Consider the following 72,089-nt stretch of genomic DNA (forward strand, 5'->3'; position numbering starts at 1 on the left):
CCTTTGGAATGTTTCAGGACTTGTATTGAGCATTAGTCCATATCAAAAGGAAGGCAGGTGCTAAATGCTAAATGGGGTGTCAATACCTCACCAACAGATTTGAGATAAATGCTTCAAAGAGTTTCTGTTTATTTGCCCCCTCTGGTCATGAAACATATTAAAACACAAAAGAATACACTGCGATTGTACTGTGTGTCTTATGTTCATATTTAAGATGTGGAAGACCAAACCACTCCAATGACATGTAGCACATGTAGATTGAAGGATCTAGGGGAGGTGATGGTCTAGTCAGTTGTTAAGTGTTGGGCTTGAGACCAGAGGATCCTCCTTTCAAATCCCAGCCTGATTGGAAAATCACTAAGGGCCCTTGGGCAAGGTCCTTTATCCCCTAGTTGCTGGCAGCATCCTGACATCGGGGTGAATGTGAGGCATTATTGTAAAGCGCTTTGAGCATCTGATGCAGATGGAAAAGCACTATATAAATGCAGTCCATTTATCTATTGAAGGATTGACATCGCCCTCTCTGGGAACCATCACCTTATCGTGGTGGAGAGGTTTGTATGCTGTTATGAACCTGAGAGCTGTGTTGTCTGGAGCCTTTGTGCTCCTGGTAGGGTCTCCCATGGCAAATTGGTCTCAGGCGAGAGGCCAAACTAAGAATGGTTCACAAGACACCGCGATAGAACGAGGTATAGGAAACGTGACCCGGCCCAGAGGAAGCCCGGGGCCCTTATCTGGAGCCAGGCCTGGATGTATTGCCCGTCAGCGAGTGCCTGGTGGCTGTGCTTGCCACAGAGCCCAGTCTGGCACAGCCCAAAAAAGCAATGTGGACCTTCCATGTGGTCCAGGGGGTGAGGTGCCAGGCGGGTGTTCCCGGGTTCACGAGTGCTGCCACGTTGGAGTTTACTCCAGTAGACGAGAGGGTTGCCTCCTTATGTCTTCGTGTGGCGGGGGGGGGGGGGGGGGGGACACTGACTGTTGTTTGTGCGTATGCACCGAACAGCATTTTGGTGTATTCAGCCTTCTTGGAGTCCCTGAATGGAGTCTTGTATGGGGCTCCGGTGGGGGACTCCATTGTTCTGCTGCGAAACTTCAACACACACGTGGGCAATGTCAGAGACACCTGGAGAGGTGTGATTGGGAGGATCAGCCTCCCTGATCTAAACCCGAATGGTCATTTGTTACTGGACTTCTGTGCTAGTCACGGACTGTCCATAACGAACACCATAAGGATGCTCCTAAGTGTACATGGTACCAGAGCACCCTAGGCCAAAAGGTCGATGATCGATTTTGTGATCGTATCATCTGATTTGAGGCCGTGTGTTCTGAACACTTGGGTGAAAAGAGGGACAGAGCTGTCAACTGATCACCATCTGGTGGTGAGTTGGATCAGAGGGTGGGGGAGGACTTTGGACAGACCTGGTAAGCCCAAACAGATAGTGCGGGTGAACTGGGAATGTCTGGAGGAGCCCACTGTCCGACAGATCTTCAACTCACACCTCTGGCAGAGTTTCTCTAGCATCCCTGTGGAGGTTTGGGGCATTGAACCAGAATGGGCAATGTTCAAAGCTTCCATTGCTGAAGCTGCAGCGGGGAGCTGTGGCCTGAAGGTCTTACGTGCCTCAAGGGGCGGCAACCCTTGAACACCGTGGTGGACACCGGTGGTCAGGGAAGCCGTCCGACTGAAGGAGTCCTTCCGGGATATGCTATCTCAGAGGACTCCAGAGGCAGTTGCAAGGTACGAACAGGCCTGAACGGCAGCAGCCTCTGCTATGGGGGAGGCAAAGCAGCGGGCGTGGGAGGAGTTCGGAGCAACCATGGAGAAGGACTTTCGGTCGGCACCAAGGTGCTTCTTGCGGACCGTGAGGCACCTTAGGGGGGAAAACAGGGAACCATCCAAGCTGTCTACAGTAAGGATGGGACTCTGTTGACCTCAACTGAGGATGTAATCCGATGCTGGAAGGAAGACTTTGAGGAACTCCTGCATCAGACCGGAGCGCCCTCTATGGTAGGGGCAGAGCTGGAAGCTGATGGAGGATTTTCATCAATTTCCCTGGTGGAAGTCACTGAGGTAGTCAAACATCTCAGCAGTGGCAAGGCCCCGAGGGTTGATGAGATCCGTCCAGAAATGCTGAAGGCTCTGGATGTGGAAGGATTGTCTTGGATGAGACATCTCTTCAACATTGCGTTGAGGTCTGGGACAGTGCCTAAGGAGTCGCAAACTGGGGTGGTGGTCCCCATATTTAAAAAGGGGGACCAGAGAGTGTGTGCCAGTTACAGGGCCATCACACTACTCAGCCTCCCTGGTAAAGTCTACTCCAGGGTGCTGGAAAGGAGGGTTTGGCCAATAGTCGAACCTCTGATTGAAGAGGAACAATGCGGGTTCCGTCCTGGTCGTGGAACAACTGACCAGCTCTTTACTCTCACAATACGATACTCTCACGATACTGTGGGAGGTGCTGTATAGAGTGAGGGGGTCCGTTCTCAGGGCCATCCAATTTCTGTACTCGCAAAGCGAGAGCTCTGTTCGGGTGCTCGCAGTAAGTTGGACTCGTTTCCGGTGGAGGTTGGCCTCCGCCAGGGCTGCGTCTTGTCACCAATCCTGTTTGTGATATTCATAGACAGGATATCGAGGCATAGTCGGGGGGATGAGGGTTTCTGGTTTGGTGGTCTCGTGGTCTTATCACTGCTTTTTGCAGATGATGTGGTCCTGTTAGCTTCATCGGCCGGTGAACTCCAACACTCACTGGATCAGTTTGCAGCCGAGTGTGAAGCGGCTGGGATGAGGATCAGAACCTCTAAATCTGAGGCCATGGTTCTCAGCAGGAAACTGATGGATTGCCTACTCCGGGTAGGGAATGCGACCTTGCCCAAAGTGAAGGCGTTCAAGCACCTCGGGGTCTTGTTCACGAGTGAGGTACGATGGAGTGTGAGATTGGCCGGAGAATCGATGCAGCAGGGGTGGTATTGCATTCGCTCTACTGTGCTGTTGTGACGACAAGGGAGCTGACCCAAAAGGCAAAGCTCTCGATCTACTGGTCAGTCTTTGTTCCTACTCTAACCTATGGTCATGAGTGTTGGGTCATGACTGAAAGAACTAGATTGTGGGTGCAAGCAGCCGAAATGGGCTTCCTAAGGAGGGTGGCTGGTGTCTCTCTTAGAGATAGGGTGAGAAGTTCGGTCATCCGTGGGGAGGTCGGAGTAGAGTCGCTGCTCCTTCGCGTTTAAAGGAGCCAGCTTTTGGGCATCTGGTAAGGATGCCTCCTGGGCGCCTCCCAAGGGAGGTGTTCCAGGCACGTCCATCTGGGAGGAGACCCTGGGGAAGACCCAGGACTAGGTGGAGAGATTATATCTCCACACTGGCCTGGGACCGCCTCGGGATCCCCCAGTCAGAGATGGTCAATGTGGCACGGGAAAAGGAAGTCTGGAGTCCCCTGCTGGAGCTGTTGCACCCGTGACCCGAACCCAGAAAAGCGTTTGAAGATGAGGGAGTGAGGACTGACATCTCAAAATCCAACCAATGGCTAGAAAAGGCTGGGCTGAAGGAAAGCACAGAGGCTGTAATCATGGCATATTTGGGACGTGATGGTGCAATGGTTAAGCAATGGATGCTTGAGACCACAGGATCCTCGGTTCAGTCTGAAAATTTATTAAGGACCCTTGGGCAAGGTTCTTAATCCCCAAGCTGCACCTTGACATCGGTCTGTGAGCATGTGTGTGTGAATGAGTGAATGTGAGGCATCACTGAAAAGCACTTTGAGCTTCTGATTCAGCTGGAAAGCGCTGTAAAATTGTAGTCCATTTACTATTTACCATGGCGGCACAAAGACAGGCCTAAAGCATGAGATTTATACCGAAAGGGGTCTATTTCAATAGAAAGGACTCAAGGTGTCCCCAAGACAGTCCAGCATGCGATGCAAGCTAGGACAGTACATCCTAGCTTCCACAACCAAGTATCAGGGAAAGTGTACAAGACCAAATATGGACCGGAGGTACCAAAAGTCCAACATTTAATTATTCACTGAATTTATTCATAAGATATACTTGCAAAAACTGCAGGACAATTTACCTCAAGGAAATTAGTTTGAATGTAAAGTGCACTTAATGTGTAGAAATCTTGATCTTATTGAATATTCAGAACTTTTTTTTGCAGCATCTTTGCATTTATTTTATTTTTTAAATCATGGCAAATATTCTAATGCAATACTGAATATATTAAAAGGTATCCTCACCTATAAAGCATGTTTAACTAAAGAAGCAAGGCAATCAATTTAAAAAAAGAGAGAAGACTACTTATAATGCTTCAGAGAATCTTTGACTAATTGGATTTATGGCTTAAAGGTTCTGGACCCACAACACCTACAGGGGCAAGGGTCAGTGTGGATGTGAGAGAAAGCGATGCAGACGAGTTCAGAGGAACAGGATGCTCCATATATGCAAACTGTTTTTTGTTTGCGATTACAACTGTATTCTCTTAAAAATCAGCTGGACGGTTGCAGATGTTCCATCACACATCGGGAAACACCTTTGACTGACTGAGCCTTTATTTTAGCAGCTGTTAATTAGACGACAGCAGTGGTGTTGTAATGTCCTACCAACAGGACATTGATAGGATTTCATAGGATTCATTGGGAAAAAAGAGAAGAGCAACAGAGGAATCTGCACGTCAGAAAAAAAGCATGAATGTAATTTTGGTGAGGATTAACAAACATCTAAAAGGGTAAAGTGAGGCCTGTTTGTGACTTCTCAGAAGATGTGGTTTCTCTCCCTGCTCAAAGTGATTGTTGATGAAGCAGAAAGGATTCATTCATCGTCTGATCAGCACTTTTAATGATGTAAAGTCAGCTACTATCTGCTGCCTCATTCACAGTAACGGCTACATATGCTTTAGTTCATGATGGAATAGCGATTGATGGATGTTCTGTGTTTAGCTCACCATAGGATAATCATCGCACTGTAAAGACATTCTTACACCTGGTCGAGTCTGAGCTGAGCTACACCTCAGCTGATTTCCACAAGCAGCTCCCGCCTGATTGAATACAGCACTGAGTCCTCCCGCGCAGGCACACCGCTCAGTAAAGAAGCGGAGAAAGCGTAAGAAATCACCCTCTCCCCCCTTTTTACTAAATTCTTGATCTGCCTCTCACACTGAATCAGAGACAGGTAAAAGAACAATAAATATACATATAATATGTGACTATGGTGACTATATGACAATAAGATTATATTTTGTGATTTCTAAATTTAATGTGGTATCAGCAATGGTATCAGCAAACATTTCAGGTGAGACTTGAAATTATATAGTCATAAACGTGCTATGGTTTCAGTGCAACTGGTCAAGAATATAATCTTATGGGGCTGCTCTGTTTATGTATCAATCCAAATTCCCAAAATGTAGAATTTAATTGTTATTATTTTTATTCTGCAAAAACAAACAAACAAACAAAAAACAAACTCAAAAAAGTAAACAGAGTTGGTTACATTCAAAAAAGTGAATGATAGTGGGGCAGCATGTTGTGTGTTGGGGGGGTGTGGCTGGACATTTTGGTGTTCTTTTCTTTTCTTTGCTCTCCAGGTGGTATGAAAACTGATTTGTCTGTGGAGAAGGTGCTGGCTGAAGAGTCCTTCACCCTCATCAACGTTATGTGCAGCACCTGTGGATGGTGCTCACATGCAACCTTAAAGACTTTCAGCTGAAGCAGATAATTAGATGGCGTTCTGCATTTAAGCCATGTGTGATTCAAGCAGAATTGCCGGGAACTCGACCTTGTGATGTTCGTTTGTGAGACGCTGAGGACCGCGCCTGGGTTTGACACATCGTGCCTGTGAAGGAGGACGGGTGAGGGACACATGCTGTCAGCACACATCAGAGGTGATTGATTATCTGAATAATTGTTAACAGTAACTTGGTATTTTGTTACGCAGTATATTTGAACTTTGATGAGAGTTGTGCAGCTTGCTTCTCACTGCCGTGGCATGCAGACTGATGATCCTCCACCTGTTGTGAGAAGCTGCTCATTTACATAAAGCTTGAATTCGGACCTGAATGTGTTGCTGATAGTGTGTGCCTTTTGAAGGATATTAGTTGTAGCTGCTGACTTACCTCACCTTTTCTATCCTTCGCAGAGTTGGTTTGTCGTGTCCACCTGGGGGGTGTTTGGCGGTGAACGTGGGTCCAGAAGCGCCGGGCTTCGATCCTTTTGGGCGCTGGAGAGCGTGCCGTCCTTCACTCCGCCAGACCGACGCAGTTTTTGTTTGTACACTTGTTATGCACCAAAAGGGGAAAATAAATTGTTTTGTTATTTGAACCGCTTTCTGGTTGTTTTAGCGCTGGGTTCCGTCAGACGCAGGTCCGCTCCTCAACCCGCGTCGACACATAACACAGCACAGCAAAACAATTGTCCATTCTGTGATAAAAACATCAAATTTGGCACACATATTCTAAATTAACTAATGTTTATTTGCAGATATGGAGCCATCCTGGAGCTGACCTCTAATGAGCTACAGGGGTCAATAAAGAATTATACAGGGGGCAAAATTTAAAAAAGCTCCAATCATGTTCAAAACTACACCATATTATTTGACTGATCATGACAATTCTAGGCTGGACTATTGTAATTCATTATTATCAGGTTGTCCTAAAAGTTCCCTAAAAAGCCTTCAGTTAATTCAAAATGCTGCAGCTAGAGTACTGACGGGGACTAGAAGGAGAGAGCATATCTCACCCATATTGGCCTCTCTTCATTGGCTTCCTGTTAATTCTAGAATAGAATTTAAAATTCTTCTTCTTACTTATGTTTTGAATAATCAGGTCCCATCTTATCTTAGGGACCTCGTAGTACCATATCACCCCAATAGAGCGCTTCGCTCTCAGACTGCAGGCTTACTTGTAGTTCCTAGGGTTTGTAAGAGTAGAATGGGAGGCAGAGCCTTCAGCTTTCAGGGTCCTCTCCTGTGGAACCAGCTCCCAATTCAGATCAGGGAGACAGACACCCTCTCTACTTTTAAGATTAGGCTTAAAACTTTCCTTTTTGCTAAAGCTTATAGTTAGGGCTGGATCAGGTGACCCTGAACCATCCCTTAGTTATGCTGCTATAGACGTAGACTGCTGGGGGGTTCCCATGATGCACTTTCTTTCTCTTTTTGCTCTGTATGCACCACTCTGCATTTAAGCATTAGTGATCGATCTCTGCTCCCCTCCACAGCATGTCTTTTTCCTGGTTCTCTCCCTCAGCCCCAACCAGTCCCAGCAGAAGACTGCCCCTCCCTGAGCCTGGTTCTGCTGGAGGTTTCTTCCTGTTAAAAGGGAGTTTTTCCTTCCCACTGTAGCCAAGTGCTTGCTCACAGGGGGTCGTTTTGACCGTTGGGGTTTTACATAATTATTGTATGGCCTGCCTTACAATATAAAGCGCCTTGGGGCAACTGTTTGTTGTGATTTGGCGCTATATAAAAAAAAATTGATTGATTGATTGAATTCCAATAAGGTATAGTTTGGACTATCTGTGACTGAATGTTCTTGAGTTATGAGGTACAAACAGCAAAAATGGTGACAAAGGTCAGTTTCAGTTTGTACAGGGGTCAAAAGTTAGTTCCTTCAATTTTGGAAAAAAGTGATGCAAATTGTTGGTTGAGCTAATAGGATTCATAAATGAATAGTTTTGACTGTGCTGAATGCTTGGTGTCCAAAGTAAAGGTCAAACAAGGCCAACGTCCATTGGATTCTATGATGCATGACGTATGTTACCCCATACCATGATAACTAAGCACGACAGATGGTGCAAACTATTCCTGCACTTTATATTAACATTGTGTTTTCAGTTTACTTAAAATACTTAATAATAAATGGACTGCATTTATATTAGAGGTGGGTGATACCGGGGATTTTGGTATTGATCCGATACCAAGTAAATACAGGCCCAGTATCCCCGATATTGATACCGATATAATACTTTTTCATATTTAAGCTTCATAGATCCAAAGGATCCAAAAGACCGAGGATAGAATTTCGCCAAACATTGTACGTGACAACAAAATACTTTATCACAATCAACATTTTTGTTTAAAAAAATATCACTCAACACAACTTAAAACAAAATCTCCTGAGGTAGAGGGCTGACAAACCACAATACAAGGGTGCACTGCTCTGTGTTTGTGACACACCTTATCTTGATGAATCTGTGTGCGGGAGAGAAAAAAAAGCTTGAGTATTGATCTTTTTACATGAAGATCGTTCATTATCAATACCAGCGTTGGCATCGATATTATCGATATTAGGATCGATCCGCTCACCTCTAATTTACATAGCACTTTTCCATCTGTATCAGACACTCAAAGCACTTTACAAATACCTCACATTCATCCCAATGTGAGCGTGCTGACATACAAGGTGCTCCCTACACACCTGGAGCAAAGGGACCTTGCCCAAGACCCCTTAGTGATTTTCCAGTCAGGCTGGGATTTGAACCGAGGATCCTCTGGTCTCAAGCCCAACGCTATAACCACTAGACTGTCACCTCCCCTAATAATAATGTCTTTATCTTAAAATATTTTTTATAATACAGTTTAATAAACTAGTTAAACATATTATTTTTTATTTTAACTAACCGAATACAATTTTGTGTAACGTGTTGACAAAATAAATTTACTTAAAGTCAGTGTTTGGATTGTTGAGTGTAGACAGTATTGCAGTTGGCTCTCTCTCTCTGTGTGTGTGTGTGTGTGCGTGCACACACAATGATTACAAATGATGTGCTGCAATCATGACTTAGTGCAGGATCTGATGTAAGTAAGTAAAGTTTATTTGCAAAGCAACTAGTTAAAAGCAAGCCTGTACAAATGGGTTATAACTTGATGCTTGGTTATAACTAACAGTACTAACTGGAAACTAACAGTACTAACTAACTTGGAAAACATAAAACGATGAAAACATCCCATAAAGATATGAATCTACATGAAATAATCCAGAATAAAGATGCCGGTTTTTATCTGTCCAATAAACTGCAACAGCGCCCTCTGCTGGGAAAGAATTTATCTTACAGCATTTAGTGACCCCGTGCACTAGGTGTCGCTGTGGGATATTCGTGCGGTGTTTTTGCCGCGATGTTGTTTTCTTCACTCCGTGTGTGTGTCGTTTGTTTTCTGTCATGTTTACGCTGAACGCAGTCGCACGTCTCGGCTTTCTTCTCTTATTTTAATTACTCGAAGCAGAGCAAGTTGTCTGATATTTTCCCGGAACAGCCTAAACTGGTGTACGAGAGGAGGAAAACCCCGTTTCTGGCCGTTTTTATTGGCGCTATCTAGTCAGCGCTTCTCGACGACCATGGCAACGGCCACCGTGGTGGAGGCTGAGGCGGCTCCGAGCGAGACAGGCGCCGCTGCTTTCTCCGGAGTCCGGACGACCGAAGGCTGGGATCAGTCCCAGCTCCGACCTTATCCGTTCCGCACCAAAGCTATTCCTAGACTGTCTCACGCGGATCCCAGAGCCGAGATGCTCATAAACAAGGAGGTAAAGCAGCTGGTTCTCAGGCATTTGTATCAGATTTCACCCTCAGAGGCGAGAAATAGAATTCTTTTATCGTCACTGTACAGAGAAGCACAACGAAATTTTGGCTGTATCTCCCCTTAATAAGTTATGGTAAAAGTAATTAATATACTAAAAGTGCCAAGCTAAGCAGATCTGTAGTACAGCAGACATACAGGCAAGTACAGGATGTCCCAAAAAAGTAAAACTAAAACCATAGAAAATCTATACACTTTCGTTATGTCATCTTGAAGCATATCTCAGGAAATTTTTATCTCTGGTGTTCATTTCTAATTTCACCTCAGTTTTTAAGAGTTTGGCATTCACAAGATGTGCTCAAATATGTGCACTGTAGGCATGTGAATCTCATCACTGACAATGAGTCGATACGCACCTCGATACACTGATACATATGATACATATAGCAATACATGACGATATTGACGATACGATGCACTATGATTCACCCCTGTTCCCGATTCGATTCGATTCCTCACAATGCGATTTGGTGCAATACAATTAGGGATGGGTATTGATAAGATTTTAAGCTGCGTTTACACATAATGACGGCAAGTCACGAATGCCACGAAGTATACATTCTTGGCCGCTGTTCACAAATGTGATGATTTGGGGCAGAGGCGTCAGGTGTCCTCAGGAACTGCTACAACCTGTTACCACGCGTTACGATTAATGGCACGTGTTGCTTTTTATCAGGATTTATCAGGAACCATTATGCACGGTCAAGAATAATGTTCTGTGTTGTTGCGCACTATTCAAGGATTCAAAGGAATTTTATTGTCATATGCACAGAAGAACATGTTCCCTGCACAATGAAATGTGTTTACTGCATTTAACCCATCCTAATTGCCAGTAGGAGCAGAAGTCGCTATTAGGCGCCCGGGGACCAGCTCCAGATGTACATCCCTGCCTTGGTCAACAGCAGGGCTGAGCAAACCAACACCGACGCATAACAAACAACACACAACACATAGGCCGGCCCGGTACATAAACATATATTGAAAAGCAAAACACGAGGGAAAAGGAGAAAAAAAAAACCCTCATAGCCGCTGCGTTACACAGCAGCAATGAGGACAAAAATCCCCATCAGCACAGAAAAACAATAATCACACAGACAAAAACAAGGATGCAGGACGACAACCGAGATTTGAAAAAGTCCAGTTTATCAGAACACTCCGGAGGCAGCCTGTTTGGCGCCGTCAACGGCCTTGTCCGACAATCCTGGAGGGGGAGGGGCACAGCCCTGAGCAGTCCACACAGTCAACGTCAGAGCTGGAGAAGCTGAGGGGAGGGGGGAAGACCAGGGAGCGAGGCTTAAGTGTTGATCTTCTGAGGAGGTTTTATCACAGCGACCTTGAAGTGCAGCTGTGTTTGGGGAAGCCAAATGAATAACCAGATTAGCAGATGCCTGAAAGATTCCACAGTTCTGAGAACAGAGTGGCTCTCAATGCATCTGAATGTAGAATGTGGTCTTCACAGACGATCAAAGCGGGTTTCCAGGGCTGCGATTCTGCTGGAGATATTTTCCAACGTGCGATTAACACCCGCCGACTGCGCAGCCACTGCCTTCCCAATCGAATCAATCATATAGGGCAGCCTGGAAGGACCAATCAAAGCTGCTTCAACTTTCTTGATTTTCCGGTAAACCAGCGCAGTGCCCGCTCCACACAGCAGAAAGCCGGTCACCACCAAGCCGAATATGTAAACATCTTCATCGTCCTCCACAGAAAGCATGTAAAGGCACATGACCTGCCATCTCCTCCACGAGTCCATCACGTAACCCATCACATGCGTCCCGGCAGGACAGGTCGGGTCCTCCGCCCCCGAATGTCTTGTAGAAAAAATAGTGTCAATTGCGTTCAGAGACCACTTTAACAGATCCATTTTTGTCGTTTTCCAGAAGAGCAAAGCTGCAGCCTCACAGACAACACGCCACAGAAGCAGGAAAGATAAGGAGGTAGGGAGAAGAGAAAAGTGCGTCCGTCTCGGCTGAGTGCAAGCTGGCAAAAAAAAAAATTGCGCGTAACAGCGCATTGTTAAGTTCTGTCACGTTGCGAATGAGGCAAATTGTCTCCACACACACCCCATATTCATCCAACCATCAGTTGCTGAACAATTCAGATCACTGCAGTTTGCTCCTCAAAATCCACACCAGAAGAACTTTGTGACTGCATGCTTAGTTGGGCTCTGTGCCACTGAGTGGCGCAGAGAGGAGGAGGAGACACCTGCAGGAGCGCGCTGAGGAGCATTGAAACGAAACTTTTAGCCAACTTGGCGTCACTGTCCTTCTTCAGCATACTGCAGCAATGAAACTGGATGTGGTGCAGCAGGGTTTAATTGTGCGCACGTCAGAGAAGAACGCTGTCATGCTCTATTAAGGATTACCACTAATCAAGACGGATCAACACGCTCAGTTGCGACCTCCACGACATGAGGCGAAACGAGGGTGGTGTGTGACATTCGTGGAAGATTTTTTTGACAGCCAAAACACATGCTCCACGAATATCACACACCAACACGCACTATTAAGAAACCTATTCAGATGCGTTAAATTACGTTAAGAATGTCAGGAATGTGCCAAGAATGACGGAAATATGACATTCGTATCGCATCCTGCCTATGTGTAAACGCACCATTAGCGATATCGATGCCATTATCGATTCTGCTTATCAATCCAATTCTTTATTGATTGATATCAATACCGCTTGTGAATTTTCTGTGTATTAAAAGTAGACTTTACAGGTTTTTTATGTCAACATCATGTAAGTAACAACATTCAGTCTTAAAGTAAATAAATATGGAATTGGTCACTGGATCCTTGATCTCTGGACATAAATAAAAATCAGTGGAATCTGTTCATGGTTACTGAATCCTTGATGTCCATGGTGGATCCTAGATCTCTGGACATAAATAGAAATAAACAAAATCTGTAGTTTTTGTTTCAGATATTGACAAAAATGTAACCCCATTTTGGTCGGTTGTAGTTTATTGTTTCTATTATAACATTTGGAAAGAGGTGTCATTTGATTTACAACCCAAATTCCAGTGAAGTTGGGATGTTGTGTAAAATGTAAATAAAAACAGAATACAATGATTTGCAAATCCTCTTCAACCTATATTCAATTGAATACACCACAAAGACAAGATATTTAATGTTCAAACTGATAGAATTTGTTGTTTTTGTGCAAATATTTGCTAATTTTGAAATGGATGCCTGCAACACATTTCAAAAAAGTTGGGACAGGGCAACAAAAGACTGGGAAAGTTGATGAATGCTCGAACACCTAATTGGAAATAGGTGAGTGTCATGATTGGGTATAAAATGAGTATCTCCAAAAGGTTCAGCCGTTCACAAGCCAAGATGGGGTGAGGATCACCACTTTGTGAACAACTGTGTGAAAAAATAGTCCAACAGTTTAAGAACACTGTTTCTCAACATTCAGTTGCAAGGAATTTAGGGATTCCATCATCTACAGTCCACAATATAATCTGAAGATTCAGAGTATCTGGAGAATTTGCTACACGTAAGCGGCAAGGCCGAAAACCAACATTGAATGCCTGTGACCTTTGATCCCTCAGGAGCCACTGCATTAAAAACCGACATCATTGTGTAAAGGATCTTACCGCGTAGGCTCAGGAACACTTCAGAAAGCCACTGTCAGTTAACACAGTTTGTCGCTACATCTACAAGTGCAAGTTAAAACTCCACCATGCAAAATGAAAGCCACACATCAACAACATCCAGAAACGCCACTGCCTTCTCTGGGCCCAAGCTCATTTGAAATCGACAGACGCAAAGTGGAAAAGTGTGCTGTGGTCTGATGAGCCCACATTTCAAATTGTTTTTGGAAATCATGGACGTCATGTCCTCCGGTCAAAAGAGGAAAAAGACCATCCAGATTGTTATCAGCGCAAAGTTCAGAAGCCAGCATCTATGATGGTATGGGGTGTGTTAGTGTCCATGGCATGGGCAATTTACACATCTGTGATGGCACCATCAACGCTGAAAGGTACATCCAGGTTTTGGAGCAACACATGCTGCCATCCAAGCAACATCTTTTTCAGGGACGTCCCTACTTATTTCAGCAAGACAATGCCAAGCCACATTCTGCATGTGTTACATCACCGTGGCTTAAATTTTTTCAATTTCAATTTATTTTCATTTATACAGTGCCAAATCACAACAGAGTTGCCTCAAAGCGCTTCACACAGGTAAGGTCTAACCTTACCAACCCCCAGAGCAACAGTGGTAAGGAAAAACTCCCTCTGAGGAAGAAACCTCAAGCAGACCAGACTCAAAGGGGTGACCCTCTGCTTGGGCCATGCTACAAACAAATTACAGAACAATTCACAGAACAATTCACGGACGAATATACAAGAAATACTATTGGCGCACAGGACAGGAGGATTGCCAACACGAATACAACTCCCATCTCTGGATGGAGCTGCACCTTAAACAGAGAGAAAAAACAATCAGGCATCAGAAAGACAAAAAATACTGTATAATTTGCCAGCATTAAACAACAAGAAAAACAGAGAAATACTAAGGTGATTGCCGGCCACTAGACCTAAACTTCACTAAAAGACCCAGAATTTAGGTAAAGTTGAGGCCGCAGCCTGCTCCAATTACTAATAAATGAATTAAAAGAGTAAAAAGCGTAAAACAAAACTGTACCAGTATGCTAGCCATATGAAAGGGAAAATAAGTGTGTCTTAAGTCTGGACTTGAAAATCTCCACAGAATCTGACTGTTTTATTGACGCAGGGAGATCATTCCACAGAACAGGGGCACGATAAGAGAAAGCTCTGTGACCCGCAGACTTCTTATTCACCTTAGGGACACAAAGTAGTCCTGCACCCTGAGAACGTAAAGCCCAGGCTGGTACGTAAAGTTTAATTAGGTCAGCTAGGTAGGGAGGTGCCAGTCCCTGAATAATTTTATAGGTTAGTACCAGAACCTTAAAATCTGATCTCACTGGGACAGGAAGCCAGTGAAGGGATGCCAAAATGGGTGTAATGTGGTTGAAGTTTCTGCTTCGTGTCAAAAGTCTGGCTGCAGGATTTTGAACCAATTGGAGACCCCTAATGCTAGACTGCGGTAAACCAGAAAATAGAACATTGCAGTAGTCCAATCTAGAAGAGATAAATGCATGGATCAGGGTCTCACCATCAGCCATAGACAGGATGGGATGAATCTTCGCTATATTTTGCAGGTGGAAGAAAGCAGTCCTAGTAATATTAATAATGTGGAGGCCAAAGGACAACTAAGGATCAAAAATTACCCCAGGGTTCCTCACTTTGTCAGTGTGATGTATGACACACGATCCGAGGCTGAGCGTTAACTGGTCAAATTTATGCCAATGTCTCACTGGACCAAGAACCATCATTTCAGTCTTATCAGAGTTTAAAAGTAGGAAGTTTCTAGACATCCAACTTCTCACTGCTGCAAGGCAATCTTCTAACGATTTTATGTGAACAAGATTACCAGCAGTTATCGGCATGTATAACTGAGTATCATCTGCATAGCAGTGAAAGGTAATCCCAAAACTCTGCAATATGTGCCCAAGGGGTGCTATATAAAGGGAGAAAAGCAGGGGGCCTAAGACAGACCCCTGTGGAACCCCAAATTTCATGTCACTAAGGTTAGAGGTAGTGTTACAAAACACAGTGAGAACGACTGGTCAAGTATGACGTCAGCCATGCAAGGGCACACCCAGTAATCCCAAAATGATTTTCCAGCCTATCAAGTAGAATATGATGATCCACTGTATCAAATGCAGCACTGAGATCTAACAGCAACAGAACCGTAGTGGTGTCTGAATCCATTGTAAGCAGAAGATCATTCACCACTTTAGTGAGAGCTGTCTCTCTGGAATGATATTTTCTAAAAGCAGACTGCAGTGGCTCAAAGAGATTATTCTCAGTAAGATAGTCTACGAGCTGCCATGACACCACTTTTTCCAGAATTTTAGAGAAAAATGATAGATTTGATATCGGCCGATAGTTTGTCAATACACTAGGGTCAAGATTAGGTTTCTTAAGTAATGGTTTAATCACTGCAGCTTTGAAACATTTAGGAACAGATCTAGAAGTTAAAGAAAGATGAATAATTTCCACCACAGTCGGCCCAAGAGTGGGCCACAGGTCCTTAAACAGTTTTGTCGGTATAGGATCAAATAAACAGATTGTGCTTTTTGTTGACATTACGAGTTTTGTCAGCATGCTTAGTGAGATACTATCAAATTCTGTAAATCTAGGTAATACCTCAGTAGTGGCGCCCACCTCAATAGCAGGGTGTAGTGGCTGGATTAAGGTATGCCAGGATATGTTTAACCTGATGTCTTCTATTTTCTTCCCAAAGTAATCCAGGAAATCTTGTGCTGTAAAAGGAGTGCGAACTACAGGTGGTTGTCCATGCATAAGTTTTGCCACCGTGTCGAACAAGAACTTTGACTTATGCTTGTTTTTGTTGATCAAATCAGAGTAGTCCGTCAGAGAACACGTATCAGAGAACATGTCCGTCAGTGTTGCTTGCTTACTGATTCGGCTCATAGTCTAAGATAGCATCACACCACGCAAGGTGAAATACTTCTAATTTTGAACAACGCCATTTCCGTTCTAGACCTCTTGCTTTATGCTTGAGGTCACGCATATAATCATTGAACCAAGGTGACTGAGATTTTGGGGAGCGCAGTTTCAACACAGGTGGTGCAATCATGTCAAGTGTAGTTTTGAGCACTGACTTTAAACTATCCACAAGTCTGTCTACTGACTGGGTATTTGTCAAAAGTGAAGCTAAGACATCAGGCAGTCTAGCTTCAAGTTCAGTCTTAGTTGAGGAGTTGATGCATTGCTGTAATGATAAATAAGGTTGTTGTTCCACTAAACACGGCAGCAAAACTGTAAACTTAATAAGTGAGTGATCAGACACCACTGATGTAAGAGGCATGATGTCAGTATTCGTGACAGCAATACCACGTGTGAGAACCAGATCCCGAATGCATTGCCGAAATCCTAATGCATCCACAATTTCCATAAATGATTTGCAGAGGGGATCAGAAGGCTTATTTATATGAATGTTAAAGTCACCAATGATCAGAATGTTATCTACACTAGATCCAAGGTTGATCTACATGTTGCTTTGGCATAAATTTTATGACGGATGGATTACATGAAGAAATGTGGCAGGGGTGGGGCTTGAACCAGGAACCGTCTGCACTGAAACCAAGTGCACTAACCACTTGGCCACCACCCCTGCACCTCTGTCAGTAATTGGAGGAAAAATTATTTTTTTTTTTTTTTTCTCCAGGTAGACTTTATTGGAATACAGAAATACGCGTGGTATTTGAGTGTTTTTGCAAAATCTAAAGTTTCACCGGATTGAATTTTGTGTTCATTCCATGACTGTGAGCAGGTGTGCCTATTTTTCTGGTCACTTGAGTGTGTGTCTAAGTACAGCTTGTCCCTGCCGCATCTGTTCTGTAGAGTTAAGACCTCTAAACCAGTATTCAATCAAACAAACAACAAAAAAGGCTTTTTTTGTGTCTATTTCTATCGAGGCAGATTACAGACTGTGGAATGTGGCAAAGGGAACAAAATGAAATTGAAATTGTCCTGCAGTCACAGAACAGAATCTGCAGCGCCGCAGCATGTTTACCGACAGCATCAAGGAGAGAGATGCAGAAGCCGACCGTTAAATATAATGGAGCTCGAACTCACCCCGTTAAAAACCAACAAGAAAAAAATGAAAACTGTCACCCTGAGGGTGACAGGGTATCTTGCCAAGAGGTGAACAAGAGAGACTACCGGGAGGAACGAGCATAGTGAAGAGGGACTGACAAGTTCTTTAGACAATTACATTGTGTGTCAAGAGAAGATATTCACCAAGTGTCCATGGGTGCATTTTGAAGACATCCATCCATCCATTTTCTTCCGCTTTATCTGGAGTCGGGTCGCGGGGGCAGCAGCTCAAGCAAAGCCGCCCAGACTTCCCGATCCACACACACCTCCCCCAGCTCCTCCGGGGGAACCCCAAGGCGTTCCCAAGCCATTTTGAAGACAACGCCATGAAAAGAACTGCCTGCACTACATCTTTTAATGTCGTAATTTCACCCAGTCTTTCCATCATAACGTCACTCAGTGATGTCATACCTGAGCAATCATATCTTTGGAAAGCACTCACCAAGACCTTGATGTAGCACACGACATGTTTCACTCAGAAATGAAATTTGACCTACGTGTAGGTCACATTTGACCTCACCACAAGCCCTGAAAGTCAAGGTCATTTGCTTTTCTGAGGCAACGACACTTTTGCAAGGTCAACCCTCATAGTTCCCTGATGTTTGGATGCAAAAATTCAAGAAAATGCCTTCAGGCATGTTTGGTGTTTGACCTTTTTTTTGACCATATTGCGACCTTGGTCTTTGACCTTGACCTCAATTTTTTTTGCATGTCAAGAGGGGTTTTCTTCAAGTTTCTATTAAATTTTGAAGACGCTCCAAGATGATTTCCACACTTCTTCACACCCTTAAATATCAAAAATCTGCACCTTTTTCTTGTCATAACATCACCAAATCACGTCATAACACAAGATTTTTTGATATGTTCTGAATCCTCTCATCAAGCCCTGTAATTTGGTGTATTACATGACATGTTGTATTCAAGTATGAAATTTGACCATCTTTGACATCCAGGTCAAGCCTGAAGATCAAGGTCAATCGCTTATCCCACGTCTATGATGAATATGATGAATGGCCTATGGGCCATAGGCCATTCATCAGGCCAAAAAGCAAAAATTGCTACCAGGAAAGTTTTTCTGAGTGATTTTAGTGCTTGTCCTTCCTGTGACCTTGACCTTACATTTTTCGCACGCTAAAAGTAGTCTTCCTGAAGTGTCTACTTGTCTGCTTTGAAGATGATCCAAGATGATTTGTGCCTTTTTCTCCTTATAACGTCATCAAATGACATCATAACGCAAAACTGTTGACATATTTTGAACCCTCTTAGCAAGCCCTTTCAATGTTTTACATGTTTTACACAAATAAGAAATTTGACCTACTTGTAGGTCATGTTTGACCTCAGGGCAAACCCTGAAGATCAAGGTCAAATGCCTATCCCAGGTAATGGCTTATGTGCCACACCACCTGCTATCATCCAGTGAAATTTGGAGGCAAAATTTCAAAAATTGCGACCAGGAAGGTTGTTATTGTGACTTATGTGTTTGACCTTACTGTGACCTTGACCTTTGACCTGAACCCTTTTTGTGTGGAGAAAAATATCTCCATACGACTGCTATATGTGAACTAAAAAAAATGCAATGATTACAAAAAACAAACACACAAAAAAAGAAAAACAAAACAAAAAACATACATGCTGACTAACAGTTCTTGCAAAAACTTTTGCAAGATAAAAAACAAACATACATCCTGACGAACATATCTTGATTATTAAAAAGATAAAAAAAAACATGTTTGGTCTGAAAATATGGGGTTTGACACGTCTTCAGGTAGAGAAAGAGTATGAGGTGATAGCGCTTCTGCTGGTGACCCGCCTACATTCAATCAGTCACGTAGCACTCGTGCCCACTGCGGTCATCAGGGGCGGTGCTTGTAATTTAGGGCCCAGGGAAAACACAGTGTGGGGTCTCCTCTGTTGTTTTGTTCTCACCATATTCAGCCCAAAGTCATCAGAACAGCCTGAAGTTTCACTGCCCTCTGCCCAAACTCAGTACCGCATCTGCTTCAGTGGCTTCTGGCTCCATTATGAATTTGTTCTTTGAGAAAAGGAAATGTGTACTTTAATTTGGCAGTTCTAAGGTAATGAAAATGGCGTTATCAAGTGCAGTGTCACAGTAACGGTTAAAAAATTTATATGTAGATGCAACGATTTACTTTTTAAAAAACCAAAAGCAAGCTTGATTGAGTCGGAATGATTAGAGGCAGTATTATAAATATTATGCAGATTTCGGTGAAAGTTAATCTGTGTTTAAGACAAACTATGATTGCAACAGCAAAGAAATTGAAATTACAGTGAAAAGAATATGGTCAGATCCAAATTTCTACTGCTAGAAGGTCAGAATAAGGGTCAAAATATAAATAAATGCACTCCTTATTCCTGACACATTAGGCTGTTTATATATATATATATATATATATATATATATATATATATATATATATATATATATATATATATATATATATATATATATATATATATATATATATATATATATATATATATATATATATATATATATATATATATATAAAACTTCAGGGAAATGATGGGTTTATCAGCAGAAACAATGACGCAAGACTCCCAGTCTTATCTGTGCTCCTCTTATCGTTAGCCAGTACAGTTGTCTCCCTGATTGTATTAGGGACACAGTCACTTGTTTTTCTAACATTACCTTCACTGGTGCTGTGGTTGTTGTGATGAGCAACAGTATTGTCATCAAGAACACTAACATGGTCATACGTAAGAGGGGCTGATGTGGGAGGCAGAGGAGGTATATTGCTATGGCAGTGTCTGATTCTTCTGGCAGATAAATAAATGCATATATACAAACAAATAAGATGTTTCACTGGCTGACATGCAGCTACACAGCACGTGTTGATGTAGTCATGTACTTTTGCAGGTGTGGCAAAGTGCAGTTCAGATTGAAATATGTTGCTATTAGCTTGGCTACAAAGGGTTGGGTTTGCCTTTGACTAACTCAGAAGAGCATAGATGTTACATCCTAAAGGTTGTGAGTTTGTATCTCACCAGAAGTTACAAAATGTTCTCAGTTACACAGGCATAAATTGAGAAACTGGAGGCCTTAGTCACCACCAGACCTATCTAGACTTCCAAATTGAAAGAACCTAACAAGCCTGTTTCAAGCTACATGTACCATCATCCACTCCTGCTCCTAATGCATATCATGCATGTGATAATAAGCAGAGCAGGGGTGTAGGACTTTGACTACCAGTATGTAGACTGGGTTTCGATTCCATGTCTGTCTGCTTCAGGCTACTCGTGTCATCTGGATTATGCTAGTCCACCCTGCTGTAAATGTGTACTGCTGCCAGCTGGGGAGTAACCTGCGATCTTGTCCAGGAAAGTTGTAGATGCTTGTTATATTATTATTATGTTGTTATTATTATTATTATGTTACTTCTAATGTTAATGTATTGGTGTTTACGAGGTTTATTAGAAAACTAACTGGCAGTTTTATAAAAAAAAAAAACTATATGGAATTGAATCACGTGCGATTACACCAGACATGCTTGAACCCTCGTGCGCATGCATGAGTTTTTTCACGCATGTCGGTGACGTCATCCGCCTGTGGGCAGGCTTTGAGTGAGCACTGGTCCAGCCCTCTCGGCTGAAATCCTTTGTCTGAGACGCTGCTGGAGACGGCGCGCGTTGCTTTATCAAAATTTTTTCAGGACCTGTGAGGGATATCTGAGTGGACACTATTTGAGAAATTCAGCTGGTTCTCGGTGAAAAGTTTAACGGCTGATGAGAGATTGTGGAGTTTCTTTAGCTTTAAGGACAGCTCACAAAGCGGATCGGCGCGGCGTGGTCGGAGGTGGCGTCCGTCTGGCTGTTTTGAGCTGAAAACATCCTAATTTAAGGCTCTGTTCACCCAGGTCATCGTCAGAGAACAGAGAAGTTTCAGAAGAAGTCAGCATGGGGAGTTTATGCGGACATTCCACTGTTAAAGGAGATTTTGTAATGAAAGAATGTGCGGGCAACTTCGTCGAGTCTGTTCCGTGACACCGCCGCAAATCCGTCTGCGCCGCGACAGGAAAAACACCTCCGTGTTGAAAACCATTTGTAAAATTCAGGCGGCTTTTGATGGCTTTCAACAAGTGAGTATCTGAGAAATTGTTTAACAGCTGGGCATGTTCCAACTTGTCCGTTAAGGTTTCCAATGGAGGTGTTTTTCCTGTTGCGACCCCCCGCGGTCGGGTCCGGCCCGACATGCGAATCTGCCCGCACGTTCTTTCATTACAAAATCTCCTTTAACAGTGGAATGTCCGCATAAAGTCCTCATGCCGACCTCTTCTGAAACTTCTCTGTTCTCTGACGACGACCTGGGTGAACAGAGCCTGAAATGTGGAAGTTTTCAGCTTGAAACAGCGAGACGCCGCCGCCTCGGAGCGCAGATCGCCGTCAGGCGCCGTGGGCCGTCCTTAAAGCAACACTTACAGACCAAAATCTCTCATCAGCCGTTAAAATTTTTACCGAAAACAAGCTGAATTTATCGAATGGTGTCCACTCAGTTACAGTTTTTACAGTTTTTGAAAAAATTTTGATCAAACAAAGCAGCAGTCTCTGAGCCATTCCTCAACAATGAAAAAATCGACGAGAGGGTGGGCCACTCCTCACTCAAAGACTGCCCACAGGCGAATGACGTAACCGACAGGCGTGAAAAAACTCTCGCATGCCCACGAGGGTTCAAGCATGTCTGATGTAATCACACGTGATTCAAATCCATATGGTTTTTGAAAAAAATAATAAGGTCGGATACTTCTCTAATAGACCTCGTAGAGTTTAAAAATTCACATATTCACACTTACCCTGTGGTCACATTAGCTACAAAACACAGAGTTAAAGCGTCAACCTGCCATTCATTTTCAATCAGAGTGGCTGTTTTGCAGTGACAAGAGGCAGTGGTCAGTATGCTGCCAACTACAGTGAGGCAAATAACTATTTGATCCACTGTTTATTTTGCAAGTTTTTCCACCTACAAAGAGTGGAGAGTTTTATCGTAGGTACACTTCAACTGTGAGAGACCGAATCTAAAAAAAGAATTCAGAAAATCACATTGTATGATTTTTAAATCATTAATTTGCATTTTATTGCATGAAATAAGTATTTGATACAACAGAAAAACTGACCTTACTGTTTGGTACAGAAACCTTTGTTTGCAATTACAGAGGTCAGACGTTTCCTGTAGTTCTTGACCAAGTTTGCATTCACTTTTTTGTTTAAAGATAATGTTTATTTTCATCACAACCAGTTTCCCAAATGTAGCCAGTTTGAATCCAGTATAAGCTTGTTAGTGAGGCAGCTTAATCAATATAACATAAGAATCTTTCACTTGGTGATACAATCACCAAATTTGGTAGATAAGTACTTCAGGACCTACTCTCTTAGAAAAGGTCGCTATCCAGGTGAAAAAACAAAATGGCTGACATTTTTCAAGATGGCCACCACGTTAAAGGTGAAAAAGGGTGTTTTCAGCTCAGAATGTCAAGGAATCAAAACATCTGAGTAATGCAAATATTAAAATGTATGTATTCTGACCAGGAGAACTTAATAGTATCAATGTCATTCCAAAATGGCCACCATTTTTAAAAATGGCAGCCATTTCATGACTGAAAATGCATATTTATGACAGATCCAGCTGTCCGATCACGTTATTACATATTACATACAAAACCTTGCCATCATTGTTGTAATACAATATTAACTAGCTCTTGTTTTCAATATTATGAATCAGAGTGATGCCATAGCACAACCAGGGCACACTGGTGGCATCATTGCTGTGAGACTCAGCATGGGGTTCAGTGTCGGCTTGTAGTACAGTAGCTGTAGTTGTAGTTTACTAACTATTGTAGTAGTATACTCACTACAGTTTTCAGTATTTCAGTGTCCCAAATGCTATCTAAAAAGCCCCTGTCTATAGCTTAACTAGAAATTTAGTTAGTTGTAGAATAATAGTTAGATAGCCGCACCTGAATTGACAGGATGTGCCAGCGCGGGAGAGCCGAGCCGAGGGTAATGGGGCATCAGTTACCCGGATGGTGTACAGATCGCATGGGACTTAAATGGCACTGGATGAACGATCGGGCTAGGTGTAGGGCACAAGATGCCTGAACCTTGTTGTATCCCATACCTCAATGTGCTTTGATATTTCATACGGTTGGGTGGTAAAAGGATAGCCCAAAATTCAAACATACTCATCAAAATATGAGAGGACAGACATAGTTTTTGATGTTTACTGGACTTCAAGCTTAAAGGCTGAGACAAGGTCAAGAAGGGGTAAAGGAGATCGACGTAGAGTGACTGACAAAACCAAGCTTCCACCTAAGTGGAAACGTTTTCTGCGAGACAGTGACAACAAGACTGAGCTTTTTGAATTCCTGGCTGACAAGATAGTATCCCTGTGTGCTGAAAATGTTGTAATTGTGACCAAAGGCAAAGAGGCTCTGTCCAACAAACCCATCAGTCTGGAGATCTTGAGCCCATGCAACCATGAAGAAGCTGACACCAGAATCTTCACACATGCTCTTGATGCAGCCAAGCAAAAGGCAAAATCTGTGTTAGTTAAGGCAAGTGATACAGATATTCTTGTTGTTGCAGTCAGCAATTTTGCAACTCTCCAGGATGCAGGATTGGAAATGCTGTGGATTGAGTTTGGCCATGGTCATTCCATCAGGTGGTTGCCAGTCCATGACATTGTGTTGAATCTTGGCTCAGAGAAGTCCAATGGTATGCTGTTCTTCCATGCCTTCACTGGCTGCGATGTTGTATCATCTTTCCGTGGCAAAGGCAAGAAAACAGCATGGCAAGCATGGGACTTTTGTCCTGAAGTGACCCATGTCTTCAATAAGCTCAGTAAATATCCAGCAGTCATAGAAGATGTTGACTTGAACATTCTTGAGAAGTTTGTCATCATTATGTATGACAAGAACAGCACTGCAAACAAGGTTGATGAGACAAGACTGGACTTGTTTGCTCGGAAACAGAGACCGTATGATGCCATTCCACCGACAAGTGCATCCCTCTTCGAGCATGTAAAACGGTTTGTCTTCCAAGCTGCCTGTATATGGGGCCAGGCTACTGTGTGTGAAAGCCCTGCCAACTGGGGTTGCATAAAAGATGGTGAGATCTGGAAAGTTCTGTGGTCAAAGCTTCCTGCAATTGCAGAGACTTGCCAGCAATTGACAAAATGTGGATGCAAGACTGACTGCCGAGGAAGATGCAAATGCTTCAGCCTCAAGTGTACACAGTTATGTTCCTGCAAATGTGATGACTGAAAAGAACTTATGCAAACTGTACATCAACAGGGACTTTGTTTCATACCAAAGCAACAAACATGTAATCATTGGTGTTATGTTTTTGGAAATTTAGCAGATTGCAAACATCATTGAACAAGTGTTCATTTACATAATTTACATAAAATTACCTGATTTTTCAATATTTTTTGGTTTTTTGACTGCATAATTGGATTTTCTAGGCTCCAAATCATATATTTCCATTGCTACATCTTCCAGATATGGTTATTCAATTAAAATATAGGTAAAACAAGCTTAAAAACCAGTTTGATTGGCGCCCATGTTGGAAAATGGATTGCAATATTTTTTTTTTTACCTGGATAGCGACCTTTTCTGAGAGTAGGTCCTGAAGCACCTCTGTTCCAAATTTAGTGCTTGTATCACCAAGTGAAAGATTATTTGAGGTATCTGCTGCACTATGTGTAGAAAGTGTTTATGGATCTAATAGCTGGTTACATTTGTATTCCCTTTCGTATGGCTAGCATACTGGTGTAGTTTTGTTTTACGCTTTTTACTCTTTTAATTCATTTCATTAGGAAACTGAGCGGCCGCAGCCTCAACTTTACCTAAATACTGTGTCTTTTAGTGAAGCTTAGGGCTAGTGGCCGGCAATCACCTTAGTATTTCTTGTTTTTTTTCTTGTTGTTTAATGCTGACAAATTATACTGTATTTCTTGTCTTTCTGATGCCTGGTTCTGTTTTTTTCCTCTCTGTTTAAGGTGCAACTCCATCCAGAGATGGGAATTGTATTTGTGCTGTGCACCAACAGCATTTCCTGCATATTCGTTTTGTGACTTGTTTCTGTGAATTGTTCTGTAATTTATGTTTGTAGCATGGCCCAAGCAGAGGGTCACCCCTTTGAGTCTGGTCTGCTTGAGGTTTCTTCCTCAGGGGGAGTTTTTCCTTACCACTGTTGCTCTGGGGGTTAGTAAGGTGAAGTGCCTTGAGGCAACTCTGTTGTGATTTGGCACTATATAAATGAAAATAAATTGAAATTGAAAAAATTACTCATGCAGTTTTAAGGCACTTTGAACTCATCTGTTCTTGGTACACAACTGTTTAAATCCTCACTATTTTAAAATGATTAAATCCAATTGAAATCATTTGCAAATCACTCTAGATCTTTTTTTAAAACCAGAATGAAACAACTCTTGAGGCTTCTAAAAAGAAAAGTTGAAACCAGTCTACTAAAGTTTAAAATTTGATGTAAAAAAAAAAAAGAAAAAAGAAAGAAAGAAACAAAAAATTCAAACTTTGGCGTTTTTTCCCCCCCTTGTTAATGCATCATCAAATTTTCTGTTACCTAATCATGATTTATCATAATTTTGGAAGTATTTAAATCAGCTGTTGTTTTGTTCACCTATGTTAAACAAAAGTAACAGAAACAGAGCCGTTAGCGATACAATTTTCAGTTTGTTTTATGCCGTTCTTCTAGACTAAAAACCACATTGCTCCATAATAAACCATACATTAATAATAAAAGTTGGACCACTATGATGCTGCAGATGGGCCAACAGCTATCTTGTATTGATTACTCCATAGTGCTTTCTTCCTTTGGTTCTAGTCTATTTAAAATATGCAATATTTTCTTGGTGACTGAAGTATTTAAATGTCTTTTTGTGTACTTCCAGGAACCGGTGGTTTTAACAGACACAAACCTTGTGTATCCAGCTCTCAAGTGGGACATCGCGTACCTCCAGGAGAACATAGGAAATGGAGATTTCTCTGTTTACGTTGCAGAAAACCACAAATTTCTCTACTTTGATGAGAAAAAAATGGCCAACTTTAAGAACTTTATCCCCAAATCACAACGAATGGAGATGAAATTCTGTGAATTTGTAGATAAGATGCATAAAACTGAAGACATGGGAGGAAAAGAGAGGTAAGACACTGTTTTTTGGGGGTGGTGGTATGGGGGGATTAGATTACAACATAACTTGCTTTAGGGCTTCACGAAGGCTTCAATTGTTGTTGGGCTCACATTGTCTGTGCATCCAGTGAGACTTTCCTGAGACAAAATACTGGGAACAAGATGTGATTTCAGTACTTTGTGCTGCAGTCGTGTTTCACAGACAAACGTGACTTCTGTCATGAAATGTGCTACAGCACAGGAAGGTAGAGCGAGTGACTAAGCATTCAAACAGGAGTCGTGTGAGCAGCGTTTACCGCGGTCCTGACTTTGCCCGGCCGCAGTGACTCGTATCACTTACTGAAGTGAACTCAGATGTTTGACATTTGTCTCGATGGTTATCTGGATTACCTCTGTGCACTTCCTCCAGTGTCTGTTGTTATTAAAGGAGTTGCTTTATGCTGAACTGGAAACTCAAACTTAAATTGGATAGCACTTGAAATGCAAGTTAGAACAGAAATCACTCATTTTATAAATTATTTGACTCATCTTAAAGGGGATGGTTGACATTTTTCAAGTTAGGCTTGATTTTTAGATGTTTTGGGGGTCATCGGTGTAGTCAAGACAGAAGCATAATTAATTGGTACATTGTTGATTAAAAGGCAAACACTATCATGGGCTAACCAGCTAATTAATGGACATGGGGCAAGCTAAACACACTCGCAGTAAACTGCTTCTTGTCAGCACTGAAGTGAACTTTAGCATGGAGAAGATCGCTTTGGAGGTAAACCTGCTGTTTTGTCGAGGGGCTTTTAAAGCTGGAATCATCGGCCGTTTACGTCATAAGTGGCACAACTAGGCTGCCTCGTTTCAAAGGCTCCTTGTGAAGTGGCTGATGTGTGCAGCCTTCTTTACCCTGAAATTAAGGATTTATCAAGTGTATCCTTCACAGCCCAAACAGTGCTATGAGTCAGTGTGCGACCCCCCCCCCCCCCACCCCCCACCCCAAGACAAAATGATTGGTTAATTTAAAAAAGACATAATTGGTAAATTTAAAAAAAAAGACATTAGGACACTTGTAGCACTCGTATGTACACTTGTAAAATGATTATTAAACTACGGGTTACGCCCACTACACTGCATGCAGCTGTCAAAGTTGCCTTGTCACAAAGGGGGGGCGCAAATGACGCAATATTAAAATGCTCCATGGACAAGTCCATCTCATTTCAGAATGTTTTGTTCCGGCCTCCACTCTGTATGAAGGGCTGTAGCCTGAAGTGTTTTGTGGCACACAGGCCTTAGAAGGTTGAAGATCCTGAATGATGTCTACAGTAGATGGGAAAAATGCACACAGCCTGCATCTTACTGAAAGAATCCCTCACCAGCAGTTGATTTGTAATGCCTGAGTGGAGAGGACTCCTGGCACGTTAAGTGGAAAACTCAAATGGGACATAATAAATGTTAGATGTTCAAAAAGAACCTTTGCATTTAGTGAAGTAAACATGCAGATATTTACCTCTGCATCGATCCTCTTCATGCTCTTGGTCACTTCTATCGACATTATCGCCTGATCAGTGGAGACAAGAAGAGGTTTACTGAGAGTCGTTTTAGCTACTCCTGTCCCATAGCATTATTAGCCGCTTAGGCTGTGACGGTGTTTGCATTCTAAATCAATAATGTGACAATGAATTTCACTTTTGTCTGAAGTGAAACCATGAAACCCCCCCCCCCCCCCCCCCCAAAAAAAAATGAATAAAACAACAAACAAAACACAAAGCCTAGGCTTAAGATGAAAAGTGTAAAACACATTGTGTTTTTGTTAAATATAGTCATTCTGATTTTGATGTTCTATAATAATAGAGTTTTTATTATCATTGTACATATTCATACATACAGCAAAATTTGTCTTCTGCATTTAACCCATCCTAATTACAGTTAAACACAATCCAAGCACTAGGAGCAGTGGGCAGCCACAGTTTGGTGCCCGGGGTCCAACTCCAGATGTTGAGACACTGCCTTGGTCAGGGCCAGGGAAAGGAGCAGACCCTAAATAAATATGTTTTTGATTGCGGGAGGAAACCGGAGTGCCCGGAGGAAACCCATGCAAACACGGGGAGAACATGCAAACTCCACACAGAAAGGGAGGGAAGCAATCCCATGACCTTCTTGTTGTGAGGAATCAGTGCTAACCACTAATCCACTGTACCACCTATAAAATGAGGTGTATTTGTGGCATCACATTTGCAGACTAATGCAAAGAGGTGCAGTTTGAAAAGCAGATCTTTTTCCTGTTTACTGTATACATCATGCAAGTCTTGTGTGCATCTGCAGGGAGTCATTGTTATCAAAGTTCACACTTAATTTGCTCCATGCTTTCATAGAAGACAGAGCTGTATGGTAGGCGGATGTTATGATTACGCATCCGTACGGAACGTCTTTTGGCATTATCACATTAAAATGTTGAATGTCTGTCTCTGAAACGATTGAACAACTCAGTGTCTCTTGTGTTAGAATGACTCAGTCCAAACTTTCTTTGTGACATCACAGGCTTCAACTTATGAAATTTTTAAAAGGCAATGAAGTTATCAAATAAATGTCTTTGTTATAATGCATGTTAAATCAATGATTAATTTTATTGGGATTTAACACCTTTTTTGGAAATGAGTTTTGTGAAACTAGCTTGTAAACAAGTTGATATCCTTAGCAGACATTATTAATCAGGTTCACTTTGTTCAGCTACTAACTTTCATTGGAATTTTGTGAATATTTGTAAAACTATACATTTTTAAATATTGCATGTAATGGGCAAAAAAGAAAGAAAGGAGAAAAAAGATGAGTCCATTTTGGATTTGTAAAAATGGTGGCTTAAAATTTGAGTTTTTCATTGTCTGGGCTTCTCGATGACCTAGGATTTTGATTTCAGTTGCTAAATACACATTTTCAAGGCCAAGGAATCCAATGGTACTAATAATGAAGGACACTGCGAAATATTCAGCTCTTGTGTCCTATTCTGTGCATTTCAAGAGTGTATCTGCAGCAAACCTTAAATGACACAGTGGGGAAGAAGATCATTGTTGACTTCCTCGGTTTCAACTGGAACTGGATCAACAAGCAGCAAGCCAAGAGAAACTGGGGACAGCTGACTTCCAACCTGCTGCTCATTGGAATGGAGGGTAAGGGTCATGGAACGTTTGGCCTCTGCGTACAGAAAGCACTGCCTGCAGATTCTGCAGCATAATTTAGGACGATTCACTTGATGTTGGCTGTGACTCTCCGTGCTTGAGGTACAACGGTAGTGACATTGTTACAGTATGTAGACATTTTCTATTCATATTCTTTAACTGTAGGCAATGTGACACCAGCCCATTATGATGAGCAGCAGAACTTCTTCGCACAGATCAAAGGCCATAAGAGGTGCATCCTGTTTCCTCCAGACCAGTTTAAATGTCTCTATCCATACCCTGTGCACCATCCCTGTGACAGGCAGAGCCAAGTAAGAAGTCCACATACAGTCAACAAGGCGATGTGTATTTGTAATTGAGTTCTTTAACTTGTAACGGTAGAAATGATTGACAGCAGGGGTCTCAGAATGACAAAATTCACTCTGGTGTAACACTATGAACATATGTTTCTCTTGATATTATTGAATTGTGAGACAGATATTGTAAAATGTGAAGAAGATAGAATAAAGGTTACAAGTAGGGTCCAACTGATATATTGGTTGGTTGATAATATCAGCTGATTTGAGCCTTTCATGAAAATATCAGTATCAACATTATTTTTGTTGATAACTGCAGAAATAACATTTGGATTTTGTAAATGGTGTCATTACGTAGTGTGTCCAGCAGTCTGTCAGATGCCATTGTTCACAATGCTGTCAAGCATGGCAGGAGCCCTTATCTTCCCTTGGTTACATGAGCTACAAGAGACAGAGGCAAAGAAACCAACTGCCATTTATTTCAAAGTGGGTGTTTTACAGCACCAAGACACACTGTCGGCTGGGCCAAGATAGATAAGAAGTCTGCGACTGAAGGCAGTATGACGTGCGTTGGTTGGTTATATTTATCGATATTTCCAATAAAGTTCATGTTTAAACTGGAAAACCTATGACAAGAAATTAGATTTCTTTGTCATAAGGCGTTGATAATGAAGTGTTTAGCAGTCGTTGCCATTTTTATGTGTATATCGGCGGCTGTATCAGTATTGTAATTCTATTCTTTTAACTTCTTAATATCGGTATTAGCCCTCCAAAAATTTTTCTCAGTCAGGCTCTAGTTTCAAATGTGTTATTTATTTATTTAAAGGGAACTCCTAGCATCTTTTATGCATATAGTCATGATCAGATGTTTACATACAGTACACTTTTCACAAATGAGTTTTGAGTGATGAACTGTAAGGAGTAGGGACTTTTTAGCAATGAAATAAAGACAGGTTTTCTGAGCATTCTAATGAATGGATGTTTTGTCATTTGTAGGTTGATTTTGATAACCCTGACTATGAGAGGTTTCCTAATTTTAAAAATGTCTTCGGCTATGAGGCTGTCGTAGGCCCAGGAGATGTGCTCTACATTCCAATGTATTGGTAAGAAGACGTCAGCACAGCCTTTGTGGATACTGTGTCTTACAGAGATGATGTAAACAGCCCTTAGTATTATTTAGCTAATATCTCCAAAACATCACATCCTTCAGGTGACGTAAGACCTCGTGTTGTCAAGCTCTCTGCATTTAAAGATTGTCTTGCATCTCATTACACACGCTGTTGGAACATCTGTTACTCACTTTCCCCAAGAAACTTGTCACACATGTTGGATAGTTGGAGGGGTTACTGAAAAATTACAAGAGCTGAAGTTTACAAAGCTTGTTGAAAACTGTTAACTCTGGATGATTAAATCAGAGATGATCCGTAATTCCATTTGCGTAAAAGATGGTCTAGACGTCACGCTGTGCGGGGTGTCAGTCTTTCACTCACATGTAATATTTCACTTGTGAGCGAGATTACTTCAGTTGTACTGCTGCGGGTGTCATTAAACTTAGTATATGCTTGATTTCCAGGATGCCTGTTGTTTTGGGGTCAGACAGATCAAGGTCACTGGAGCATACTTTGTAAAAACATTGTGAATACCTGTGTGTATGTGTGCTATGCATGCTGACCCCAAGAAGCCTATTGATTTTGCAGTCAAAGGTCAAATCGCTGAACTGTACTTTGTAAAAGCCTTCTGCAGAAAAGCATCAGTTGTCAATGGCAAGCTTATCATTGTTTGCCCTGGGTTCTGTGGCTTAGTGCAGACTTATGTGCTTGTTTTTAATGTATTTGTTAATTTTGATGAACTAATATTGCATTGTGGTGTTATCCCCCATCGACCCGTTTGTGCATTTCTATCTGTCACATCAATTTGATCATTCATGTGTCACATTTCTCTTTTAGCACTATAACTTATGAACCCCTTATCTGATTCATTCCAAAACCGATGCTCATAATCATATGCTGTTTCCGCACCCTCTGAACGTTTGAGCCATCTATCAGTCAGGATTTTTACAGCAGTGCCATTTTAGACACTGCACACTTTGTATATTTTATCACTGTTAAACAATATCAATAACATCTGACCACTTTCTTCCAAAATTTATGTGCATAATCATATACTAGGTTTCCCCACCCTCTGAACCTTTGGGCCATATAGCATTGTGCTCCGTTAGTGAGTGCGTGCGTCTTTTTCTGGATTATGAGTACGAGTTGTACATGAATGTTTCAGTTATCCCAACGGGAGACGCTCGGCCACAAGTTGCCTTGTTTATTCTTGGGGGATTTTGTCCTGAAGTGTTACACAAGAGAAAAAAAAAACAAAACAGCTGTTGGTCATCTACTAAATATAACACCTCTTCCTCCACAGTGCACCGTTATACTTACTAAATATATCCATGACACTCTTTGTTGTTCCAGTTTTTATTTTCACTTGCTTTTTGCTTGTGTGACAAAGATGAAAAAGCAAAAACACGGCAACAACAAAAACCCCAAACAGCAAAAAAAAAAAAAAATGCTGAATGAAAATCCAACACTAAAAAATGTATTAATTAGATATTTATTTATTTCAAATTATTTGTAACTTGTTTTTTTTTTCCAGGTGGCATCACATCGAGTCACTGCTGAATGGCGGAATAACGATCACAGTGAACTTTTGGTACAAAGTACGTCACTCAAATGTTGCTTGTTTTTCTAAACTTCACATCCTTGTATTTTTCAGAATTTTTAATGTTGTCTGACTTTTTGTGTGTGTTTGTTTGTTTAGGGTGCTCCCACCCCGAAGAAGATAGAATATCCTTTGCAAGCTCACCAGAAGGTGGCCATCATGAGGAACATTGAGAAGATGCTTGGAGAAGCACTTGGAAACCCGCATGAAGTATAAAAAAAATTTGTTTTGTTATGGCAATGTTGTGAAAGCATAAGACCCATCGTCTCAGTTTCTAGAACGTTAGGACTCATAACAGCTCCACATTTAGGCCACCTGGTGCATCAAATCTCAGCGGCGCGCTGACCTTTCCAATAACCCAATTACTGAGAATATTTATGGCTTACCTGATTTAGTACAAAGAAAAGTGTGCACAGGCATGAGGAAAAAAAAAATGCAGGAATCATTCTGGAATGTTGCCATTGGATGTTTTTCCCTTTTTTTTTTTTTGGGTCATACTGTGAAACATTTTTATCAAAGGATGCTTTCTGTTTTTCTGCAGGTTGGACCTTTACTGAAAACAATGATCGATGGGCGATATGATCAGGATCACATTTAGAGCCGTGATCAGTAAAAGTGCTCAACGGACTGCTTTGGAAAATGCACACGCGAGCAAGCGAACACGCTTGTGTCCTGACTTTGGAGCTTCGTGTCGCCGCATGGAGTTATTTTCAATCTTCAGGCTTCTGTCATCATAGTTTAATACCGGATGAAACATTTCGTCCAACTCATGGGAATTGTGCCTACTGGAAGAACTGTTTTTGTAAATCAGTATTCTCTCGTCGTTATTGTAGAATAAGTGTTTGTAGTGTTCAGGTGCATTTTCTCACCCAGTGTCTGAAATTGGTACCTCAGACTTAATATTTCACCACTAAGTCAAATGAGGCGTACGCTCTGAAACTTACACATTCAACAATTTAATGTTTGGATTTGAGGAATGGAGATATACTTTAAATTTCAGCTGATTGAGGTCATATCCTTTAAAAACTTAAGGACTCCTTCTGGAATGTGAGTGATTGGAGGGAGGGGCTAAGTCATAAAACATGAAGTGATTAAAAATTGACATAAAGTATGTGTATGTCGGGGGGGCTCATATTCACTTCAATAAATATTTGGCAATTTTTCTTTGAGCAGAGAGATTGTTTTATTTATGCCACTGCTTGCTTGATTTGTTTCAAGTCATTTGTGTTAATTCTGCATGTGACTAATAAGAGCTCTGAAATGGAACTTTACAAATTTAGCTGCAGGTACATCTGATTTTGAGGTTTAAAATGTAGATAGAATTTGGAGTAACGTCCTATACAAGTAAGGTTTGTGAAAACTTAGTTAATCTGAAATGTTTAATAGCTGTAATTAATGTTGACAGCTTCCTTAGTGGTGCAGTTTGCATACCACTAGAATACAAAACATGACTTATGACATACAAACACAATGACGTGATTAAACTTTGCTGCTGCAGTTTGTACAAAAATCTAATTCCGGTTTAAAACTTGCTCTTGCGTTTATGATTGTAGTGTATCTTTACTTTCCTTTAGCCACATTCTGAAGACCCGTGAGAGCAACTTGGTAAATGTTGCTGTGTAGGTTTTCAGTGTATTCTCACATGTACAAATGTGAAATGACAAAAAGTGTAATTGCATGTTTTGTGTATGATAAACTGACCTACAGTTGCATACATGAGTAATATAAATACCTGGGTACTTCAGTACTCACAAAGCTGTTTGACGGGGTGAGTGGTGGATCTGAAAGTCATCTTATGGGTTTTTAGGTTCAGTATTAAGAGTTGGTCTTTACGTTATTAAAAGCAAGTGTGCATATTTGTTTTGTATAACTTGCAAAGATGATGTCACGGCGCTACTAATAGAAAAAGAACACTCGTAATGTTTACCTGATTTAAGACGGCAGTCTCATTTTTTTGTTTGTGCCTTGGTGAATTTTGGCACTTAATATTGCTGTAAAACATTACATCAGATGTTTGCTATTTGAGCAATAAAAAGCTTTAAATTTTAAATGATGTGTTGATGGAGACCAGGGCATGTTCTTCCTTTTTAACATGCAGTATGTGCTCTTTGTTTATTGTGAAAAGTGAATTTGTTGCACCACTAAACTCTTAATGCTGAAAGATGTTTCAAAAAAGTTTCAAATAAATCATTCTAGCTCACGTTAGATTATATCTTGATTAAATAATGAGTGAATAAATCAGGCAATACGATGTCAGTCTAAAAAAAATTAGTATTTATTCACTATAAATTGTGCTGTAGTTTTTTTTTTCCAAAGGGTTGAAACTGACAAACCCAGTTTCAACAAATCAGCTCTATAACAACTCTATCACACAGTTAATAATGACAAGTATCGCTAACTAATTTCTTTTTACGTATATGACTGTGTTACAGTTACTCTGGAAAACTATATTACACCAATTGGAAAAGAACAGTTTACAGTTTGCCCCACGCCAGGCCACATCATAAAAACAAAACAAACTTACAAGTTTACAGTAAGAAATATCCCATCATAATCCACTAACTATAAGCACAGTAAAATTTGAGGGAGCATATATGAATTCAGTAATAAATATTCTGCAAACATACCCTGAAATCACAAGACCTTCACAATAAAATTTAATTACATACACACTTAGCAATTTGAAAAAAAATAAATAAAAAGATGAATTTGTTTCAGTTCAACATTGAGATAAATCACTGTCATTCAGTCAAAAACTAAAGTTTACTAAATGCATTTGCTGATACTCGAGGGGAATATTCGTAATAATGTGGTGCAATATTACTCAGCCCAATTACCACTGCCATCAAAATTGTTTTCACTCATTTGTGAACCGTCTGTACCCCAAATTTTTTCCATATATCGTTATGAATTTTATTTTATTTACAGAGTATTCATATTCTGATAGTCAAGAACTGGTTCAATTTTCAAGGTCAAAGGTCAAAGTCAGGAAAAACTGGAAAAATACCTATTTTTAACATTGAATGAATTTCCAAAAAATTCACAACTCTTAAGCCTGAATTTTTTTTCATATTTGACACTGTTATGTAGGGTGGTAGCCTGTATCAAATGAAAAGTTTGATCCAGACAACAGATTTTGTGGTCATTTAAATGTAACACCCCATTTAATGTATATTTTGCATTATATCTCAATCAAAAGTGCTTCACTCGCTCTCATTGTGACAATGAGGTGCAAACTGGCACTCTCAATGAATAGACTTAAGATGATCTGCATCTAATCTGTATTGTGGATTTAGTGGATGTTTTGATTTTAATATTGAAAAGCCCTTTTGATCTATATTTTGAATTATAGCTTATGAAAAGCCACTTCTAACACGATTGACCTTGAAAAATTTTCAAAGCTAAAAATTTGTGGAATTGGAAACTAGTGTTGGTGGAGATTTGTGCTCTACGAGCACAGTGCTCAAGTTGTAGTTTTATACTTTTTAAAATGATGCTTTACTGTTGATAAATTGGGCATTTTGTGACATTTGGATGTCTGTGTGTGATGAACTGTTTAATCCTAAAATAGTGAGTAAAAAAACCCCACATTGTTTCAATACTGTCTATGCAGCATCAGGAAACAATAGGTTGAAAGCTGGATGTGACTGGTGAGAAACCCAGTTCCACAGATGTCATAATAATTAAGGTGTTTAGTGGCATTTGGAATAACGCTGTAGATGCGAGGAACTCAGTCTATAACCTGTGCACTTCCTAAAAACACATCAAGGACATGGGATGAGGTAAAAGTTAAATGATGCGGTTCACTCAGGATTGATCAGTTTTGCAGACACAACAGAGTTGCAACAATTAACTGATTATTAATCTACTTTTAAATTGTTTAGTCTTTTGATAAATGATTCAAGTTTTTCTTTTTAATCCAAATTCTCTGTCAGCTTCTTAAACATGGATACTTTTTGGTTTATTTTATTAGTTTATGGAATCTGGAAAGCAGCTTTTTCACCATTTCCTGAAATTTTAATGTCCAAACAACTCATGAATTAAACTGATTAGTTCCTCAATCAGTTATGATAATCGTTTGTTGCAGCCCTAGAAATAAATAAAACTTAAACTTAAGGTAACATGTTGCAAGCCATATCAACTATAGGAGTCACAACAAAGAGGGTTATAGTGGGAACCTACAATGTTCAAATGCTGACAATGTACATGTGTTCCCAATAAAACTATTCACCTTTAAAACTATTTTTGTAACAACAAATGTAAAAAAAACAAAAACATTTTCACATCACTGCAAATCTAGGGAGAAAAATACAAGTTGATGAAACTTTCATCATAGATTACTAAGCAGTTGTACTGTACAGAATAATATAGCACCACTCAAATGGAACTTGTTACATAAACACAACAGAATAATCTTCATGATTTCCTGTTGTAATCATTAATTTATTTAATATGCAATAACGGAAAATAAAATCAGATGAATGATGAAGTAAAAAAAAAAAAAAATCCTGTGCGTTGTCAGACCTGCTGAGATGTCAAAAAGTAGTAATCAAAATGTAAAACACAAAAACCAGATACAACATCCCTTAAGGGGTGGGTGTGTGTGGCACAAAAACAAAAAGATCTTCAAAGACATGAACAGTGACACAACTGAAGCACTGCCATTAAGTGTTTTAATCAAGGCATGTAATGTTAAAAAAAAAAAACTAATAATAAAACTAACCACTGACACACCACCAAAATATTCTTCAGCTAGAAAATATCTAAACCTCAGGGGGGGAAATCAATGTACCATATTTTCTGGAGTATAAGTCACACTGCTCCAAAAAATGCCTCGAAGAGGAAAAAAATATATATAAGTTGCACCTTTTTCTCTGTTATGAGCTCTTTAATTTGGGATTTTTGTGCATTGTTGTAGAGTATTTTTTTTATTACTGGCATTTTTTTTCTTGTATTATATCGGAGTTTATTTTGTTTAGTGCTTTGATTCTTGGGAAAGTTCTATATAAATTATCATAATTACTATTATTAATAAGTGTGAATTTTCAGTATACAAGTTGCACCAAAGTATAAGTCGCAGGGCCTCCCAAGTAAAAACAAACAAACAAACAAAACCCCCCACGACTTATACTCCGGAAAATACAGTAATAAATTAAAAACAGTGTAAACAACATTGCCAGGAGCTGCTCTGGCAGTATTGTGCTCATCATCAATGGAATCTGTATTTTCGAGCGGGCTTCAGGTTGACGTACGTATTTTTCATGTCCTCTGCCTCGTTTTTCTTCACAAGCTGGTATCGTTCTCCTTTTGTGGTTACTACCTGGTTACTGTGGTAACGAACTAGCTTCTTTGGAGCCTGTGGACAGAAAGGTGGGTTTTGGTGTAGGGTTTCGGAGGGAGCAGGGGGGAAAAAAACCCCAACAAAAACTAACCCAAACAAGCCACACTGAGTACACGTTATGAACATGGACTTACATCCTTTGGGGCGACAGGCCGATGTGTTTTATTGTCGTCTTCTCTGTCCACCAGCATGTACCTGTGACAATCAAACAACCTGATTAAACACTAATAATTACATGAGGAGTGCTCTGCTGGCTGGGTGATATTGGTGATGTCTGATTTACTTCTCCAAAATGCTCTCTTTCAGTTTTTGGTCAGCTAGTAAGGGTGCACTCTTCCCATGGTTTACCTGATGGAACAGAAGATAATCGTTACTGGCCAAAACAAACACAACATGGGGATCCACTGACTGTTCTTTCTGTGTGAGAGACTCACAAGTGGAGTGGGACTGAGCTGGACGTCACCTTCTATGATGAGGCGCACAGCTTCCTCCATGTCTCCCTTAGCGATAGACAAGGCGCTGCGAGCCTCAGACAAACTACACTTGGGAAACATCTCCAGCAGGTGCTGCTCCTGGGTCTCCCACTCAGACACTGGCTCCTGGGAGAATACACATTTACATTAGTTTTCCCTGTGCTGGTAACAGTGCTTCTCAAAAAAAAAAAAAAAATCGAGATGAGAGGGTGAGTAAGTGAGTGGCTGGATTAGTCCATCCCAGGCAGAACGTACCCCCCCACCCCCCAAAAAATAAACGCTATAATCTTGTGACTCATCAAATAAAAAACATACCATAATGAGGATTAAGTCATCAGATGGTGATTAACCTCATCAATCATAAATGCAGCTTTGTTGTGCCAATGTACCGTGTATCCAGAAGTATTCACAGCGCTGCAGTTTTTCCCACATTTTTTATGTTACAGCCTTATTCCAAAATGGATGAAATAAATTTTTTCCCTCAAACTTCTACACACAATACCACAAAATGACGATGTGAAGTTTTATTTTTTTTTTTTTAGATTGTTGCAAATTTATTAAAAAACAAAAAACTAAGAAATTACATGTACATAAAAGCCCGGTCACGACACTTAACGAAGGGCAACAAAGCCAAAACGAAAAAAGAAATCTGGACTTTCATTGGCATCGTTTAAACTTCGCACAGCTTTGTTCCTGCAGCTGGCGCTTCGTCAGGATTTTTAAACTTGAAAAATATGAACGAATGCCCCTGAGAACCTCAATTTGTCCGTATTTTGTTTTGCTGTCGTTTTCGACAGTTTCTTATTGTTTGCTTAGTTTTTGTAATGTTAGCGTTTAGTTTGACTTTGTTCAACCTGCTGAATGTTTTCATACAGTACAGAAGCCAGTTTGTAAGCACTCCTGCTGCCGCTGCGTTCATGTACCGCCGGAAACTACAGTGCAAACTCAGCCTGTTTGCTTAGATTTTGTTTTTTATCTGGGTGGGGGTCTGCTTCACTAGGCTCAGGCACCTTATATAGGCTAGAATTAATCTTTTGTGTGGATACAATGAATTATTTTACCAAAAATAAAATGAAAACCAAGCTAGTGCTAGAAGCAACTGCTGAATTTGAAACAACAAAAAAGTCGCATAAGTTCCAACGGTACTTGAATGCAGCTTCAGCAGCAGCCATCGCCTCCTGTGTGTGGTTATGATTTTTTTTTTTAATTAAATATAACATTGAGTGTAGGAATGAGAATCCAACCCTTCTGTATATGTGGCAACAGGTAGATGATTCAGAAGATTATATAAGAACTGTTCTAGAAGGCAGAATTCACGTTGTGGATCAGTGCCAGCTGGTGGAAATAACGGCACATGGGGAGTCAATGCGCAGCGTTCACATGGACTGATCAATTTACTGCTCTGATATATTCAATCATCTTTACACTTATATTTATTCCCCCCTTTCATAATTTTCTGTTTAAATCAATATATATGGCTTAGTAACATTCATTCATTCATCTTCTACCGCTTAGTCCAATTAAGGGTCGCGGGGGGCTTAGTAACATAATACAGTGAAATAGCAGCCACCACAGCACACCAGTGTTTTTTTTTTTTTTTAATTGGAGCACGCAGTGTGCCGTCAGTCTGAACCAGATAGTGAGGATTCTCATGAGGAGATGATCCCTCTTTTGTTCTGGACGAGGAACTACAGCAGGTGGATCCACTGACGTGTGCACAAATTTCCACAGTGGGTCACATCGCATGCTTCTATTTGCAGTTTCCCCAGGACTCAGGCACTATGAGCTCTGTCCCAGTGCTGTGGAACGCAGATATGCAGACATACACTGCTCTAGCAGTGGCTCCAACCACTTGGCTTAAAGCGTGGAGATCAACATTAGCTTAGTTTTTGTTTTGTTTCTTTTTTGTTCCTTTTGCGCTCTTGATTCGCAGGCTATTTGGTGATAAAACTCGTTTGTCGACCTTTTCTCAACGAATTGCGACTTTTTTACTTTTTTCCCTTCGTTCAGAAATCGTTGTGTGCCGTGTGACCGGGCCATAAGCATTCACAGCCTTTGCCATGAGGCTCAGAATTGAGCTCAGGTGCATCCTGTTTCCACTGATCATCCTTGAGATGTTTCTATAGCTTAACTGCAGTCCACCTGTGGTAAATTATGTTTATTGGACATGAGGCACACACCTGTCGACATATAGAGTCCCACAGTATCTCAGAGCACAAACCAAGCATGAAGTCAAAAGAATTGTCTGTAGACCTCCAAGACAGGACTGTCTCAAGGCACAAAACTGGGGAAGGGAACAGAGACATTTCTGCTTTGAAGGTCCCAATGAGTAAAGTGGCCTTCATCATCTATAAATAGAAGTTCAGATCCACCAGGACTCTTAGTAGAGCTGGCCATTCGTCTAAACGGAGCAATCGGGGGAGAAGGGTCTTAGTTAAGGAGGTGACTAAGAACCCGATGGTCATTCTGTCAGAGCTCCAGTATTCCTCTGTGGAGAGAGGAGACTCTTCCAGAAGGACAACCATCTCTGCAGATATCCACCAGTCAGGCATGTATGGTAGAGTGGCCAGACAGAAGCCCCTCATTTGTAAAAGGCACATGGCAGCCTGCCTGGAGTTTACCAAAAGGCACCTGAAGGACTCTCAGACAATGACAAAAAAAAATTCTCTGGTCTGATGAGACAAAAACTGAACTTTTTGGTGTGAATGCCAGGTGTCATGTTTGGTGGAAATCAAGCACCATCCTTGCAGTGAAGCATGGTGGTGGCAGCATCATGCTGTAGGGATGTTTTTCAGTGGCAGCAACTGGGAGACTTGTCAGGATTGAGGGAAAGATGAATGCAGCAATGTACAGAGACATCCTGGATGAATACCTGCTCCAGAGCACTCATGACCTCAGACTTTGGCAACAGCTCATCTTTCAGCATAATAATGATCTTAAACACACAGCCAAGATATCAAAGGAGTGGCTTCAGGACAACTCTGTGAATGTTCTTGAGTGACCCAACCAGAGCCCAGACCGAATGAACATCTCTGGAGAGATCTAAAAATGGCTGTGCACTGATGCTCCCCATCCAACCTGATGGAGCTTGAGAGGTGCTGCAAAGAGGAATGGGCAAAACTGCCCAAAGATAGGTGCACCAAGCTCGTGGCATCATATTCAAGAAGACTTGAAGCTGTAATTGCTGCCAAAGATGCATCAACAACGTATTGAGCAAAGGGTGTGAATACTTATGTACATGTGATTTCTTAGCTTTTCATTTTTAATAAAAAAAAAAAAGTCAGTCCCTTTAGGTGCTCCCTTGGTTTTTTTTTTTCACTTTAATAAATTTGCAAACATTTAAAAAATAAAACAAACCTTTTATCATGTTGTCATTATGGTGTGATGTGAGTAGAATTTTGAGAGGAAAAAATAAATTAATTCCCTTTTGGCATAATGCTGTAACAACAAAATGTGTAAAAACTGAAGTGCTGTGAATACTTTCTGGATACACTGTAATAGCGCATAGACACGTCTAACATCTACTGGATTTGGCGCCTGCCTACATGCAAGTGCCAGCAAAAAGTTAGCAACTGTAGAGAGAAATATGATACCCACTCTGTGTCCAAATATGCTACAAAATATACAACAGAATGGGAAAACAAACCAGAATTAAAGAATTGATAGAACATGTGGGTAAGGATGATGACAAAAGTTTTAGTCTGTACTATAAGTTAGCGACTGTAAATGTTGTAAAACCTTTGCAATACCCATGATTTAGGTTTTTTTTTCTAGAATCCATCTCACAAATATGGCATGAAATAAAAAACAGAATGGAAATGTAAAACTGGAATGAAAAAGTGACTGAACATGTAGCTAGAGATGACAACAAAACTTTTCATCTACTGTAAGTTAGTGATGGTAAACCAAAAACCTTTAGAGTAAGTGTGTTTTGGAATATTATTCTGGAATCTGTATCACAAATATGGGATGAAATATACAACAGAATGGGAAAGTAAAATTGGAATTAAAACATTTATTAAATATGGCTGGGGATGGTATCAAACTTTTCATTTGTACTGCAAATTAGTAACAGCAAATTAAAAACACTGTTTTTGCAATGTTTTTGAAACTTTTTCGTTCACTCACGTCAAATCTGTCTGCAGTCAGGTTTTACACATTTACCAACATCACAAGAGTTAATCCAAGGAACTGCCTTGAAATACAACACTGAAAAATGTTTAATTTAATTTAAAACATCCTGCTTTGCCTAAATATTTGTGTGTTTTATTATGGTGAACCTCAGAATGTTTAAACTTGACACTCATGATCATGAAATTTACAATGTTATGTCAGCTGGTAAAACTTTCTTCTTTTTCACATGTACAAGAGTTGTATAAACAACACTTTGGGTGTGCCAGTTTGGTGGAAATTGCTTGTTAAAGAAATATAAATAACAGAGTTTGACAAAAATAATTAAGTAAAATAAAAATCAATTAACCTTAGCTGTGGCGCCCTCTGCTGGCGTCGTAAGGCACTGCATCTCTCTCCCTGGTGGCGAGCCACTGGGCAAATTGCTGAGTTTCAAAGAAAGGTCATCTGGTCTTGACTTCAGCATTCCGTTTTCCTTGTCAGCTAAAAAGGAAAAAGTAAATAAAATAACTTCAAAATGCTGTAGAATTAATGTTATGATTGAAGACGGCCATCTAACCTGACAAAAATTACAAATAGTCAATTATATTTGATAGATGAAAATAAAAATAAAATCTCAAACACAGAGCCCTATACTATTAATTATTCTATACATAGCATTAACATACTTCTGCTGAATTAGAAAATGCGTTGCACACTACTCATCTGACCACAGTATTGATACGACCTTCACCTGCGTGTGCTTTATTTATTTGTGTAACATTGTGCAGTCTTAAATGTATACTGTGTGTTTGGGTACATTCAGTGCTTTTTTAAACTGCATTTTCTACAAAATAAAGACACATCAACCTAAAGACTGACAAAACTGCCACAGAACCCAACGACAAGGCAGGATTGATGGTCTTTTGGTTTTGAGGCACCATCTGTTTTTTTTTTCCTCTTTTCCATTAAAAATCTCATCAACTACATTATGTGATTCCTGTAGTTTCACTTAGCTAACTGGGCTTTTTATAGTCTTACTTGGTTTGGATCCGTCATAACTGTTACTGCCCCATGCAACCGACCCCCATGTTTTTGAACCACTCGACTAAAATATGACCAAAAGTACGACTTTAGCATTACCTGTGGTCCGAGCTGTGGCTAGTTTTGAAGCCAGGCTGAACATCATTTCACAGACTTTGACGCTGTAAAATGAGACACAGTAGAGAGACAGTGTGACAAAGTTGTGTGGTTCACTCAGCCACTTAAGCCTTCATGGGCCAGGTTTGCCGATATGAAAACCTTAGGCAAAAGTACAGTGGCACACAGTGTTATATGGTGTGACACATTTTTCAGTAATGATGTGCTTAATCACTTTCTCTGCTGCAGCATAGCTACAGTTTGTAACTCTCATGTAAACCAACATTTTTATTTAATATTACATTGTGGACTCACAGACCTCACAATTGAAGCTTGTCAGGATAAATTCAAACTATCACAGAGTAGCTTGCCACTTTTTTGGGAGTATTCATCTGCTGTACAATGAACAGTAATAATTTTTCCACTGAGTGGTAAGAGGAGTCATTCATGATTCCAAAGTGTAATGCATTTTGTTAAGACGCGTTTTTCTTAAAACACTTGCTGACTCTACTGTGTTTTGTTTTTAAATCTAACCATAGCAAGTTTATTGTTTTTCCAAATGCCTGCACCCATTTTAGCTTGGGGCCACCCCAGGAGATCCTGCATGCATCCAAATGCTGATATGGCACTAGAGGTCTACACCAGATCAGGGTATTATCAGAGTACCGATACCGGCAATTCATTCCTAAGACAGTGCTGGATGTTGCGTGCCCTAAGTTCGCAATGCAACAAACAAGAGCAGCACATCTGCTCTAATTTAGGGCTCAAAGTCTGTGCACGTCATCTGGCTGTGTTAGCACAGAGCCAACAGCAGCTAAACACAAAACAGCAGCACACCAATGCTAAGTTTTAAAAAAAAATGTATACTTTGCTTCCGAGTACGGCACAAGATAAAAACACAAATAAAACCTTCGTACCTGTCAATCAGGAAGTGCTTTCCACATAAATACACAATTCTCCATTCTTCCTGTTCACAAACTTTGTAAACCAGTGTCTCATCCAGGCAGAAAGATCACGGAACATTTCCCCACAACACCCTTACAGTAAAGGTCCACATCTGAAGTCATTTTTTTATACTACTTGTAATAATAACAATGATAATAATAAAATATTTTTAAAAAAACAAAAATGTTTAATCATTATAACTCTGTGCCTATGTTTTACTGCAGTTCTGCACGAAGTGGAATTGATGAGCCATATAAAATATGTTTCCTTAATTTAGCTTTTCTGCATAACTAAAATGTCTACATTAGGGCATAACTGGGTCTGTTTTGGGTTCTAGCTTTAAAATTAGGTCAGTTAGGGTTAGGGAAGCCATAAATCTGAAAATTATTAAGGCCCAGTTTTAGTAATCCTATCATAGAAATCTAGATTCTGATGTCAATCTGGGGTTAGGTAAAGGCAAAGCGTCAATGGGCTCAGGCACCTTACATAGGCCAGAATGAATCTTTTGTGTGGATATAATTAATTATTTTGCCACAAGCAACTGTTGAATTTGAAACAACAAAAAAGTTGTGTAATTTCCGACGGTACTGGAATGCAGCATCAGCGGCAGCAGGAGCTGCTGCGTGCGCTTATAATTTTGTATTAAATATAACAATATGACTGTAGGAATGACAATCCATACCTTCTATACATGTGGCAACGGGTAGATGAATCAAAATGATTATATAAAGAGCTGTTCTGGAAGGAAGAATTCACGTTGTGGATCAGTGATCAGCTGGTGGAATAATGCACATGTGAGTCAATGCGCGCGTTCACACGCACTGATTAATTTACTGCTCTGATATATTCAATCATCTTTACACTTATATTTATTCTCCCTTTTGACAGTTTTCTGTTATAAATCAATATATATGGCTTAGAACATAATGCAGTGATACAGCAGTGACCACAGCACACTTTTTTTTTTTTAATTGGAGGAAGACGGAGCGCGCAGCGTGTCGACAGACAGTGAGGATTTTGATAATGATGGAGATGATCCCTCTTTTGTTCTGGACGAGGAACCAGAGCAGGTGGTCCACTGACATGCGCACAGATCTCCACAGATTCTGTCTGCAGTTTCTCCAGGACTCAGACGCTATGAGCTCCATCCCAGCGCCGAGTCCTGGAACTCAGAGATGCAGACACACACTGCTCCAGCTGTGGCTCCAGGCGCATTTCGTTAAAGCGTCGAGATCGTGAGCTTCGGTTTTGTTAAGTTCCTCTTTTGTCCATTTTGCGCTCTTGCTTCGCAGACTGTTCGGTGATAAAGCTCTTTCGTCCACCTTTTCTCAACGCATTGTGACATTTTTTACTTTTTCCCTTCATTAAGGAATCGTCATGTGCTGTGTGACTGAGCCATTACCTTGTCAATTACCTGTATTATCTAGCTTTTTCAACAGGCCATTTATTTCATTAATATATCAGGTCACTACCTATTTCTTGATGCTGTTTACTTCTTAATAAAGTTGCTCTGAAGTGAGCAAAGCGGTGTGGGATTTTCCTGCACTTTCAGTCACTCTTCAGAAACACACCCCAAATCGGGTGGCTTTCCTTCTCTAAGATGCAATCATCTCAGTGTGTGTGTTTCCCACAGCCTTTCAATCATGATGCACGGGTTGTAGATAAGCACAGCTTACTGACCAATCTGTGACGTATGATGCCAGACCTGTTTGTAGACATCATTACATCAAAGAGGAAATCTTTATAGCTTTGTATCCGTGGCATTTTCAAACTGTGGTATACCATGACACTAGTAACTGGCCCATGCCTACATGGAACAGAATCAGCAAACATTACAAGTCCATTTACCTGTCAATTTCAGCAAAACCAGGTATATAAGCTTCTAGCATTTCAGCAAAGACTTCCACATCAAAGTTCTCCTCAACACTCTGGTGAGAGCCAAGATCCTCCAGGACTCCAGTGATGTATGACAGAAGGACATCATCCAAGGTGCTGCAGAACACAGACAGAAATATGTTAGTGCAACACTCACAAAGATCAATCTTGATTGAAAAGGATCAGGTATGTATGATAGTATACAGTCCCCGCTGCAGTACCTGAGATCTGCATCAGGAATGAATGTCTGAATAAACTCATGCAGGGCACCATGGATGATTTTGTGGAGGTCCATTGTGTTCTCCTGCTCTGTAGTACAAGGAAATATATAGATAAACTGCTATAGATAGGGTACAGCAGATAGTACAAATAATGACAGTGAGTAGTAGTGACTGGTAATCTCATATTTACTCTGCAGTCAATCTCCTCTAGTTATGGCTAGTAAGTAACACTGTGACAATCCCCATGGCACTTGGTTTTTCTACTTGGCAGGAATGTTTCTATTTCCATTAAGTTGTGACTACCGCCAATAAATCAAATCAAATCAATTTTATTTATATAGCGCCAAATCACAACAAACAGTTGCCCCAAGGCGCTTTATATTGTAAGGCAAAGCCATACAATAATTACGGAAAAACCCCAACGGTCAAAACGACCCCGTGTGAGCAAGCACTTGGCAACAGTGGGAAGGAAAAACTCCCTTTTAACAGGAAGAAACCTCCAGCAGAACCAGGCTCAGGGAGGGGCAGTCTTCTGCTGGGACTGGTTGGGGCTGAGGGAGAGAACCGGGAAAAAGACATGCTGTGGAGGGGAGCAGAGATCAATCACTAATGATTAAATGCAGAGTGGTGCATACAGAGCAAAAAGAGAAAGAAACACTCAATGCATTATGGGAACCCCCCAGCAGTCTAAGTCTATAGCAGCATAACTAAGGGATGGTTCAGGGTCACCCGATCCAGCCCTAACTATAAGCTTTAGCAAAAAGGAAAGTTTTAAGCCTAATCTTAAAAGTAGAGAGGGTGTCTGTCTCCCTGATCCGAATTGGGAGCTGGTTCCACAGGAGAGGAGCCTGAAAGCTGAAGGCTCTGCCTCCCATTCTACTCTTACAAACCCTAGGAACTACAAGTAAGCCTGCAGTCTGAGAGCGAAGCGCTCTATTGTGGTGATATGGTACTATGAGGTCCCTAAGATAAGAAGGGACCTGACTATTCAAAACCTTATAAGTAAGAAGAAGAATTTTAAATTCTATTATAGAATTAACAGGAAGCCAATGAAGAGAGGCCAATATGGGTGAGATATGCTCTCTCCTCCTAGTCCCCGTCAGTACTCTAGCTGCAGCATTTTGAATTAACTGAAGGCTTTTCAGGGAACTTTTAGGACAACCTGATAATAATGAATTACAATAGTCCAGCCTAGAGGAAATAAATGCATGAATTAGTTTTTCAGCATCACTCTGAGACAAGACCTTTCTAATTTTAGAGATATTGCGTAAATGCAAAAAAGCAGTCTTACATATTTGTTTAATATGCGCTTTGAATGACATATCCTGATCAAAAATGACTCCAAGATTTCTCACAGTATTACTAGAGGTCAGGGTAATGCCATCCAGAGTAAGGATCTGGTTAGACACCATGTTTCTAAGATTTGTAGGGCCAAGTACAATAACTTCAGTTTTATCTGAGTTTAAAAGCAGGAAATTAGAGGTCATCCATGTCCTTATGTCTGTAAGACAATCCTGCAGTTTAGCTAATTGGTGTGTGTCCTCTGGCTTCATGGATAGATAAAGCTGGGTATCATCTGCGTAACAATGAAAATTTAAGCAATGCCGTCTAATAATACTGCCTAAGGGAAGCATGTATAAAGTGAATAAAATTGGTCCTAGCACAGAACCTTGTGGAACTCCATAATTAACCTTAGTCTGTGAAGAAGATTCCCCATTTACATGAACAAATTGTAATCTATTAGATAAATATGATTCAAACCACCGCAGCGCAGTGCCTTTAATACCTATGGCATGCTCTAATCTCTGTAATAAAATTTTATGGTCAACAGTATCAAAAGCAGCACTGAGGTCTAACAGAACAAGCACAGAGATGAGTCCACTGTCTGAGGCCATAAGAAGATCATTTGTAACCTTCACTAATGCTGTTTCTGTACTATGATGAATTCTAAAACCTGACTGAAACTCTTCAAATAGACCATTCCTCTGCAGATGATCAGTTAGCTGTTTAACAACTACCCTTTCAAGAATTTTTGAGAGAAAAGGAAGGTTGGAGATTGGCCTATAATTAGCTAAGATAGCTGGGTCAAGTGATGGCTTTTTAAGTAATGGTTTAATTACTGCCACCTTAAAAGCCTGTGGTACATAGCCAACTAATAAAGATAGATTGATCATATTTAAGATCGAAGCATTAAATAATGGTAGGGCTTCCTTGAGCAGCCTGGAAGGAATGGGGTCTAATAGACATGTTGATGGTTTGGATGAAGTAACTAATGAAAATAACTCAGACAGAACAATCTGAGAGAAAGAGTCTAACCAAATACCGGCATCACTGAAAGCAGCCAAAGATAACGATACGTCTTTGGGATGGTTATGAGTAATTTTTTCTCTAATAGTTAAAATTTTATTAGCAAAGAAAGTCATGAAGTCATTACTAGTTAAAGTTAAAGGAATACTCGGCTCAATAGAGCTCTGACTCTTTGTCAGCCTGGCTACAGTGCTGAAAAGAAACCTGGGGTTGTTCTTATTTTCTTCAATTAGTGATGAGTAGTAAGATGTCCTAGCTTTACGGAGGGCTTTTTTATAGAGCAACAGACTCTTTTTCCAGGCTAAGTGAAGATCTTCTAAATTAGTGAGATGCCATTTCCTCTCCAACATACAGGTTATCTGCTTTAAGCTGCCAGTTTGTGAGTTATACCACGGAGTCAGGCACTTCTGATTTAAAGCTCTCTTTTTCAGAGGAGCTACAGCATCCAAAGTTGTCTTCAATGAGGATGTAAAACTATTGACGAGATACTCTATCTCACTTACAGAGTTTAGGTAGCTACTCTGCACTGTGTTGGTATATGGCATTAGGGAACATAAAGAAGGAAACATATCCTTAAACCTAGTTACAGCGCTTTCTGAAAGACTTCTAGTGTAATGAAACTTATTCCCCACTGCTGGGTAGTCCATCAGAGTAAATGTAAATGTTATTAAGAAATGATCAGACAGAAGGGAGTTTTCAGGGAATACTGTTAAGTCTTCAATTTCCATACCATAAGTCAGAACAAGATCTAAGATATGATTAAAGTGGTGGGTGGACTCATTTACATTTTGAGCAAAGCCAATTGAGTCTAATAATAGATTAAATGCAGTGTTGAGGCTGTCATTCTCAGCATCTGTGTGGATGTTAAAATCGCCCACTATAATTATCTTATCTGAGCTAAGCACTAAGTCAGACAAAAGTTCTGAAAATTCACAGAGAAACTCACAGTAACGACCAGGAGGACGATAGATAACAACAAATAAAACTGGTTTTTGGGACTTCCAATTTGGATGGACAAGACTAAGAGTCAAGCTTTCAAATGAATTAAAGCTCTGTCTGGGTTTTTGATTAATTAATAAGCTGGAATGGAAGATTGCTGCTAATCCTCCGCCTCGGCCCGTGCTACGAGCGTTCTGGCAGTTAGCATAACATTAGCTTTCTAGTTTGGGGGCGGGAAAACACACATACACCACCACCCAAAACAGCAAACAACATTTTTTTTTTCCTTCATGCAAAAAAATAAATAAATAAAGTAAAAAGTGTTGCAGCAACCCGTTATCCAAGAATGGGCTACAGCGCTGGCTTTTACAGAACTGCTTCTACCACCTCTTCAGGGTTGTTGTATCCTGATTGTGAATGATCAAGCAAGCTGTAAACTTTTATTATTTCCTGTACGACAGTCAAGACCATCCTTGACCACCAACACCTCCAGGGAAACTAACAATGTACCTGTTTTGATGGTGGGAGGAAAATAGAGTGTCGGGAGGAAAACTATGTAGATGTAGGGAGAACGTGCAAAATCCACAGAAAGGGGAATTGATAGCACACACACACACACACACACACACACACACACACACACACACACACACACACACACACACACACACACACACACACACACACACACACACACACACACACACACACAAACTTCTTGCTGTGAACCAGGAGTGATAAATCACTCGAGCTACAATGATTAATTGATGATTAATCAATGTTTAAATTAATCAGCAACTATTTTGATAATCGATGAATTGTTTGGAGTTTTTTTCAATACAAATTTATTGATTTCATCTTATAAATGTGAATATTTTCTGCTTCATTTTACTATCTGCTTTGCTCTTCTCTGGCAGTAAACCTGAAATTTTTGGGCTGTGAACAAAACAGTTGTGGGCATCATTATGGGCCCTGGATAACATTAACACTGTTCACTAGTTTTTCACATTTTATGGACCTAACAAATAACGGACTAATTGCTAAAATAAATCATTAGTTGCAGCCCTACTAATCCCTGTACCACTGCACCCATGAAATCAATATTTCATGTTGCGCAACAAAAATGACGACAAAGTGTAAGGCAATATGACAACTTTCACAGAGCACCAAATCACAACATAAAGTCACTCGAGGCACTTCACAAGAGGTAAGGCATAACCCCAAGGACTTTTGCTTGAGGTTTAATACGTGCAGTGTCTGTTGCAGTTGCAATTGAGGAGACAGACCAAGGATAATTCTTCATTTGCTTGCTGATGAAGTTCAAGGAATCTGCAGCATTGGTGCTGTACTCCAGGTGAGTGGAAATGGTTTTCTCCTGGCACTGCAAATAATCACGTTTCAATCTGGGAGACTACTATCATCTATATGGACTGGAAGAAAGCATTTATCATCACACTCTGGAAAACCAAAGGGAATCCCATGAACTCCTGTGTTAAAGTAGCATGCGCAAACAAACCAAATATCTGCACCCACAGCATTTTTATTTAAATCTAACTTTACTTTTATTCACTGTCCAGACCCGCAGACTTGATGCAGAATCATTTCATACACAAGCCTGCCACAGCAGTTCAATGCTAACTAACATCACCTTGCAATTACCAAACGTTATTACCTCCACGTACTCTAAATATCGCCTGGTAACGACTATTAAACAATAAGCACACGGTGGTCATTTTATCTTGTGACGCTGTGTTAACAAACGGTCTCTTATGAGAATTAGCTGACTAGCATGTGCTAGCATTTGGCACCGACGCTAGCTAAATGTTGCTCGGTTAACTTTAACGAAGTCACCAGTAATTTATGTCGGACCAACTCTTAATAGGGTGAACTTACCGAGACAGAATTTTATAGCGACATTAAACTTACTGTTCCTCCAAAGGGAGGAAAGAAAATAAAAGTGAGGTGCAGCGCGGTGACGGACTGCTGCAAGATTCAAAACATTGTGACGTCATATCCTCTCATTCAAAATACACACACACACTCTCTCTCTCTCTCTCTCTCTCTCTCTCTCTCTCTCTCTCTCTCTCTCTCTCTCTCTCTCTCTCTCTCTCTCTCTCCGTTAGTGCAGCAAATAAAAAAATCTTACAAATGGTGAAAGAATCACTAAATTCGGAACAAATACTCCTTAAACATTACTCTTGAAAAAAATCGATTGGCCACTTGAATACTCAATAGACAGCCAGGTAGGGGTCAACTGAAGAATTAAACAGGGGTCAAAATTTTAAAATGCTTCAATCATATTGTAAACTGTACCACATTATTTGTTTGATCATAGATATTCCAAAAAGATATACAGGAAGAATGGTGACAAAGGTCAATTTCAGTTTGTACTGGGGTCAAAAGTTAACGGTGCTCCAGTTTTGGTCAAAGGTGGTGCAAATTATTGGTTGAACTAATAGGATTAATACATGTTTTGACTGTTTTGAATGCTTGGTCTGCAAAGTAAAGGTCAAACAATGTCAACGTCCATTGGATTCTATGGCCTGTGACCAGTGATGCCGGTAACGCGTTACTCTAATCTGACCACTTTTTTCAGTAACGAGTAATCTAACGCGTTAATCTTTCCAAATCAGTAATCAGATTAAAGTTACTTCACCAAGTCACTGTGCGTTACTATTATTTTTGCATTGTGGGTTGATAGCAGCGTTAAACTTGGTCTGTGGGCAGGAGGTCTGGGTTCGACTGAACTGCCCACTTTAAGCAAGCTGTGAGCTTTTCATCCGCGGTTTTCTGCAGCAGCTACGACTCGTCTTCACCTCTTAAAGTGTGGTGACAACAGCACACCTGCACTGAGCTTTACAAAGACATTTTTATGCTTTTTTTCTCCTTTATTTAGAATTCTGAGATGAGCCGCTCAGTATCTGCTCGTTAAAAACAGCTGATCCTCCGCGACGCGTCAACAACTAACACTATTTTCCACTCAAATGCACCTAAACTCTCTTTCTGAGAACCACATGATGTGAAAAAGCAATAAAACTTTCTTACCTGTAAATCTGGTCATGTTTTCTGCATAAATAAATGTTATCCATTCATTGTGCTCAAACGCCAAAGCAGGGGCGAATCCAGATGGAATGGGGGCGTGGGGCAGGGATGTGCCCCCCCCACAACACCCCTAGATTAAAGGTCCAGTTTTGAAGCCTTTTTTTATTACAACTGCTAATACTACTTATAATAATAATAATTTCGACAAGTAAAATGTTTAGAGAGAATTTAAATGTTAGAAAAATGTTAGAAAGAATTTAATCGTTACATTTATAAACAATGTAGGTTAAAAATTGCAAGTTTTACTGTTACAGTGCTGTCAACAGTTAAATATAAGGTCAAGAAAGAGGTCTTTATTTTACTTTTTATAAAACAAGTATTTATTTTCATTGAAGTCAAGAAAAGGTGACTATAAAGTGAGTTTTGGCAAAACAAGTATCATTGTCATGTTGAGGTGGCAGAGGGTTGTTGTCGGCAACTGGGGAAAGTAACTAAAAAAGTAATTAGTAATCTAACTTAGTTACTTTTACAATTGAGTAATCAGTAAAGTAACTAAGTTACTTTTTCAAGGAGTAATCAGTAATCAGTAATTGGATTACTTTTTCAAAGTAACTGTTGTGTGGGCCGCTGAAGAGGAGGTACTGCTGGCCCACCACCAGAGGGCACCCTGCCTGAAGTGCGGGCTTCAGGCACGAGAGGGTACTGCCACCGAGCGGGAACAGCCGGGAGTGACAGCTGTCACTCATCATCTCTTGACAGCTGTCACCCATCTCCACCTCATCAAGCACTCCATAAAGCCGGACGACATCTCCACCTCGCTGCTGAGATATCGTCTATCTACGAGGTAATCTCTCAGCCGTGTTCTGTGCCTACTGCACTAATTCTGTATTGTTTGCAGGCGTAGCTGTTTCTCCACTTACAGCTGAAGGCTGGGTTCGAAGCTGGTGACAGAGTGACGATCTTCACTCCTCACGCTGAACTGTGATAAGTAGTAATTCAGGCGCTGCTGTTTTTCTGTGTTCCTCTTTCGGAGGTGGAGGTGTTTTGCCCACCATAAAGGAACTGTTGCTGACTGTGTTACTGGGTGTGCACACACCCACACCTAACTGTTTCTGCTTCCTGCCAGCAATACCAGATCCGATAGCCGCAGACGGTGGCCACCTGGGGACTTGGCGGCTCCAGTATCCTCCGGGTTCGGTGGCAGTGGAAATCGTGTGGGATCCGGTTCTTCTCTGGACAGACGTCTTCTATCCTCGAGCCTGCCCACACGTCACCTTTGCACATTTGACTCTATCCAAATTCTGTATTTGTCTATATTTCGTTGTGCACATTTCACAGCAGTAAAGTGTTGTATTTTGACTCATCTATTGTCCGTTCATTTACGCCCCCCTGTTGTGGGTCCGTGTCACTACACTTTCCCAACAGGATATCTCGGCCAACGTCATGGATTCCGAGGGGCGTCAACCATCTGTTGAACAATCAATGGAAGAGCAGGGTGCACAGACGCCAGCAGGAGGCATGTTAGGTGAGTTGCAGCACATCTTGACCACCTTCACTGCTCGGATGGACTTAGTAACCGAGCAGAGCGAAATACTCAGTCGCAGGATGGAGGCTCTCACCGCAGAGTTGGAAGCGCGCGCACAGGGTGCGGCTGCAGCTCCTCCTCCTGCTGTCCTGGTGCCAAATATAGACATTCCACTGGTCGTCCAACGAACCCCCCCACCGTCCCCTGAAGCATACTAAGTCCTCCGGAACTGTACGGAGGTTGTGTAGAGATGTGCGCAGACTTCTTAATGCAATGTTCGCTCGTCTTTGCACAGCGTCCCGTCATGTACGCGTCGGACTCAAGCCGGGTGGCTTATGTGATTAATTTGCTTTGAGGTGAGGCACGTGCCTGGGCTACGGCACTTTGGGAGCAGAATTCACAGCTCCTAATGGTATATACTGAGTTTGTGAGGGAGTTCAGACTGGTGTTCGATCACCCACATAGAGGCGAGACCGCTTCAATGGTGCTGCTGTCTATGAGACAGGGGCGTCGGAGTGCAGCCGAGTATGCAGTCGACTTCCGCATCGCGGCTGTGAGAGCCGGCTGGAATGCTACTGCACTCTGCGCCGCCTTTGTAAACGGACTGTCTCTGGCTAAGGACGAGCCGCGGGATTTAGACGGGCTTATCGACCTGGCTATACGATTAGACAACCGGTTAGAAGAACGCCGTCGGGAGCGAGACGAAGGACGTGGTCGGGCACGCGCCGTCCCTCTCCCTTCCGGGTCCGAAAAGGTTCCGCCCTCCCCACGCTCCACAGCCTCAGCGCTCCGTGTGGCAACAGCTCCCCCTGCTGATGTTGCTAGGGAAACGAGCAGGGCCAATATGAGATCAGATGACAGAATGAGGAGGCTGGCCTGCGGGGAGTGTTTTCTCTGCAGCTCAAAAGAGCACATACAGAAAAACTGCCCCAAACGGCCAAAACGACAGCACTCGCCTTTAGAGACTGGGCTAAGGGTGGGTCATAACATTCACATGGGACACACACGCATATCTGCACATCTCCCAGTTACGATCCTGAGTGGGGATCTAACCCTTCAAGCCCCAGCACTGGTGGACACGGGGTCAGAAGGGAATCTGCTGGACAGCAGATGGGCAAGGGAAGTAGGGCTCCCTCTAGTGGCGCTCCCTTCACCATTGAAGGTGCGGGCACTAGATGGCACCCTTCTCCCTTTAATCACACACAAGACACTACCTGTAACTCTGGTAGTGTCTGGGAATCATCGGGAGGAGATTGAGTTTTATGTGACTCCTTCTACCTCCCGCGTGATTTTGGGCTTCCCATGGATGATTAAACACAATCCCCGGATTGACTGGATGTCTGGGGTTGTGGCTCAGTGGAGCGAAACCTGCCACCGGGAGTGTTTAGGATCCTCGGTTCCCCCCGGTTTGACTGCTAATGAGGAGGTAAAAGTTCCCCCCAATCTGACAGCGGTGCCTGAGGAGTACCATGATCTTGCTGACGTCTTCAGCAAAGATCTGGCACTCACTCTTCCCCTGCACTGGCCGTACGATTGCGCCATTGATCTGATCCCGGGCGTTGAGTACCTGTCCAGTAGACTGTACAACCTCTCACATCCAGAGCGCGAATCAATGGAAACCTACATCCGGGACTCGTTAGCTGCCGGGTTGATCCGGAACTCCACCTCCCCGATGGGTGCTGGTTTCTTTTTTGTGGGCAAGAAAGACGGCGGACTCCGTCCATGCATTGATTACAGAGGGCTGAACAAGATTACGGTTCGCAATCGATACCCATTGCCCCTGTTAGATTCAGTGTTCACGCCCCTGCATGGAGCTCAAATTTTCACCAAACTTGATCTTAGGAATGCGTATCACCTGGTTCGGATCCGGAAGGGAGACGAGTGGAAGACGGCATTTAACACCCCGTTAGGTCACTTTGAGTACCTGGTCATGCCGGTCGGCCTCACAAACGCCCCCGCGACGTTCCAAGCTTTGGTTAATGACGTCTTGCGGGACTTCCTGCACCGATTCGTCTTCGTATATCTGGACGATATACTCATCTTTTCCCCGGATCCTGAGACTCATGTCCAGCATGTACATCAGGTCCTGCAGCGGTTGTTGGAGAACCAACTGTTTGTGAAGGGCGAGAAGTGCGAGTTCCACCACACTTCTTTGTCCTTCCTGGGGTTTATCATCTCCTCCAACTCCGTCGCCCCAGATCCGGCCAAGGTTGCGGCGGTGAGAGATTGGCCCCAACCCACAAGCCGTAGGAAACTGCAACAGTTCCTCGGCTTTGCAAATTTCTATAGGAGGTTCATTAAGGGCTACAGTCAGGTAGTTAGTCCCCTGACAGCCCTGACCTCCTCTAAAGTCCCCTTCACCTGGTCGGATCGGTGCGGAGCCACGTTTAGGGAGTTGAAACGTCGGTTTTTGACTGCACCAGTGCTGGTGCAGCCCGATCCTAGCCGCCAGTTTGTGGTTGAAGTGGATGCCTTTGACTCAGGGATAGGAGACGTGCTGTCCCAGAGCGGGGAGTCCGACAAGGTTCTCCACCCATGTGCCTATTTTTCATGCAGGTTGACCCCGGCTGAACGGAACTATGACGTGGGCAATCGGGAACTCCTCGCGGTGAAAGAGTCTCTTGAGGAGTGGAGACATCTGGAGGGAGCTGCGGTACCATTCACGGTTTTCACGGACCATCGGAACCTGGAGTATATCAGGACCGCCAAGCGGTTGTTCTTCGGCCGTTTTGACTTCCGGATCACCTACCGCCCTGGGACCAAGAATCAAAGATCGGACGCCTTGTCCCGGGTTCATGAGGATGAAGTCAAAATAGAGCTGTCGGATCTGCCAGAGTCCATCATTCCTGAGTCCACTATCGTGGCCACCCTCACCTGGGACGTGGAGAAGACCGTCTGGGAGGCCCTGGCACAGAGCCCGGACCCAGGAATGGGCCCGAAGAACCACCTCTACGTCCTACCAGAAGCCAGAGCCTGGACTTCTGTCACGGTTCCAAGCTCTCCTGTCACCCAGGGGTGCGAAGGACCGTGGCAGTGGTCCGGCAGCGCTTCTGGTGGGCGTCCATGGAAGCTGACGTCTGGGAATATGTCCAGGCCTGTACCACCTGCGCCAGGGGCAAGGCAGACCATTCAAAAACTCAAGGACTTCTGCAACCGCTCCCGGTGCCTCATCGCCCCTGGTCCCACATCGGCCTGGACTTTGTCACGGGCCTCCCGCCGTCCCAGGGCATGATGATCATCCTCACGGTAGTGGACCGATTCTCCAAGGTGGCCCACTTCGTGGCCCTCCCGAAGCTCCCAACGGCCCAGGAGACAGCAGACCTCCTGGTCCACCACGTCGTGCGTCTGCATGGGATACCAACTGACATTGTCTCGGATCGTGGTCCTCAGTTCTCCTCACAGGTCTGGAGGAGTTTCTGCAGAGAACTGGGGGCCACCGTGAGCCTCTCGTCCGGGTATCACCCACAGACGAATGGACAGGCAGAGCGGGCCAACCAGGAACTTGAACAGGCCCTCCGCTGTGTGACATCCGCGCACCCGACGGCCTGGAGTGACCATCTCACCTGGATCGAGTACGCACATAACAGCCAGGTGTCCTCTGCCACCGGCCTCTCCCCGTTTGAGGTATGTCTGGGGTACCAGCCCCCATTGTTTTCCGTGGTGGAGGGAGAAGTTGGTGTACCCTCGGTCCAGGCCCACCTACGAAGATGCCGTCGGGTGTGGCGCACCGCCCGTTCTGCCTTGTTGAAGGACCGGACGAGGGCTAAGGCCATGCAGACCACCGGCGTTCCCCGGCCCCTGCATACCAGCCCAGGCAGGAGGTGTGGCTGTCAACGAAAGACATCCCATAACAGGTGGACTCTAAACTGAAGGACAGATACATCGGTCCGTTCAAGATCCTCAAGGTCCTCAGTCACTGGGTGGATCCGCAGTGAAGCTGGGAGCTGGAGCTTCACTGCGGATCCACCCAGTTTTTCACGTCTCCAGAATCAAACCACACCACACCTCACCCCTCTGTGCTCCCGGACCAGCGCCGCCTCCTGCCCGGATCATCGACGGCAAGCCGGCTTGGACAGTGCGCTGGCTCCTGGATGTCCGTTGAAAGGGCCGGGGGTTCCAGTACTTGGTGGACTGGGAGGGGTATGGACCTGAGGAACGCTCCTGGGTGAAGAGGAGCTTCATCCTGGACCCGGCCCTCCTGGCCGACTTCTACACCCGACACCCCGACAAGCCTGGTCGGGCGCCAGGAGGCGCCCATTGAGGGGGAGGTCCTGTTGTGTGGGCCGCTGAAGAGGAGGTACTGCTGGCCCACCACCAGAGGGCACCCTGCCTGAAGTGCGGGCTTCAGGCACGAGAAGGTACTGCTGCCTCGCGGGAACAGCCGGGAGTGACAGCTGTCACTCATCATCTCTTGACAGCTGTCACCCATCTCCACCTCATCAAGCACTCCATAAAGCCGGACGACATCTCCACCTCGCTGCCGAGATATCGTCTATCTACAAGGTAATCTCTCAGCCGTGTTCTGTGCCTACCGAACTAATTCTGTATTGTTTGCAGGCGTACCTGTTTCTCCACTTACAGCTGAAGGCTGGGTTTGAAGCTGGTGACAGAGTGACGATCTTCACTCCTCACGCTGAACTGTGATAAGTAGTAATTCAGGCGCTGCTGTTTTCTGTGTTCCTCTTTTGGAGGTGGAGGTGTTTTGCCCACCATAAAGGAACTGTTGCTGACTGTGTTACTGGGTGTGCACACACCCACACCTAACTGTTTCTGCTTCCTGCCAGCAGTACCAGATCCGACAGTTGGAGACGGTGGCCACCTGGGGACTTGGGACTTGGCGGCTCCACTATCCTCCGGGTTCGGTGGCAGTGGAAATCGTGTGGGATCCGGTTCTTCTCTGGACAGACGTCTTCTATTCTCGAGCCTGCCCACATATCACCTTTGTACATTTGGCTCTATCCAAATTCTGTATTTGTCTATATTTCGTTGTGCACATTGCACAGCAGTAAAGTGTTGTATTTTGGCTCATCTATTGTCCGTTCATTTACGCCCCCTGTTGTGGGTCCGTGTCACTACACTTTCCCAACAGTAACTGTGGCAACACTGCCTGTGATATATGTTACCCTGTAACATGATAACTATGGTGCAAACATTTCCTTTTTAAAACCCTATTAATTCAACCAATAATTTGCATCACTTTTTACCAAAATGAAAAGCTTCATGGCAAAAAAGGCTGTGAATACTTATGCACACGTGATTTCTTAGTTTCTACCCAAGGCCATCAAATATGTACATTGGGTATTGCAAAGACTTTGCATCCGTCCGTCTGTCTGTCTGCCTGTCTCTCTGTCATTGACATTCGAACAACATTCATGCAGTTCACGCTGCATTCCAACTGCACTCGAAGATGTTGTACAGCATTCCTACAGCAGTTGGCACATTCGTGTGTTGCTCGTGCTGGAAACCATGCGAACGGCGGTGGAGTCAGTCTTTCAGCATACTTACTGTCATAGGAATGGACATTCGAACATGATTTGTGCAATTCGACCTGCAGTCGAACTGCATTCAGTTGCATTCGAATTCCTCGGAAAGCATTTGTGTGGCACTTAGAAAAATATGCCAAATTCACACAGCCAGCACAGATATAGAGAGCAGGCACATTACTGTCATGCTGCATTTAAACTGGGGAATATTTGTACGACAGTACGACAGACATTCATACACAGCTGTATGAATGTCTGTCCCATATGAATGCAGTTTGAATTCTGTTTGTTTTTCCAATTTGTGTAATTCCAATTTGTTTTTCCAATTTGTGTAATTCCCCAATCATGCTCTAGTGTGACAGGGCCCTTACTTTTAGCCATCATTAGATGTTGCCTGTGTGACACTTTGGTAATGAGACACATTTTGGAGGCCATCAGTTGGGCCCAAACCAACTGATATTAATTTGCACTGACAAGGGGCAGGATTGCTTTGTAATTACTGATAGATTTCAGCTGCTGTCTTGGCTTTCCGTGGCTTTTTTGCCCCTCCCATTCTTCAGGCATTCAACACTTTTTCCTGTGTCATTTTATATTATTACACATTATTTAATTTATAGACATCTATGGTTTGATTTCCTTTCATGTCTGGATTACTTGGGTTGTTCGTGACATCTGGTAAAAATTTCATGTCAATGGCACCTTTAAAAATATATTTACTGAGAAAAATGGTGACGTGTTAAATACTCATTGTACCCCGTGTGTGCGCACGCATGCACGCACACGCACGCTTTCTTCACTTACTGATACATTTATTGCAGTACTCGTCTGGATCTTTCCCACCCACAACTGAGTGCATTCTGAGTCTTAAAACACCTCTATTAAAGTTCATAACTAATTAACCAGTTAATTACTGAAAATGCTGAAAATTGTGCACATCACACAAAAACACTTCAGAAACAAGGTTTCAAAACCTAAACAAGAGTAGGCTAATCACTCGGTGTTCACAGGAAACAGTTATTTATTTCTATATGTATTTATTTATTTTCATTGTTACATGGTTTTATCTTTTCTGTTGTGTTTTGTTTCATTAGGTTCATTTTGTCTCTTTCTCTAAAATTGTATTGTAACGTTATTAGTCTATTATTATTGACTATTATTGTCTATTATGTAGACTGTTATTGTTGTTGCTATAATATATGAATAAAAATAAATTAACAAAATTACAATTTGACTCTTTTACGACAGCGAATGCTGAGCCATTAATTATACAGAAAACAACACAAACGTGCTGATGCGAACAGCTTAATGCTAACTTCAACATTGAAAACGCCATAGACATGCTAACGTGTTAGCATCGGTCCCGTTTTTAAATTATAAAATACATCTATCAACTGTTTCAGAAAACCATAACAGGTCAGTTTAACATAAAAATATTAAATATTACTCACAGACATATGCTTTTCAGGGTTTTAGCGGGGAAAAATTAGGATAAAGCAAAATAAAGCAATCAATCCACAAATCGTAGATCGAAGCACTGCTTCGACCTGCGAATCACTGCTTCGATTGGTTCAAGGTTCAAAGCCAAGCAACGCTGCAGAAAAGTTGATTACAGACCCGCTGCAGGTCTGTAATCAATGTAGAGAAATGATCATTTTCCTGACAAACACCCCCCAAGTGCCCAACTGCAAAAAAGCCTACCGGACATGCCTCATGACAAATCGGCCTGCGTACATGTCAACCCCTTTGAGGGTCCACCTGTATAACCAAGTGAGAAAATCCATAAAATCAGCACAAAATCCTTATAACCTCCAAATTGCACCAAAATCAGTTTTATTACAGTACACACAACCGCATAGCGGTATCACGTAACTGGGTTTTTGTCCACATATTATGAGTTGCCACAATGACATTAAAGTCAGAATCATTAGTATTTCCTCCACAGTTGAATTTCAGACAATAGAGATCAAGTATTCATGCGTCAAGCTGATTTAGTTATTTTTTACAGAAACAAGAACTGTGTGTCACTAGTGGAAATAAAATCATGAAAAATAAATTGAATATAATGAACAAAATAAAACATACCACAGAACTTCATCAAGTGTATCAAAAAATCGCCTTGCCGGTACCTATGTTGCAGACTGGCATGTCAATGATCCTCGACTTCACCACGTGTGTTTATTAGGGATGGGTATCGATACCATTATCGATTCCGCTTATCGAGCCGATTCCTTATCGATACCTCTTGTGAATTTTTTTGTGTACTAAAAGTAGGATTTACAGCTTTTCTATGTTAGCAGGTCAAACAGCTTTTTCTAATCGTGCGCCTGCTCTGTGGAACGGTCTTCCTGTGACCGTGAGGCAGTTGGAGTCTGTGGACATTTTTAAGTCAAGCCTTAAAGCCTATTTTTATTCTCTTTCTTATGAATAGTTTTTTTCTGTTTTATTCGTTTACTTCTGTTTTTAATTATGTATTTTAATTTTTTAATTTTTATTTATTTATTTTAATTTTTTTTATGTTGAACTGTTCTATGTGAGGTGCCTTGAGATGGCTTTTGTTGCGATTTGGTGCTTTATAAGCCAATTAAATTGAAATTGAATTGATCAACATTTTATTGAGTCTTAAAGTAAATAAATCTGAAATTGGACACTGGATCCCTAAACTTTGGACATAATAAACTCTACATGGTGGATCCTTGATCTCTGGACATAAATAAACAAAATCTGTAGTTTTGTCAAAAGCATTTCCTTTCAGACATTTTGGCATGAATGTCTTTCCATACATCTGAGCTGAGTTCTTACAGCTGGCTGTGCTGTACGTCAGCATCAGTTTAATTCATAAAGAACACAGGACGTCTCATTTTGGGAAGGAAAAAAAAACGTTTTAGTCGATTGTAGTTTATTTTCTGTATTATAGCGTTTGGAGAGGTGTCATTTTATTTAAAGCGGCAATTTTGTGTCAACGGAACCGAGGGCGATTCTCGTTTCTTGACTACAACATGACAAGAGTCCCAGTTAGTGACTTTAATCCACACAAAAGCGACTCACGATATTTTAATGGCTTTGAGAGGAGTTAAGAAGCGGACTTACCGCTTCTGAAGAGCAGCGAATCAAAGAACCACGAGCCAGTGGTTCGAAGCATTGCTTCAATGGCTCACGCATCAAAGTGGAGTCGCGCTGCAGATGATTACAGAGGCGCTGCAGACCAAACCCTGACTCTGAAACTGGGGGAAAAAAACCGTATAGGTTGACATGTATGGGCCTGACTTCATTGCAGTCACTAGTAATCGGTGTCTCTGGGTGAAAACATGACTTTTTTTCGTGTGTGTGTGTGTTTGTTTTTTGTAACGAGTAACGACAGGGCGAATAAAAAATGTATCGGAGTAGAAGTATGCAATTAAGGTCGGAAATGTAGTGAAGTAAAAGTGAAAGTAAGCTGAATTAAAAAAAAAAAACTCAAGTAAAGTACAAAGTCTCCCAAAACGTACTTAAGTACAGTAGTGAAGTATTTTTACTTCATTACTATACAACACTGGTATTGAATGCTTTTGTCAAATTAAAGAATACAACACCAACCACATATCTACAAATTATAGCCTTTAAAGTGATGAAATTAGGTTTTGAATCAATACTTACAGAGGTTGTAGACTATTTTGCAAATATCCATTTGTCTGTGGGATATCGCATTCACATAAAAAAAAAAATCATATTCATGTGTGCATGCAAATGACAAGAGATCCATTGTTATTTTTATGTTTTGTTATTTTTGACAATACAGATAACACATTTGTGGTAGACTTTCTGTTGGGGTTTAATTTGAAATTTTCTGTTACCTATCTCTGGTTGCTGACTCAGCATCTGAACTTTAGTCCAGCCTACATCAGACTGGTAACTAGTTTACTCTCACTTGGACATGATCTTATATCTTTTGCCAGATCCATACATAGTTGATGATCAAGGTGTTATCTGAGGCAGCATCAATGAAGTCATCAGATCCTGCTCTCAGTTACCTCGGCCTGTGTTGGTATTATCAATCAATCAATCAATCAATCAACTTTTTTCTTGTATAGCGCCAAATCACAACAAACAGTTGCCCCAAGGCGCTCCACATTGCAAGGCAAGGCCATACAATAATTATGAAACACAGTCTACGTCTAAAGCAACATAACCAAGGGATGGTCCAGGGTCACCCGATCCAGCCCTAACTATAAGCCTTAGCGAAAAGGAAAGTTTTAAGCCTAATCTTAAAAGTAGAGAGGGTATCTGTCTCCCTGATCTGAATTGGGAGCTGGTTCCACAGGAGAGGAGCCTGAAAGCTGAAGGCTCTGCCTCCCATTCTACTCTTACAAACCCTAGGAACTACAAGTAAGCCCGCAGTCTGAGAGCGAAGCGCTCTAATGGGGTAATATGGTACTACGAGGTCCCTAAGATAAGATGGGACCTGATTATTCAAAACCTTATAAGTAAGAAGAAGAATTTTAAATTCTATTCTAGCATTAACAGGAAGCCAATGAAGGGAGGCCAACACGGGTGAGATATGCTCTCTCCTGCTAGTCCCCGTCAGTACTCTAGCTGCAGCATTCTGAACCAACTGAAGGCTTTTTAGGGAACTTTTAGGACAACCTGATAATAATGAATTACAATAGTCCAGCCTAGAGGAAATAAATGCATGAATTAGTTTTTCAGCATCACTCTGAGACAAGACCTTTCTGATTTTAGAGATATTGCGTAAATGCAAAAAGGCAGTCCTACATATTTGTTTAATATGCGCTTTGAATGACATATCCTGATCAAAATAACTCCAAGATTTCTCACAGTATTACTAGAGATCAGGGAAATGCCATCCAGAGTAACGATCTGGTTAGACACCATGCTTCTAAGATTTGTGGGGCCAAGTACAATAACTTCAGTTTTATCTGAGTTTAAAAGCAGGAAATTAGAGGTCATCCATGTCTTTATGTCTGTAAGACAATCCTGCAGTTTAGCTAATTGGTGCGTATCCTCTGGCTTCATGGATAGATAAAGCTGGGTATCATCTGCGTAACAATGAAAATTTAAGCAATACCGTCTAATAATACTGCCCAAGGGAAGCATGTATAAAGTGAATAAAATTGGTCCTAGCACAGAACCTTGTGGAACTCCATAATTAACTTTAGTCTGTGAAGAAGATTCCCCATTTACATGAACAAACTGTAATCTATTAGACAAATATGATTCAAACCACCGCAGCGCAATGCCTTTAATACCTATGACATGCTCTAATCTCTGTAATAAAATTTTATGGTCAACAGTATCAAAAGCAGCACTGAGGTCCAACAGAACAAGCACAGAGATAAGTCCACTGTCCGAAGCCATAAGAAGATCATTTGTAACCTTCACTAATGCTGTTTCTGTACTATGATGAATTCTAAAACCTGACTGAAACTCTTCAAATAGACCACAGATATGTACTTGTAAATCATTAATGTCCATTCAATTGTTTCCTCGCTCTCTTGGCAGTATCTCCTGCTGGCTGTAGCATTTCATCTGGAAATATGGTACACGTTGCTGATAAAACGGAGGAAGAACAATTCTCAACTTGGCTGAACTCTGTTTCAACTCTGAGCTCATGACCAGACAGATGGAGCGGAGGTATCAGGTCAGAATGTGTCAAATCTGCAGCCCCCCCCCCCCCTTTCACAATGTGCAGAATGCATGACGCACACAGATACACACACGTAGTGCATGCATATTATGAATGCACTTATATGATAATTGGGCAGTTTCAGGTTTTAGCTCCATATTTACTAAATGAAATGTGAAATGCTTCATCACATATATGGCCACAAATCAAAGAATGATCTCAGTACCAACCTGGATTCTTCGTGTTTGTCATCATCTCCAAGTACCTTGTAAATATTAACGCCTGATGACAGAATGGCGTGATGCATCTTTATATAGGTGCATATGTGCAACACCAGGTGGCAGCATTGGGTTATTGGTGGCAATGCTGTTTTTTATTGATAGCTGAGAAAAAAAAAAGTTTAAGAGCTATCACATCAAATAGCAGACCGAGTGAGCTGAAATATCCTATTCATTATGTAGCACAAATATTTCAAACAGTAAGGAAGTGAGTATGGATCACCACCAAATGCACAGTCGGAAAAATGGGTTATTTGCCATATCAGAAAATAAATCTCACTTGTGTGATGGAAGACTGTTGTTGTTCTGATCTTGCAGCAGTAAGTCAATGATATCATCAATTATCAGATTTTCTATATATAAGGCTGAAAGATGCGCAATGTGGTGATTCAACAGTAATCAGGATTTCCCACACTTCACATGCTCAAAATAAATAAATAAATAAAAAATACACCATGCTGACAGTGAAGTTTAGTCCAATTTGAAGTCTGAAGTCAAACAGTTTATTATTAAAGGGGATATATTTTCCAGCTTTTAAGGAAGCAGTAGGCTGGGGGGAGGGAGCTGTTGCTGGCCACACCCACTACATGAGACTGATTGGGTGTGGTGTTGAACCCACTGCTCATTTGGTCATCTAGAGCAAGCACAGTCCAGATAATGACCTGTGTAACGAATGTTCCAAGTGTCGGAAACGAGGTGTACATTTTGTTCAATTTCTACATGTACAGTTGTAGAGTTGTGAGAGTTTGGCAATGTTGAACATGAAGACTTTGTTAAATTACAGAACAGGGGAACTGGTGGAGAGGAGGGGGGACAAATTAGGATTTGGATCCCCCACCCCAGCCTCTAATATTAAATATTACAATGTTTTTCCCATAGACAGTAAAGCCTGAAAGATACAAAAAAAAAAAAAAAAAAAGCCCACAGACTGACATAAAATGCAAAACTAGTCTATTTAATTAAGATATGAGTGCTCAAAATAAAATGTACGAATAGTGCAAGAAAAAAAAAAGGTGAAATAAAAACAGCAACAAATGCTTACAAAAACGGCTCATAAGCACTGGCATATTGTGTCTGATGATGATGATGATGATGGGTTAAAGCTTGTCTCTTTTTGTTGATCCCAGAGGCTGTTCAACATCTGCTATTTGCTGGTACCTGCAGACATTTTTTCACATTGAACGAGGAGGGACAATTGGTGGCCCCTTGGGGTTCTTCCCTTGTCAAAAACCACAAGAAAGTCAACACGTTTGTCAGTCACAGCACCAAAAAATAAAAAAGTATATAAATTGTACAAGATTAAGAAATTCATTACTTGTTGGCCTACTAATAATTTATCTCCTTACAGGCCCTTGTAGCCATATAACCACAGAACCAAAATCAGAGTCAACAAGCACAGATCCTCCATCCACACAGGGATTCCTAAATCCCTGTGACTAGACATTTTCAGGAAGCTAAACATCCAGCCATCCTGTGTTCAGATTCTGTGGCTCTGATGTAGTTAATCTCAGTAGTCTTTGAAACGAAATGTCTTCAGTGAGAAAGCAGGTGGATCTTTCTTCTGTAAGATGAACAGCCCCTTGGTCTTTAACGAAACATTAAACTTGCCTTGTTATGCCCCTGCTCAATAAAGTTGGGGGCATTATGTTTTCACTCTGTCCACCAGTCCGTGCAGCTGTCTGTAAACCTTTTCTTTCTGTGCAATATCTGAAAAAAACATCTCATCTGTTTGAAACCAATTCTTGGTGGTGCATTGGGGGAGGCTAGAGGAAGGATCCTTTTAAAAATGAGGGTCATACATCAGAGGTGGGACGAAGTCACCATCAAGTCACTCTCAAGTCATGAATCAACAAATCCCAAGTCATAATGACTGCCAATTGTTTGCAAGCTGACTTGGGACTTGCAGGTTGATGACTTGAGAGTGACTTGATGGTAACTTCATCCCACCTCTGTCATACATACAATTATAACCTGGCAATCATTTGCTATACATTTCACCAAGCACGGGTGTTTCATGACAGAAATAATTTCCAGACTTCATTATCACCTCCACTATTAATCCATACACCAACATAACACACATGGTGACCCCCCACCCCCCAAAAAAAACCCTAAACAAACAAACAAAAAACTAAAATCCGTAAAAATTTTAATAAATCCTACAAAGGAGCAATTTTCTTGAAATTTGCTGGACTTAAACTTCAGTCTGTGTGCAGTAATTTCTCAAAATTTCAGTTATCTTGGTTGCATTGCATAAAAATCATGTTCATTCGAAAATATGTTCCAAATGGTATCATGTGTTGGCAAAATAGACCTCCAGGCAAAATGTCTTTTCCTTGATTGACCATGACATGTTGGGGAAGACTGAATGATCATACGCAGACTGAAGTTTAAGTTTGCTGAACCTTGGTAGGATTTATTACAATTTTCATGCCTTTTGTTCTTTTTTTACGGGGGGGGGGGGGGGTGTCACCCCGTACAAGCGGGGCATAGGCCACGCTTTGTGTTGCTCTTGTTTTCCGTTGGCATTCGGATCCCTCTCCAGATCTACATGACTCCTCTTGGACATATTACTGCCTTTAGCTGTACCATTAAAAAACAAAATGTGTACAGTATATTATTTTGTACATTTTTTATTTTTTCCTGTGTACCTGTTTCTCAGGACCTTGTAAATAGACCAGTGCTTGTAAGACATAACATTTGGTGTGTCATCACCTGAGTTGGTCTCATCTAATTCGTGGCGTCAGCTGATTGAGTGGTTACACCTGGTTTGGTACCAGCCTTGGTTTTTGTCTATATTTGCTCTGTGAATCACTCATGTCAGCAGCACTAATGATAGTCAAGGACCGAAACATTTGCTGCCATATTTATTTAACTTTTTTCTGCCCTGTTGGCACTTTTTGTTTTGAATGCTCATACCTTAATAAAATAGAATATTGTTGCATTTATCTCAACCTGTGGACTTTTTCCTGTGGTTTTGTGGCCCTTTCAGATTGGTGTGCAGGTATCTTCTTTACTGTATTTTCCATATTTATGCCTGGAAAAATCTTGTAATACTATTTTAGACAGGCCTAAAGTGGATGACACCATTTCTTGTTGAACCTCTCGTCTGTCTGCCTCACTCTCGCTATTGCAATGGCTCATTTAAGTATGAGTAGCACAGACCAAAGACTACTGTAGTCAGTTAATTTAAGTAAACATCCAGCTTGTTTAATACACTTTACTTTATGTTCAGATGCTCTGAATTAGACTGGGTCACACATGTATGGATCAATGCGAAATTTACAGTTACAGTTTAGCTAATGTAACTGAGCTAAAAGTAAAACTTACCTTATCTAATATTAAGTAAGCACCCCAGAGGTCAAACGTTTCACCTGGCTGCAACAGAAACATAGTTACTTTTAAGAGGTGGGGATAGAATGGCTGGCTGCCTGGGTGGTTGCCATCCAGGACCCAAGACATTTCCATGGTGGATGTGGCACCAGAGCATCATCCCAGAGCAGAACAATTGGTAAGAATCCCCTATTGTCATTGTATAATTCACATTCCGCATGAGACCCCAACAAGATTTAAATTGAAAATGGAGACAAAAGTAGATTTTGCAAAATATGACACCTTTAATATAAATTTTTGTCTTGTGTCAGCAATGATCTGCACTTCCTAGGTGGTTTTCAGTTAACAGACATATCCTGAGAAACCAAAAAAAAAACCCCCAAAACATAACAAACAAACACTCTAGTATAATTCCATCCAGTCCAAACAGTTAAACTGAATCCATGAAAAAGAGGTAACACGTTCACTAAACCTTAACCCTCATGCAGTGTGCATTATACAATAATATACAAGATACTTTTTTGTCTTTATTAACATTCATTGGGTTTAGATACAGTGCATCCAGAACATATTCACAACACTTCACTTTTTCCACATTTTATCTTACAGCCTTATTCCAAAATAGAGTAAATTAATTTTTCCCTCAAAATTCCACTCACAACACCCCATAATGACAAAGTTTTTTATTTTTATTTTTGCAAAAATGTATTAAAATAATAATAATAAAAATCATATGAACATAGGTATTCACTCCCTTTGCTCAATAATTTGTTGATGCACCTTTGGCAACAATTACAGCCTCGAGTCGTCTTGAATATGATTCCACAAGCTTGGTGCACCTATCTTTAGGCAGTTTTGCCCATTCCTCTTTGCCGCATGTCTAAAGCTCCATAAAGTTGGACGGGGTGTGTCTGTGCCCGGCCATTTTCAGATCTCTCCAGAGGTGTTCAATCAGATTCAGGTCTGGGCTCTGGCTGGGCCACTCAGGGACATTTGCAGAATTGTCCTGAAGCCACTCCTTAGATATCTTGGCTACCTGTTTAGGGTCATTTTCCTACTAAAAGATGAACCGTCACCCCAGTCTGAGGTCAAGAGTGCTCTGGAGAAGTTTTTCATCCAGGATGTCTCTGTACATTGCTGCATTCATCTTTCCCTCAATCCTGACTAGTCTCCCAGTTCCTGCTGCTGAAAAAAAATCCCCACAGCATGATGCTGCCACCACCATGCTTTCACTGTAGGGATGGTGGCTGGTTTCCTCCAAACATGACACCTGGCATTCACACCAAAGAGTTCAATTTTTGTCTCATCAGACCAGAGAATTTTGTTTCTCGTGGTCTGAGAGTCTTCCACTCACAGATGATGGAGGCCACTGTGCTTATTGGGACCTTCATAGCAGCAGAAATGTTTCTGTACCCTTCCCCAGATTTGTGCCTTGAGACAATCCTGTCTCGGAGGTTTGCAGACAATTCCTTTGTCTTCATGCTTGGTTTGTGCTCTGACATGCACTGTCAACTGTGGGACCTTATATGTAGACACGCCTTACCAGATCATGTCCAATCAACTGAATTTACCCCAGGTGGACTCCAATTAAGCTGTAGCAGCCCAGTCTCATGTTTTTTTCGTCCTCCCATCATGAAATGAGTCAAATTTTTGTGACTTTTTTTAAACTCACAACCCTAACCTTAACCATAACCTATCCTACTTTCTTCCCCCCACCCTAACCATAACCACCCAGACCCCCCCCCCCCCACTTCACTTATAATTTCGTGCAGCCATTACAGAATGAATTAGAATGAATTCGTGCTGCCGTGACGAAAATGAGAGGCTTTTCGTCACAATATCACGAACCAATAGATTAATGTATATTTCGTGCTGCTTAATAATGACTTGCCGTGAGACTGGGTTGGCTAAAGAAACACCTCAAGGATGATCAGCGGAAACAGGATGCATCTGAGCTCCATTTTGAACTTCATCGCAAAACCTGTGAATACTTAAGTACATGTGATTTCTTAGTGTATTTTTGGTTTTTAATAAATTAGCAAAAATCTAAAAACAAACAAACAAAAAGGCATTTTCACATTGTCATTATGAGGTACAGTGTGCAGAATTTTGAGGAAAAAATGAATTTAATTCATTTTGGAATAAGGTTGTAACATAAAATTTGAGAAAAGTGAAGCATTGTGAATAGTTTCTGAATACACCGTAGCACTGCATGTGTCTATAATTGTATTTGCAATTTTTTTTTAATTAAGTGTATTCAGTAAAAGTTTGAAAAGAAGAAGAAAAAAGTGCTTCGTTCTTTATATATTCTGCTTTAAGGCACAAGTGCAACATTCTCAGTGCATTCCTGTTAATCATTTCAGCATATTGTCCAAATGTGTAAGAATAATTTTATTGCACAGAGTCATCTTTTAGACAATGGCATAATTGGAAAGCAAACTTTAAAGTTTATAGGTGTTTCTATTCACGTCTGCCGCTGCACGCTCAAGCATGTAATGCAACAATGTCGAGGCAGGTCACATAATGTGGATATTGTACTGGTGGCACAGATTTACATTTTCGCACAGACAATGGAGTCTGTGGGCAGGCTGGGGTGGAGTTGGGGGGGGTGTATTGGAAAAAAAAAATTGCCATTCTCATCAGAGGCTCCAAAATAGTAAATGATTTACTGTCAAATTAATTTCCCCTCAGCCATCCTCACACAATAATATTCAGAGCTGCCTGTCAGATCACTATTATTCTGTTAACGTTCAGGCAGAGTGACTTCAATATTTGGATTTTATTATATTTTCTCAGTTAATGTGCAGTGCTGCATCGACAGTTCAAAGGC

General features: G+C 41.5%; 2 protein-coding genes across 2 annotated transcripts; one reads left to right on the forward strand and one right to left on the reverse strand.

The window, feature by feature from the left end:
* Positions 1 to 9,135: 9,135 nt before the first annotated feature.
* hif1an (hypoxia inducible factor 1 subunit alpha inhibitor) lies at positions 9,136 to 34,294 on the forward strand. Its single transcript, XM_034184660.1, has 8 exons — positions 9,136 to 9,505; positions 26,223 to 26,473; positions 29,465 to 29,613; positions 29,788 to 29,933; positions 30,915 to 31,021; positions 32,562 to 32,625; positions 32,727 to 32,837; positions 33,169 to 34,294. The coding sequence occupies exons 1-8, from the start codon at positions 9,320 to 9,322 to the stop codon at positions 33,223 to 33,225; spliced, it is 1,071 nt and encodes a 356-aa protein (XP_034040551.1). The 5' UTR covers positions 9,136 to 9,319; the 3' UTR covers positions 33,226 to 34,294.
* A 3,419-nt stretch (positions 34,295 to 37,713) lies between these two features.
* Positions 37,714 to 51,992, reverse strand: cuedc2 (CUE domain containing 2). The gene is made up of 9 exons (XM_034184661.1): positions 51,872 to 51,992; positions 46,733 to 46,818; positions 46,485 to 46,628; positions 43,695 to 43,756; positions 42,922 to 43,055; positions 38,403 to 38,567; positions 38,252 to 38,316; positions 38,103 to 38,163; positions 37,714 to 37,983 (listed from the first exon to the last, which is right to left on the reverse strand). Exons 2-9 carry the CDS (start codon positions 46,804 to 46,806, stop codon positions 37,837 to 37,839), a joined length of 852 nt encoding a protein of 283 aa, XP_034040552.1. The 5' UTR covers positions 46,807 to 46,818; positions 51,872 to 51,992; the 3' UTR covers positions 37,714 to 37,836.
* Positions 51,993 to 72,089: the final 20,097 nt, after the last annotated feature.

This window comes from Thalassophryne amazonica, chromosome 13 (genome assembly GCF_902500255.1).
Source record: "Thalassophryne amazonica chromosome 13, fThaAma1.1, whole genome shotgun sequence".
Classification (NCBI taxonomy): Eukaryota; Metazoa; Chordata; class Actinopteri; order Batrachoidiformes; family Batrachoididae; genus Thalassophryne; species Thalassophryne amazonica.

Excerpts from the sequence above, each read along its gene's own strand:
- hif1an (XM_034184660.1), top strand. The coding sequence starts at position 9,320 with ATGGCAACGGCCACCGTGGTGGAGGCTGAGGCGGCTCCGAGCGAGACA. Across the intron at positions 29,614-29,787 it reads GCTGCTCATTGGAATGGAGG|GCAATGTGACACCAGCCCAT; the intron begins GTAAGGGTCATG and ends CTTTAACTGTAG. Across the intron at positions 29,934-30,914 it reads CCTGTGACAGGCAGAGCCAA|GTTGATTTTGATAACCCTGA; the intron begins GTAAGAAGTCCA and ends TGTCATTTGTAG.
- cuedc2 (XM_034184661.1), bottom strand. The coding sequence starts at position 46,806 with ATGGACCTCCACAAAATCATCCATGGTGCCCTGCATGAGTTTATTCAG. Across the intron at positions 38,317-38,402 it reads AGCTCAGTCCCACTCCACTT|GTAAACCATGGGAAGAGTGC; the intron begins GTGAGTCTCTCA and ends CTGTTCCATCAG. Across the intron at positions 37,984-38,102 it reads GGCCTGTCGCCCCAAAGGAT|GCTCCAAAGAAGCTAGTTCG; the intron begins GTAAGTCCATGT and ends TTCTGTCCACAG.